The 72,089-nt window shown below is 34.9% G+C and overlaps 2 protein-coding genes across 2 annotated transcripts; both read right to left on the bottom strand.

Annotated features, from left to right (window-relative positions):
- Nucleotides 1-20,835: 20,835 nt before the first annotated feature.
- Nucleotides 20,836-22,322, bottom strand: LOC127093340 (40S ribosomal protein S11). The gene is made up of 6 exons (XM_051032254.1): nt 22,311-22,322; nt 22,185-22,225; nt 21,989-22,089; nt 21,237-21,381; nt 21,054-21,143; nt 20,836-20,926 (listed from the first exon to the last, which is right to left on the bottom strand). Exons 1-6 carry the CDS (start codon nt 22,320-22,322, stop codon nt 20,836-20,838), a joined length of 480 nt encoding a protein of 159 aa, XP_050888211.1.
- Nucleotides 22,323-28,596: 6,274 nt separating this feature from the next.
- Nucleotides 28,597-31,155, bottom strand: LOC127093028 (uncharacterized). Its single transcript, XM_051031927.1, has one exon. It carries the CDS (start codon nt 30,641-30,643, stop codon nt 28,904-28,906), a length of 1,740 nt encoding a protein of 579 aa, XP_050887884.1. The 5' UTR covers nt 30,644-31,155; the 3' UTR covers nt 28,597-28,903.
- Nucleotides 31,156-72,089: the final 40,934 nt, after the last annotated feature.

Genomic DNA, 72,089 nt, shown 5'->3' with positions numbered 1-72,089 from the left:
AAGTCAGCTGTGTGATCAAGGTTTTGATGTTCAGTTTACTAAGGAGCTGTGCATTGTGACAAATGGTGACAATCAGGAAGTTATGAGAGGAACCAGGTCCAAAGACAACTGCTACCTGTGGGAACCTGATCTCTCTAACTTTTCCACAACATGCTCCTCAGCCAAGGAAGAACAGGAGGTGAAGCTGTGGCATAGAAGACTCGGACATCTCCACTTACGGGGAATGAAGAAGATTATATCCAAGGAAGCAGTCAGAGGAATGCCAAAGCTTCTGATTGATGAAGGAAGAGTCTGTGGAGAATGCCAAGTGGGCAAGCAAACCAAGATGTCACACCCAAAGCTGGGACATTCCACAACCTCCAGAGTTCTGGAACTGCTGCACATGGACCTAATGGGACCTATGCAGGTTGAAAGTCTTGGTGGGAAGAAGTATGCCTACGTGGTGGTTGATGACCATTCCAGATACACGTGGATAAGCTTCATCAGAGAGAAGTCAGATGCATTTGATGTCTTCAAAGATCTGTGCCTAAGACTTCAAAGGGAAAAGGACAGTAGTGTGGTCCGGATTAGAAGTGATCATGGTACTGAATTCAAGAATTCCAAGTTTGATGAGTTCTGCTCGTCTGAAGGAATAAGCCATGAGTTCTCCTCACCTATAACTCCTCAGCAGAATGGAATAGTTGAAAGAAAAAATAGAACTATTCAAGAATCTTCCAGAGCAATGATTCATGCAAAGAAGCTCCCTATGCACTTTTGGGCTGAAGCAATGAATACAGCGTGCTATGTTCACAACAGAGTCACCTTGAGAAAAGGAACCTCCTCCACTCTGTATGAAATATGGAAGGGTAGAAAACCCACTGTGAAGTACTTTCATATTTTTGGAAGTAAATGCTACATCCTCACAGATCGGGAACAGAGAAGGAAGCTAGATCCCAAAAGTGATGAAGGCGTATTTCTGGGATACTCCACAAACAGCAGAGCCTATAGAGTGCTCAACTACAGGACCAATGTCCTGATGGAGTCCATAAATGTCATTGTGGATGATAAAGAAGAAGGAACCGATGTCATGGAGGATGTTGAAACATTCCTCGACAGTCAAACTGACAGTCCAGTCAAGTCTGAAGAAGTACAGGAACCTCCTCCTGAATGTGAAGTAGAGGCAACCACCAAAGTGCCATCTATCAGAATTCAGAAAGACCACCCTAAGGATCTCATCATAGGGGATCCCACCAGTGGTGTAACCACCAGGTCAAGAGGAATAAACTCAAATTCCTGCTTTGTTTCCAAGGTTGAACCAAAGAATGTGAAAGAAGCCCTGACAGATGAATACTGGATCAGTGCCATGCAAGAGGAACTCGAGCAGTTCACAAGGCATGAAGTATGGGAGCTGGTTCCAAGACCTGAAGGGTCCAACATCATTGGTACCAAGTGGATCTACAAAAACAAATCTGATGAGAAAGGAGTAATTACTAGAAATAAAGCAAGACTAGTAGCTCAAGGATACACTCAAGTTGAAGGAGTAGACTTTGATGAGACATTTGCTCCTGTGGCTAGACTTGAGTCCATCAGATTGCTGTTGGGGGTAGCTTGCATCCTAAAGTTTAAGCTATTCCAAATGGATGTGAAGAGTGCATTCTTGAATAGCTACCTGAATGAAGAAGTCTATGTGGAACAACCCAAAGGGTTCTGTGATCCTAACCAACCTGAGCATGTATACAAGTTGAAGAAAGCCTTGTATGGGTTGAAGCAAGCACCCAGAGCTTGGTATGAAAGGTTAACCGAATTTCTGACCTCAAATGGATACAGAAAGGGTGGCATAGATAAAACCTTGTTTGTGAAGGATGAAGAAGGCAAAATCATGATAGCTCAAATCTATGTTGATGATATAGTCTTTGGTGGAATGTCAGAACAAATGGTTAAAAAATTTGTTCACCAGATGCAGTCTGAGTTTGAAATGAGTCTAGTGGGAGAACTGACCTATTTCCTTGGAATGCAAGTAAACCAAATGGAGGACTCTATGTTTCTCTCCCAAAGCAAGTATGCCAAGAACATAGTCAAGAAGTTTGGTATGGATCATGCCAGGCACAAGAGGACTCCAGCTCCTACTCATCTGAAGTTAACCAAAGATGATGGAGGGCCTAGTGTTGATCAATGCCTGTACAGGAGCATGATAGGTAGTCTGCTGTATCTAACTGCAAGTAGACCTGACATTTCTTATGCAGTTGGAGTATGTGCCAGATACCAAGCAGAGCCCAAGGTGAGTCACTTGAATCAAGTCAAAAGGATTCTCAAGTACATCAATGGGACATGTGACTATGGGATGCTGTACTCACATGGGTCTGAGCCTGTCCTATCTGGGTACTGTGATGCTGATTGGGCTGGAAGTGCTGACGACAGAAAAAGCACATCAGGTGGATGTTTCTTCTTAGGAGAAAACCTCATATCGTGGTTCAGCAAGAAGCAGAACTGTGTCTCTCTGTCCACTGCAGAGGCTGAATACATAGCTGCTGGAAGCAGTTGCTCCCAACTGGTTTGGATGAAACAAATGCTCACTGAGTACAATGTCACTCAAAATGTCATGACATTGTTCTGTGATAATCTCAGTGCCATCAACATCTCCAAGAATCCCATCCAACACAGCAGGACCAAACATATTGACATTAGGCACCACTTCATCAGAGATCTGGTGGAAGACAAGGTGATCACTTTGGAACATGTAGCCACGGATCTTCAACTGGCTGACATATTTACAAAGGCTCTGGATGCTACTCAGTTTGAAAACTTAAGGAGCAAACTGGGAATATGTCTCTCTGAGACCTTATAGCAACCACTGATGTTTGGGATAAATTGTTTAATATCTCTGCCTATTAAACAATTTGTACTAGGCTATGATTGGTCAACAGATCATAGCTATGCTGCTTGCAACAAGGGTGTATACAAGAGGGTAAGGAGACACCCTACAGTGAGAAGGCCACTGTACCTGCAGGAGTTCAAGGATGCTGTTCATGCAGGAGTGGTTCTGGATGTCAGAAACAAAATCATGGCATCTGATATGGTGGTACCTACTGTTAAGCAAAAGTGGGTGATCACTTGATCGAAGCTGTGAAGCAAGATCAAGTGGATGTTAACTTGGTTGAAACTGTGAAGTAAAACCAAGTCTGGGGCTCTGTCATTGTGCTCTGATAATGTTGTTGGCTTTGGCAACATTTGTGACAAAAAGGGGGAGTAATAACCATCAATCCCCTGACAAACAGAGTAAGTCTCTACAACAGACTCTCATGACAGATCTGAAGACCCCCCCCTGCAGCAGATATTGAAGTTTAGGTGCAACTTCTAATATGTGGGTGCTGCTATGTGAAGTTTTTATTTAACTTCCATGTGTGTGAGTGTGCTGCCACTCTGAGTGTTTTAGCTAGTATTATTTCCTGCTAGGTGAGTGTTTCCGCTGCTATGAACTCTGTTATGGGGATCAAAGTGTTTTAGCCAAAAATTTGCCAAAGGGGGAGTTTGTAGGTGTTTAATTGGCTGCATTATATGGTAAAACACAAATGTCTTGACTGATGTCATGACATGCATATGTGACTACATTGTAGTTACTGCAGGACTAGCTAACACAGGATTTATTGAATGTCAAACTGGACGTTGTGACATTCATACCTGTCAACAGATACTAAGGAATAGAACATCAGGAGTTCTGTTAGAACTTAGTATTCACTTGCAGTCTGGTTATCAAGGAAGAACCAGACCTGGCATAAGGCCTACTGATTGAATGTCAAACTGGATGTTGTGACATTCATCATTGACAGCAGCTACTGAAGATTGGGCAGAGTGGTGTTCTGCTATACTTCAGCATTTTACTTAGTTTGTTCTTCAAGAGAATAAAAGAACTAACTTAAGGCCAACTGTGTAAATGTTAAGTTGGACACTTTGACATTTACTAATGTAAGCTGGTACTGTAGTATGGTCATTTTGATCATGTACAGGTCAGCAGATTTGTACAGTCTGTTTTCTGGAAAAACAGACTCAGCATATGGACCTTGATGTCAAGCTGAATGTCGTGACATTCATTCCTGACAGCATATGCTAAATTGTAGGTTGTTCAGTTTTCTGTTACAGCTTTCTCAGGCTATTCTTTAGGAAGTCAACAGCTTAGAGAAAATTCAGGAAATCAACAACCAAGCTACATTCAATGAACCTAACAAATAGCCTATTTGTTAGCAACCTAAATATTGAATTTGAGGGAACTTATGTGACCTAAAATTCAGGAAAATACAGGTGCAAAAGCCCAGGTGCTGCAATATAAAAGGAAGGCATTCCTCCATTCAGTTTCAGGGATTTTGAGGCGTGAAGATTTAGTGTGTCCATCTTACTTCACTGCTGTATTTTTGTGAGTCTAGAATTAGACGTATCTTGTAAGCCAAGTCATTATCAAGTAGATGATTGCTTTGGCATAGGGTGTTCATTGAGTTGTAAGTGTTGTGTCACTCGAAGCTTTTAAGCGTGAGTGCTGTGTATCTTGGTTTAAGCTGTGAAGCATAACCAAGAGTTGTTTTTGAAGTGTGACTTCAAAGTGTTTTTAATATCACTGAGGTGATTGAGGGGGAGTGAGTAGGAACTCTGATCTTAGATTAAGATTGAAATTGCATTGGGTAGGGATTAAGTGATAAGTTGTAAACGGGTGAGTTTAGCTTTGAATTGATACTACTAATAGTGGATTTCCTCCCTGGCTTGGTAGCCCCCAGATGTAGGTCATGTTGGACTGAACTGGGTGAACAATTACTTGTGTTATTTACTGCACTTACTGTTAAGTTCTGCATAATCCCTGTCTGTGCAGAATTGGATGTCATAACAACCAGTGTGACATCCAAAGTCTGATAACTAGAATTTCAAATTGAATTTATTTAGTGAATGGTCTCATTGTAAGAAGGCCCAAGAGTAAGCCATGTGGGGTTGATGGCGATACTTTTACAAGTAATCGACTTACAAAGGTGTTTGAAGAATGGGCTCGATATTAAATCGAGAATTGGTATTTCAATAGTTTAAAATGGTTTGTTTTGACAAAGTTGCTTGACGTTGAATCGAGTGTATTTATCTTGAAAGAATTGATTTTATAAATGTCAAGTTGCTTAATTAAGTCAATTTAAATTAATCAGGAGAAAAGATTTTTAATTAGAAAAATTAATCGATTAAAATTGGTTAAATCAATTAGTTATACTAATTAGAATTGACTATCAAGAATAATCGATAAAAAGTTAATTCAATTGATTAATGAAGTTAATTAAATTTAATTAGAAAAAATTAAATAACTTAAAAAAATGATTAATCGAATAAAAATAAAATGAAAATAAAATAGAAATAAAGGGAGGTGTAATTTGAAAATGAGGGAGAGAGTAGCAACATAGCTAGCCCAAAGGCCCCATTAAAAATGAAAACTAATCAAACTAATAAAACAATTAATTTAATAAAATAAAATAAAATAAACAAACAGCAAAATAAAATAAAAAAAATATATAAAAAAAAAATAGCAAAACAAATGTGGGAGAGCATCCCATTCTAATGTTCTGCAGCTACACAATCCATTTTGTGTTGCAGAATAATGATGTATAAAGGAGCTAATTATAAGTCGACAAGTGGCGTTGGATTTTTTTTAAAAAAAAGAACAAAATAATAATTAGCTATTAAAATAAATGATAGAGAAAAAATACAGTTTCTCCCTACTGTTACTCGGTTAAATTTCCTCTCTCTCTTAACAATTGTCATTTATGGATTTTTTAGTATTGGAATAAATAGAAATTAAATGCAATATTTGGAGAAAAAAAAAAGTAGTAAAAGCAAATTAACCTATGTTCATATAACTATGATTTCACTTTTACCTCTTTCATAACCGTGTTCTTACTCTCTCTATTTCAAGTTGCTCTGCAACTTCACCTTCCGTCTCCCTCTCATGGTCAATCTTGACCGGAGAAGACGGTGGCGGCCGGCCAACTGCGGCGGCGCCGTCGTCTCCTCCGGCGAACAACCACCTCAAATCTAAAAGAACCAAACACAAACCCCACTTATTTTTTACTCCTCTACTCAAATCTAAACTTGTTTTTTCCAAAATCTTCCTCAAATGACCGGATCGGAACCTAAAGAAGAGAAGAAAAAAAAATACCTAAATCCTAATTTGCCTCCCTCTCTCGCGCGGCTACAAACCCTAAATCATCCCCCAACAAAACAAAAACCTAAACACTAACTACCAGTTGCTAAAAACTCAGACCCTAAATCCGAAATTGGATCCTCCATGGTTATGCTTTGAAGAAAACATGCAAAGGTTTGAATGGAAAAAAAAGAATGTTTACTTGGTGGAGTCCAAACGCCGGCGACGCTCCCTCCCCTGTCGAGATGAGTTTCGCTCCCTCTGTTCTTCCTTTGATTTTTGTCACTTGGTTGTTGTTGTTGTTGCTTCGTTTTGGTGTTTGGTTTGAGTTTAACAGAGAGAAATAATTTTAATTGTTTTTCTTAGATTTTCAAAAAAAAAACGTGCGTTGTGTTGTTTGGGATTTGATGTTTACAAAGAAAACATTTTTTTGATCACCTGGATTTTTTTAGACGTGTTCTTATATATCTCCTGATCTCTTCGCAGATGAATTTTTATCCTCAAAAGAAAACCTGTCTGTTATGCCTTTCCATTCCCGGTTATTGTGGATTCCATTTTTGTAAATGTGTTACTGTTTTAAGTTGTTTTCGAAGTGCTTTTTTGAGTGTTCGTATTGGACTTCTGGATAAAATGTTAAACTGATTAACTCATTAATTACTTTTCAGTTTTTTAAGTGCTTATGAAAAGAGCTTTTTAATTAAGCTATTTTTATCCCTGCAGGTTACAAATTGAAGTGATTTTGATGGGATGGGAAATGGTTGCGTGAAGCTTCACAGAAACAAGTTTGAGGCGTATCAGCTCCAAGGAAGGTCCAATGGTCCCTGGCTTTGTCTCTTGGGGCAGTGGTTCTTGTCAATTGCAACAGCTTTTATTAAGTTAGGATGTAATCAATTAAGTATTTAGGTTAAGTGTATATTTGGACTATTTGTAACCTATTGTACTCAGAATCCGTTTATGTAATCACTTTGTAGCATTCAAACCTTATTTCCATATTTTAATTATGCTTATTCAATTAAAGCACTTTTGAAGCTACAAATTCAATTTTGGTCATTCTGTTTTGTTGGTTTTGCTGTTACAATATTTCTTCCCTTGCAAATCACCACATTTAACTGGCACACGCTCTACTTAGGACGTACACACTAATGAAGCGACGGAACTTGGAGTGCCTGGAACATCTTTAAGAAATTACCCTCAAACCAAAACCTTTATACTTTGATGGCACGAAATATTTAGAATAGGACAAATCCCAAATTATTTACTACTATAGCTTATGGCCGGTAATATGCTTCACTCATCTTTCATAATCAATGTAAACATTTTGACCTTTTCACTAATTACTTGCTATTATTTCAATTCAAATTCTCTTCAGTCAACAAGGCACAAAGAAACCAACTGGGGTTACTTGATTTAAAACAAAAAAATAATTCTAACTTCAACACCTGAATCTGAATATGGTGATTTAATTTAAAACCAACGCATACATGCCAAAAAGAAGATGCAAATTTAATTTGGAGATCTACGAAGGACTTAGGATTTGGCATAAATATTTGGGTTGCGTAAATGGACTAACAAATAGTGAGCATAAAAATAATAACATGGCTCCTAATACTTACTAATAGGAAAATAGATTTTGGATCAGTCATGTAAAAGATTCAAACCACATGAACATGCTTATGCAAATAGCCCTTTAAAACAAAGAGATTTCATGGGTAGACCACAAATGGCCGGACAAAATTGGGGTATGACAAATGGCAGTTGCGAATTCCCACTGATTCATGCACTTGTGAGCTGGATTTTCATCATCAATCATCTTCATAATCATTATCCTTCATCTGTTTTCAAGAATCAAAGCCAAAAAAGCACCGAATCGCGAGCTGCACTTCAAGAAGGTGAATTTTCGAAACCTTTAATTCTTAAAATCAAGACATGGCTTAGATAGTGCGTTGAACGTAGATCATTTTGACGTTTGAACCATGCAATTCCATCCACTATGCATCAAGATTTTTGGATTTGAAGTTTGTGTGATAAATCTATTTTGGATCGGATCTTTATGTACGTTAATCTTTAGACATTTTCGATGCCATAACTGTAACCTACGTGGAGAGACGGAGAGAACGGTATAAGGCTTGTTCGATTTGGTTGAGATTTGCTCGTAACGGATTCTGGACTTGATGAAGACGAAGAACACGCGAAGAACTTTGAAAATTCTGGAAAATTCGCTGTTAGATCCACTGCCATGCGTTTCCATTCAAATTTGCTGTTTCCCGCGGAAGCAAGCGAACCACACAGTGCCACGCAAGTTAATGATACGTAGCGTTTTTGGCCTGGGACGGGAATATTACAACTTTGCCACTCGTATCAAAATAAATCCATTAATTCATTAAATAAACATTTCAATAAATTAACAAATCTTACAAAAATCATATTAAACTCATCCTTAGTCCAAATTAATTGGGACTTTTTTTGATGATCTCCAAATTTCCTCTAGAATTTTTTAGGCATAGTAACTCAAGTTGTGCCTGGTGAAATTTTGGATTGGCTTAATGATTTTTGACATGTGTGCTATATTCATATGTTTTACCATTTTAATCATAAAATAACCATGCATTATCCAAATTGAATGAAATTTCATATGATGATTCTTGACTCATGCCTGGAGATTTTGGTATATAATTTGTAATTTTTTGATCTCTGGATTGATAGATATGACATAATCTTTTTGAGTGTGACAATATGTGTCACACTAGGCTATGCTGTGTTCATGATTTAATTTTCCATGCTTTCACTAGGCCTATGGCTCTGATTTTTTGCATGAGATGACTTTTATATGTTAGGTTTCACCATGATTTTTTGTGGATTTAATTGATCCATTTTCTAATTGATTGACATTTTTGATTGCTGTTTAACATTTTTGGATTGTTTCTTGAGTAGCAAACTTACATGTCTTGTTAAATACTCATCCCTTATCCTATGAATATGAAATTTGGTGGAGTGCTTCCTAACATGTATAGCTTTAATTTGGCTTTGGTCCCACTCATTTCTAATTTGATCTCACTGTTTTACAATTGATTGAAGTTGACACTTGTTTTGTGACCTAGTTTAGGTTGATTTTTGCATGCCATGACATGTTGAATTTAATTTCCCTACTTCCACATATTCAAATGCTATGAAATTTGATATGTAGCTTATTGAATGTGTCCTGTTTAGGATAGAATTTTTGTGGAATTTATTGAGCTGTTTTGATATTTTTTGATTGAAATCATTCTGTTTGATCATTTATGATCCATACTTGCTTACTTTGACTTAAATTGTGCATGAAATAAATTTGGTGCATAGTTTTAATATGAGACCAATTGGATCCTCTTCTTAATTTAAATACCTTGGTTTTGATCAAATTTTACTTGCTGTTTTGAATTTTTCACCTCCTTTTGACCCTAGGCTTGGCCTAGTGGTCTTACTTCTCACATTTGAGTTGTTTTTTCAGGTTAAGAAGCAAAATGCTTTGAAGAGTTTAATTCAAGTTGATTGAGTTTGGTTTTGTTTGATATTGTGAACTAACTTGTTTGTTTTGTAGGATGCTTAGCTCATATGCTTTGAGCTTTGTGCTTTGCACATGTGATTGATTATGTTGTTTGTTGATTCTTATGTTGTTTGTTTTGATTTTGTGATTGGGATGCTGATTATATTTGATTGATTTCAGGTACCCTTAGTTGCTCAGTTCTTTTGAGAACTTGCATTCTTTGCTTGTATAGCATTTGCATTGAGGTAGACTCTCTTGTCTCCATGTAGTCTGGAAGACCTGGCTTGTTATTTAGCCAGGCAACTGTCTGAAGTCCTCCTTAAGAGGCGATGTTTGTGATTGTTTAAATTTGTCCCCAAGCAGGTAAAGACCTCATGTGAGGCAATTGGTAGAATCCAAGAGATATGTAGCCTATCTCCTACTATTCTGTGAGTCACTCACCTTGCTCACACCACATGTGTTGATGCATAGTGAGTAAATACCCAAGATCTATCGAGTCTAACCTGTGGAGAGAGTTCCATCTTTCTGAACTCCCACACCTTCTGATATTCAATGCTCTCCCTGACCAGGGATAAGAGTGATGAGGCACACCCCTCATATCCTTTCATCTGCTTCACCTTGGCTCTCAATGTCAAGGTTAAGAGCGCCATCTACCCTATTCCAGTTGACTTTTAAGTCAAACCCTTTGATTGAGCCTAATTGTTTGGTTATAGTGGGTGCTAAATGACTTTGTTTGCTTGATTGATTGTTGCATTTGTACATGCTTGCTTGCCTTTGTGCATTCATCATTATTGATTGTTAATTCTTGTATGATCATTATTGCATATCCTTGTGATCTATGTTTGTTTGCCCATTGAGGACAATTGTAAGTCCATGTTGATTGGCTTTTGTTCCCATGATATGGAAGGATAGAGTGTAAGACCTCATTGGTCACTCATATCTTTTTGCTCTTGTTTGTTGTATGAGAGGATGCAATTGTAAGTCCCTGTGATGTGGCATTTGTATTCCTATGACCATACTTTGGAGGTTGGTATAAGTCCAGATAGATTGGCATCCGACATCCAAATTTTGTTTTACTTTAGGAGGTTGGTGTAAACCCAGTTATTGGTATCCGACATCCGCTTTTGCTTTGTGAGATTGGTATAAGACCATTGATGGCATCCGGTATCATTGTTTTGTCTTTAGGAGGTTGGTGTAAACCCAGTTATTGGTATCCGACATCCGCTTTTGCTTTTGTGAGATTGGTATAAGACCATTGATGGCATCCGGTATCACCTTATTACTTGCTTTGTTGCCATACTCCTAAGGACACTCTTGAATCATCTTCTATATGATTTCAAGAGGTGAACTTCTAGGAAGTTTTACACTTCTTCATCCACACCCTTTTTGTTTCAAAACTCCCTTTTCACTTGTTGACTTTTAAAACTTGTAAATGCATGTTGTGCAAACATCTCATCCTCTTTTCAAATTAGAAACTTGGACCATAAGTCCTTGACTTTTCAAACCATTTCATAACACTTCTTTGAATCAATCTAATCATACTTTGACTATATTTTGCGAATAATCATAATCAATTAACTTCACACATTCAATTGTTTTGTGGCTTTGTCCATTATTAACATGTTTTCATACATTAGCCTTAGGTTTCAATTACCGTAGCGGTTGATGTAAATCTTACCTTGTCCTTAGTGAGTCGATTGTAAGACTTCCGTACTGAAAACAGGGTTAACCCCTCTAGTACGTCGAAGCCGTCCTCGCATGGTGGATTGTTGATGTTGGTTGAGTTTTCTCCCATTGGTAATGAAAAGCCTTAATGCTTGTGTTTTAAAATGAACTCACAAATCTTTGGAAATCTTTTAGCCGAACTACGGCGTTTTGATCCTTACCTTTGATGGAAGGTACGTAGGCAACGGGTTCATCCGTTCGAACACAAAAATAACTAACTTGTATATTCTTTTCTCATCATCCCATTCATGTTTGCACAATATGTCATAAACAAATAAACATTTTTTATACAACAAGTGTGAAAAGGGCTCCCTAGGAGTACCTAGGACGTGATGGGTGCCTAACACCTTCCCATTGCGTAATTTACCCCTTACCCAGACTCTCTGATCTTTCATTAGTTTTCTACGTGTAAAACTTCTTAGGTTTTTGTTCGCTTTTTAACCAGTCCTTAGGATAAATAAAAGTGCGGTGGCGACTCGATTCATTGTATACTTTGCTTATGGTTTAATCAATAAATCATATAGCGACGAATACACCGCTACAATAACATCTAGGCTCGAGTCGTAGTCTCCCTAGTTGTGTCTCCCTCTGTTATCTGGTTAGGCTAGTCCTGTGTCCCTCCGTAGGGGAACTACGTCGCCCTGATCCTTATACCAGATGAGGTACGTAGGCAGGAGATGAGCTGATCTCTCCGGGCGCCTTTTCTTTTCTTTTTAACCTTCGTATCTCCACACTCTTTGTGTGTGTTTGGTTCGGATGCTGATGTAAGTCCAGTGATTGGCATTCGGGCTCCACGTTTGCCTGTGTTTGTTTGTGTGAGTGCCAGCCGAGCTACGAATGCTCTGATTCTCCTTCGTCCAAGGAGATACGTATGCATAGGATGCGATATCCTAGCGAGCATGTGTCGTTTCCCCAGTCCGAACTACTTTGACTCTGATGTCTATGCCTGATAGACTAAGTAGGCCCAGGATGCGGTGTCCTGCCGAGTCAGTTTCAGTATGTTTCCTTGTGTCTCTTTCAGCCAGTGTGTGTGTGTGAGTAGTGTTTTTTAGCAACCATTTTCCTTCCTATTGTGCGTGGATCCCGTCGAGTACGACGGATGCGTAGGGGTGCTAATACCTTCCCTTCGCATAACCGACTCCCGATCCCATTCTCTTTGGTCGCGAGACCATGTCTTTTCCAGGTTTACTCTGAGCGTTTCCTTTCCCTCTTTTGGGATAAAAAACGCACGGTGGCGGCTCTGTTGTTCTTGTTTTCCCGCCGGTTTTTCGCGTAATGCGACACTCATTACCAGGCATTACAAATCCTTCAGGTTGCTTCATATACACTTCTTCCTCCAAATCACCATTCAGAAATGCTGTTTTGACATCCATTTGATGAATCACTAGATTATGAATAGCCGCCAAGGCAATCAACAATCTAATAGTAGTGATACGGGCAACAGGAGCATAGGTATCGAAATAATCAATCCCTTCCTTTTGTCTGAAGCCTTGGATACCTAATCTAGATTTAAACTTGTCAATTGTACCATTGACTTTCATCTTCTTTTTGAAGATCCATTTGCAACCCAATGGTTTGCAACCTGGTGGTAAATCAGATAATACCCAAGTATTATTTTCCATGATAGAACCAATCTCTTCGTCAATTGCTTCTTTCCAAAAAGCAGAATCTCGAGATTTCACAGCTTCATCATACGTTCTTGGATCCTCCTCTATACTATAGCAATAATAGTATTGAATGTCAATCTGATCCTTTGATCCCTCAACTAAATATAGTTGAAAATCAGATCCATAAGATCTAGATTTTCTAGCTCTTTTGCTCCTACGGGATTCAAGAGTCTCACTTGGCACATCATTTGAATGATCATCCCTTAGAGATTCATCTGAATTAGGTATAGAGTCCTTTGGTCTAGGTATAGAAGAGAAACAATTCTCATCAAATATGGCATCTCTCGATTCTATAATCGTGTTAATAGAAATCGAGTCATTAGGTTCTATAACATAAAACCTATAGGCCTTGGAGTGCTCAGCATATCCAACAAAGATGCAAGCTACACCCTTTTCACCCAAAGTTTTCCTTTTTGGGTCCGGGAGTCTAACCACGGCCCTACAACCCCAAACACGTAGAAATGTTAAGTTGGGTCGTTTCTTATACCAAAGTTCATATGGGGTAGTCTTGTTCCTTTTATTAGGAACCCTATTTAACAAATAGCAAGCCGTTAACATAGCTTCTCCCCAAAACCCTTCACTCAAACCAGAGTAAGATAACATGGCATTTACCATTTCCTTAAGCACTCTATTTTTCCTTTCAGCCACACCATTTTGTTGAGGTGTATAAGGTGCCGTAGTCTCATGAATGATTCCTACGGATTGGAAAAATACAGGATCATAATATTCACCACCTCTATCTCTACGTAATGTTTTAATCAACACATTCTGTTGCACTTCAACTTCAGTTTTATAAATTTTGAATTTATCTAAGGATTCGTCCTTAGCGTGCAGCAAATAAACATAGCAGAATCTAGATGCATCATCTATGAAAGTGACAAAATATTTTTTATGTCCTAATGATGGAGTAGCATGCAAATCACATAAATCACTATGTATCAACTCAAGAATGACAGATTTCCTTGTTATACTTTTAAAAGGTTGCCTAGTGATCTTTGTTAACATGCAAGTTTTACAATTTTCTACATTTTTATCAAAAACAGGAATTAAATCATCTTTAGACATTTCATGCATTCTTTTATAATGTACGTGTCCTAGATGAGCATGCCATAACGATGAATTGATAACATTCGAAGAGGACATAAATACAGAACCAGACTCATTAGGAACTCCATTCAAATTCATCATAAACATACCATTATTATAATATCCAAATCCTACAAACACACCAGACTTCGATAAAACATATTTATCGGATTCACACACTTGCTTGTATCCAAGCTTATTTAATACAGGACCAGAAATTAAATTCTTACGTAGTTTAGGAACATACAAAACATTAAACAAAGTAATAGTCTTTCCAGAACTGAATTCTAGCACCATGTTTCCTTTGCCTTCAACGGGAGCGAAGTGATCATCTCCCATGTAGAGGACAGAACCATCTTCCACTGGAACAAGAGTCTTGAACCAGAAACGATCCTTGCAAACATGTGTTGTAGTGCCAGAATCAATCCACCACGCGATAGCATCATCCTGCACATAGAATGCTTCAGAATTTAGTGAAACCGAATGTTTAATCAAACTATTCAAATCACGAATTGATTTCTGACCTTGGTTTTCGGATTGGTCCTTAGACCCCTTTCCTGAACCACTTGCATTCGCGTTATCATGCTTTTTGCCGGAACGACAATCCTTCTTGAAGTGGCCTATTTTGCCACACTTCCAGCATTCTAGTTTCGGTTTCTTGTTAGCACCGAAATTGTCCTTATTGTTCTTGAAAGCACGCTTCTTTCCTTTGTTTTTGTTGTTACCGTTCTTACCACCCTCTTCGACCATATTAATCGAGGGTCCAGCAATTTCTTTGCCTTTTCCTTTGTCATCCTCCTGCGCTCTTAGAGATTCTTCTATGCGCAAGTGACTTCCAAGTTGGATCAAAGACAGTTCGTCTTTTCCATGCTTCAGATTGTGTTTGAAATCCTTCCACGAAGGAGGCAACTTGTCTATGATGCTTGAGACAGATATTGTTTCATCCATCTTCAATCTATGTTGTGTGAACTGTCCAAGGATTCGGAGGAGTTCATTGAATTGTTCCATGACAGACCTCGATTCAACCATTTTGTAATTGTTGAAATCGGTTACCAGGAACTTTTTACTGGATGAGTCCTCTGCCATGTACTTGGATTCGAGACAATCCCACAATTCCTTTGCAGATTCTATGTTTTTATAAATATCAAATAAGGGATCAGACATACCGTTAAGAATGTGCCCTCTGCATATGTAGTCGTCGTTCTCCCATTTTGATCTGCGTCTCAGATTTTCAACCGTGTCTTCCTCCAAAAGTTCTGGAATCGGTGTAGACAGGGCGTGCACCACCTTCAACGTTGTCAACATGAAATGCATCTTCTTCTGCCAACGCCTGAAGTCTTGTCCTTGAAACTTGTCCAATTTTCCGAAGTTTGTAGTCATCTCCTTGACGGTGCTTCCTCCAGCCATGATTATCAGAAAGTACTTTGTTCGTTTGTTAGAGAATCGGGTATGATAATCCTGGATAACTTCGAAGAATCGTGTTCGTACACTTTCCGAACAAAGTATTTCGACCTTATTCTTGCCTGGGTTCACGAAATCTTTGTGGGGATAATTCTTGAAGAACAATTTGTTTTTGGCAAAGAGAAATGTTCAGGAACGTAGAGAGAAAGTTTGGTTTCGTTATCTCTTTTAAACTGAGGCCAAATGACTCCTTATATAGGAGATCAATAACAAAAATCGAAAAGACGCAACTGTTCAGAAACGGGTACGTCGGTTGGGAAAAGGTTCAACTGTTCAAAAGAAAATTTCGAACGGGGCGCTGCCCCGCACCCCGCCAGGGGCTTCGCCCCTTGGAACTCCGTTTCAATTATTCACATTCAATTATACGTTGGCTCGACGAGCGTGCACTCCGCACTACCCCTAACTCGTTTCCAAGCTTTAACGCATAATTGCATCGCCCTATAGTAAATCACATTACTACTAAAATACATTGATGATACTAAAATCACCAACAATAGATACATTTTGAATATAAGAAAAATCATTATTACGAATTCGAATAAGTTTTATTGTTTTTAATAGAAATTCACGTAACTTTTAAAATCATAGTATCAAGATCAAAGTATAAAATTTTAATAATAGTTGATATTATTACCGACTTATAATTTTGTGCTTATTGCAATAATAAATACAATATATATTATACTTTTGGAATGATATAAAGAATGGTCTGATTGTCGTAATGCAACCGCGTAAATATGACATGTATTTACTATGTCGTTCCTGTAATATGTATATAAGATAATTACGTAAGGTTTCGAAAGTTTTCACTATAAATTCTTGCCTTGCTTTTGAAGTTTGTTTTTCTTATATATGAACCATTGCCTGCTTAATGTATCATGAACAGAAGCTTTAGTTCAATAGTGATACAGCACATATTATGTGTCCATTATTTATACGGTTGGGGCAATGGGTCTTGTTAACTTGTGTCATGGGGACACAAGTTAAGGTTACTACTATTAAAAAGTTTGTGTGGAATAAAACAAGATTTTAAATTTCAAAAAATAAAATGCAAGCGCTCCAAGAGAATATTTTTATAAATGTATCATTAACTTGTACCCTTGGGACACATGTTACCATTAGCCTATAAAAATAAGACAAATATATATTCACTATGTTGGAGTACATCCATATATATATATATATATATATATATATATATATATATATATATATATATATATATATATATATATATATATATATAGTAATAGCAGTAAACAAGAATGTGATTCCGTAGATATTAAGTAACACAATTTAATTTATATTATCTAATTATGGTTCCTATTTTGAATTTATAATAATATACATTTATATGTGTTTATAGCATTTCCAATATGTTTGCATTGTCGTATCAAAGATAAATTGAAATTGAAAGTAATTTTAAAATTTTAATGTATGAATTGGTTGATTATTAAATTAGTCAAATTTATTAAAGTTCATGATTTTAAATTATGCAATTGAGTTTTGATTTATATTTTATGTGACTAACATGTTCATATAAGAGTCTAATGTAATTATTGAATACCGAAATATGCAATTTTGAGATCCTATGAAGGATAAGAAATTCGAGATTCCCACAAATGAAGAACCTCGTGAGGAAGGTTCTCTATGGATTATTGAAACACATACCGAGAGTTCACCACTAATAAAGAATCTCGTGAGGAAGAATCTTCATGGATTGTTGAAAAATAACTCGAACTTAGAATAAGCAAGAGAGTCCGAAAGACTAAGGATATAAGACCAGACAAAATTGGTAGTCAGTTTGTTTTTTTATCTAATGGAAGGAAATAATAAGATTTTTTTTCGTAAGATTCCTATTATTCTTCAAGTGGAAGATGATCCTAAGACTTATAAGGAAGCAATAACTTCAAATGACTCCTCTTGTTTAGAAGAAAGTATCATAGTGTGATGGTACAATAAACACCTACAAGTCTAGATTAATGACCAAGGGTGTTATAGACAAAAAGAAGGTGTTTATCATTTGACACATATGCACTAGCAGCAAGCACAATGAAAATTAGAGTATTGTTTGCATTAGCTTCTTTCCATAACCTTATAGTTCTTGAAATGGATGTCAAAATAACATTCCTAAATATAAATCTCGATGAGGAGATTTACATGGAGAAACTAGAAGGTTATCTAGAAATGAATAAAAGGTGTACAAGTTTGACAAATCCTTGTATGGATTAAAACAAGCACTGAAACAATGACATCAAAAGTTTGACTCTGTCATTTTAAGATTCACCAATTAAGGGGAGACACACAACTTAAGGAAGACTTTTTAATCATTATCAAAACACGAATTCAAAGAGTTTGTCATCATTAAAAAAGGTAGATTGTGAGGAATACATCTTATATCTAGTTCAATTTAAGAAGACAAAGATTATCAAAGAAGAAAATTTTCAAAAGTTTCATGCACATCAATGATAAAGTTAATCAAGAACGTTTAGCATATAAATTCAAGTGAATATTTGAGACAAGTAACTAAGGTCCTCATTGAAATTTATAATATACTACTTTAAATTGCTCATAATTTCATCTCTCATTTCATCTAAAAACCTTCTTGCATCGTCATGCTTGAGCATCTAAAAACCTTCTTCATCTAATTCTTATTACAAGTGTTTGCACACAAAACTGTGTGAGAATATTGTGATATTCATTTGTCTCCATATTGATTATATGATTGATCATTAGCAACGACATGAATGGAATTTTAGAAACAAAGAGGTTTCTAACTTCCACATATCAAGATGAAAGATCTCATACTAGTTGACACAATTTTTGGGTCAAAGTAAAGCAAAATAGTGGGGGTTATGAACTTAGTCAAACACATTATATTGAGAAAGTACTTGATAAGTTCAAACACTTACATTTCAAGAAAGTGAGTACTCCATTTGATCCTAGTGTTAAATTTCAAAAGAATGATGGAAGAGTTATAGTTCAATTGGAATATGCAAGTGCGTGCAATGTACTAGACCCGACATAGCATTTGCAATTAGTAAAATGAGTATATTTTACTAGCAACCCAAATGGTGAGCATTGGAAGGCCGTCATTAGGATTTTTGGATATCTTATGAAAACAAAAAATATTGGTCTCCATTATGGTATATTTCATGTTATATTAGATTGATATACCGATGCGAGTTGGATATCGAGTGTTGAATATCATAAATCTGCATTTGAGTGGATATTTACTCTAGTCGGGAGTGCATTTTCTTGGAAGAGCAAGAAACAAATATGGATCATTCTCTCAACCATAGAATCAGAGTTTGAGACTTTTGCTTCTTCTAGTGAAGAAGACGAATGGTTGAGGGACCTTCTGTTGGAAATTCTATTGACTGAAGACAATGTTTTAAAGGGGTTGATACATTGTGGTACTCAAGTCACTTTACCTAGAGCATACAAAAAGTGTAGAACATAAAGTCTAGGCAAGTATGACTTAGACATTCTTTCGTGAGAAAATTTATTAAGGATGTAATCATTTCATTCATATAAGATCAAGATATAATTTGCTTGATCTATTTACTAAATCACTGGCCAAAGATTTAGTAAAGACTACCTTAAGAGGTATATGATTAAAACTCCTTGAATAAAGGTTCCAACAACGCTAGCAACCCAATATGATGTTAACATACCTTAACCTAAGATTCAATGGAAAACAACAAGTCGTTAATTTGGATGTTTGTGCAACATTATGTGACAATGTTGATTATTACATATTGAGGGTTGAGTTTTTCAAACTCTTAATGAAGTTTTATATCGAGGATATGTATCTCAAGAAATAAATACAAAATAAACTTCACCTATATGAATTTTGAGATGATGTTGTCTCAAAGTGAGATTTGGAGTTTCTCTCGTGAAAAAATCACAATAACAAGAAAAGCACATGACCATAAATAGTGCTAGGCGAGAGAATTTGGTTTCTAAGCTGAAGAGATCAATTTATGGCATGAAATAAGCTTCTATAAAATGGTATTTATTACTTGATGAAGTGATCACATCTTTAGATTTTTAAGAGAAGAAAGTATATCAGTGTATCTTTCTTGTATTATATGTCAATGATATATTGTTAGCTTTTAATGACCTTGGTATGCTGTGTGAGACAAAACAAACATTAACAAGATTTTTTTATATGAAAAATCTTAGTGAGGTTTCATTTGTGTTGGGAATTGAAATTCATAGAGATATTTCTCGTCACTCACTACGATCATATCAAAAGGCCTACAGTAATAAAGTCTTAAAGAGGTTTAATATACAAAGTTATAAACCCTGTACAGTTCTTGTTTTTAAAGGTGAAAAAATCAGTAAATACATGTTGACCAAGTGACTCCAAACACAAGAGGGAAAGTGAATTGTGATATTTAGAAGTCGAGATAAAGCAGTGGAAAGAAACCTTTATTAAAATTGGTTTATGTTAGTCCAATGGAGATAAAGCAGTGGAAACACTACAACAAACAAGACCTTAGACAGCGCTTTTTTTAGCCTTAGACAGCGCTTTAAAGCGCTGTCTAAACCTCCGCTGCTAAAGGTTTAGACAACGCTTTTTTAAATCTTAAAAGCGCTGTCTAAGCCACCCCCCCCCCCCCCTTAGACAGCGCTTTGGCCAAAAGCGCTTTCTAAGACCCTCCTATTTTAATTTTTTTAGGTATACCTTAGACAGCGCTTTTCAAAAAGCGCTGTCTAAGCCCCCCCCCCCCCCCCTTAGACAGCGCTTTTGCCTAAAGCGCTTTCTAATCCCCCCCTTAGACAGCGCTTTTTACAAAAGCGTTGTCTAAGGTATACGAAAATTTTTGAAGCTTTTGTTTTAAACCACATTTTTTCCAGGTTTAGGGTTTAAATTAAAAAATATTTTTAATTTAAAACACATCCCATTGAAATTTGATAAGGCTGGGTAATGGGTTCTGTAAACTGAGGTTCTATGTTGGATCACATAGACTTGTTTAAAATACTAAACAGTAATTTAGGGGGAATTTTCTGTCCAAAATTCAAAATATTTGAAACTAGTATTCAATAACCAAAATAAGATCATGCCCAGTAAAATAAACATAATTAAAATATCTTTTATCAAATCACAGTACAGAACTTCAAAAGCAAACAAAAATTACCAAAACTGATAAGAACTTCACCATACAGAAATCGGGAATTACTTTCAACATAGATGATAAAATCTTTATACTAAGAGTGCCAACCAAATCTCATATGCCAGAAAATGCCTTCTTTGCACCACTGGATGATCCAGCTGGGATGACTTTCAATACATTGAACCTCACTGTCTTGGAGAGTGGCCTATAGAAGTGGCACAAGTAAAGGCTTAGTCACACACATACATATACCAATATCTATATGATAATATACTAAAATAAAAGTATCTATGGGTTAATACAGAAATGATAGAATTCTGCTAGAGTTTCACCTGCATTGACCAATAATGACATGATCACCTTCCTTAACACGGAAGGCAGGTGACACATGAGCTGGAATGTTGGAATGCCTCTTCTCATACCTAAGTAGAGCACGTAAGGAAAAAGGTTTTACAAATTATGTTTATCCAAGCATGCAAATTAAAAATGAAGAGCATGCCATTAAAGGAGAATACCTCTGATATTTCTTAATGAAGTGAAGATAATTCCTCCTGACAATAATAGTCCGATTCATTTTGGCACTGTGACAGGTTCCGGCTATGATACGACCACGGATGGAAACATTGCCAGTGAATGGACACTTCTTGTCAATAAAGGTTCCTGTATTTGAAATTCAAAGGTCATTTCTGTATTAGAAGCAGAAATAAAATAACCATAACCATATAATCATACAGAGATATATTAAGAATAGTCTGCCTCTATATATTGAGACCATTATTCTGTTTGCAATTAACACTTTCATGAAGCAAGATACAAGCATTTACATTTGCCCCACATATATACCAATTCTTTCAAAATAGATACCAAAACCATTCATTAAAAAGCAACACCTAATAACTTGAACAAGTATTGAGGATTTCTAAGCACATCATAGAGACCCGAGACCTCAATACTTCCAATAGGAATACAATACAAAACACACAACAAAAACAGAGTTGGCAACCTCACAAGTATGAAATCATAGAAAAATATAGATATGTAATTAAGCATCCACTACACTAATCCAAAATGCTCTAGTAGTATTCTATTGCATTATTTCTATCTTTCTCTAATTTTGATTTGCATCAATTCGCTATCAAAGTGTGTTCATCACTCATCTCCTTCAAAAGGCTACATTTATACATTCAAAACCAAACATCAACACACTCTCGAAGACACTCCATATATATACAAACACTGAGATATATATATACAGAGAGAAAGGAACCTTCGATGGCTTCTTTGGGGGTCTTGAATCCAAGACCAACAGATTTCCAGAAGCGATTTCCACCTTTACCGGGCCTCTTCCCCTTACCAGATTTCTTCGAGCTACGAAATTGAGCAAAAACAACAAAAAAATATGGATCAACAATCATCACAGTTAAAAACAAAACACACATTGAGATATGAAGTGCTGAATATACCATAAAAACACTTTGGGTTGTTTGAGATAAGCCTTCTCAGTCTGTAACAGATTAAAAAATACACATCAATGGAAAATCGAAACATAGCAGAATGAAAAAACGAAAAACGAAGCAACAAGAAGTTACTTGTTCAGCCATGGTGGAATTGCGGAGGAGGGATTTGGTGAAGCCGCACGCACTGGAAACCTTCTCGCTCAGATTTTTGGTAGAGGATGAGAAACCCTAACCTGATTGTTATATGTCTACCCGGTCAAACCTTAAACCTAAACCTGATTGTTCTAATTTTTTTTTTAATTGAAAGACTTTAAACAGCGCTTTCTCAAAAGCGCTGACTAAGGTCTATATTTAAAAGCGCTTTCATTATTTTTTTAGAATATTTTCCGTGTTTTATTTTTATTTTAACCTTAGACAGCGCTTTCTTTTAAAAGCGCTGTCTAAGATGCGCTGTTAAAAAACCTTTTTGGCGTAGTGAAAGAAACCTTTATTTAAAAAAAACCTTTATTAAAATTGGTTTATGTTAGTCCAATGGAGATAAAGCAGTGGAAAGAAGAAGAAGGAATTAAAGAGGGAATACAAATAAATAACAAAAAGTAAAGACATAAAGTTAGAGAGATTGCACCAAAGGATTATACAAGTTTGGCCTATCACTTGGTCAACTCTTGTCCCTAAGAGTTTCCTCTTAAGAGCTCAACTAATAATAAGCCTTGAGCTTTTAAGTATATGTCCACAAACCTTCTTACAACAAATGAGATATTTTACACATGTTGATTCACAAACCAAATGGAGCTTTTAATAGGTTAAGCTAACCAAACAAAGATTTTAACATGCTAATCTCAAGAACCAAACAAGGATATCGCTCAAGAGAATCACATCATTGAACATGAACAAATGAAATACCACACTAGTATAACCAAACTCTCACAAGTATTTTTCACTCTCTTGATACTAAGGAAACTTAAATAAAGAATAATAAAATAGAGAATAAGAGAGTAGAAAATAGTAAAGTATAGTTTTAATTTCGAAATCTAGCGTGAAATGGAATGAGGAGAATCCCTCTATTTAAACAAAAAGATTGGATAAGAAATAAAATGGTTCATGGGCATTTTTAACGTTCTAATCGATTAATCCTGGTTATTAATCGATTAGACAAGCCAAATATGGAAGATTTTTTAATTACACTGTCATTGATCAGTTAGAGGCTTCCTTAATCTATTTGAAGGCGTTAGAAATGAGTTAATATGTTAAATCTAATATGTTCATCAATAAACCAGTTTAAAAACACTGATTAAACAAGTTAATAGTAAATTAGGTACGTGTATCAAAATTTTTCAGGTGAATTATCAAATGACTGAGGCTTCAAAATATATTTAAGTGTGTTTGTGATTTGCCTTAATATCTCGATAGTTACTCTTATACCTTATATTATACCGATACTCAAACATGCGCTAAGTGCAAGACTATACAAGCTTTCACACTTCCTCTCTTTCACAACTTTGAAGCTTCAAGTTCCCTTGCATGGTTCATCATTGATTTAACACTTCATCTATAACTTGAATCTTTTAACTTATGAGACTTGAAATAACTTCTTTGATCATACACCATCATCAGAGGTTTTTAGACCATAGATCATCAAAGACTTCACTGAATGTTGTTTGACCTTAGGTGTTTTCATGGCTTGATATTTGATCTCACAAAGAACATCCTAATATCACAGTGAACATCTTAATCATTGAACCTACTTTACAGATAAAGATTTTACATGATTTTGCTTGACATAAGATGTTGTCATCATCAAAATCATCATGATCATCTAATGGTTACAGACAGTTATTAGGGGTGGCAAAATAGGTCGAATCCATCAGGCATGTCTGTTTTGCCCGCACTTTTTCGTGGGCCGCGACAAAGTTTTAGTTCTGCATCCTTTAATATATCTGCCCCACCCCGCCATTTTTTTGCAGGCTTTTGTAGCACGAGCTTTTACATACAATTTTATAATTTTTAGGCCTAAAACATTCAAGGGACCAAAGAGTATGTGTTGGTGTATAAAAGAGTGGACAATTTAAAAAACAAAGGGTACACTTATTCAAATATTAGTGTGAATGTCTTGATGATAGAAAGTCAACTTCGGGATATATCTTTATGTTGGATGGAGGTACAATATCCTGGGAGAGTAAAGAAAAACTATTGTTGCATCTTCTACCATCAATTGGAATTAAGTACCTAACCATCAGAGATCTTGCTAAAAGATGGTACTATAATGGTGGAACACATTGATATAAGTTATATGTTGGTTGATCCCTTAACCTGGATCCGAGTCCATTATTATCAAGAGTCACGTTGAAAATGTGAGAATTGTGAGTTCTTTTGATGTGTTTAGTTAGTGGGAATTTAAAAATCTACGTTATCTTTTTTATGATGTTGAATTTGTATTTCAGTTAGTATATTTGATAGATTAACATGAACTTTTGTTTGACCTTATTATTATTGGTGAAATGAATTTTAATGAAATTTATATATACATATTTATATTTTAAATATGAAATTATATCTCAGTTTTGTTGGGATCACTAAGTCAGTGGTCAATACTATTTTAGAGACGAGGCTTTATGGTATTTTACTACGTGATTTCTCTGGATTTTAGACATTTGAGAGAAATTGATGAGTGACTAAGAAAATAATAGTATGGGTGTTAGATCACGATGACATGTTATTTTTTTACTACCCTATACATGAATGACTAGTCTACGGAGTTGGTGGTATTTATAACCATGGAAGATGTTGTATCACTAAGGATATAACTTTCGCCATGATTCAATATCATTTTTTTTTTTGGATAGAGTCTTAATTAAGTGTTGCATCTTGAGATCATTTGTTCAGTGGTCGATCTAATTTAGGAAATGTGTTGTCAATCCAAGAGTTGTTTTTAAAAATATTTTCTTTAAAATTATCATCACACAATTGATTTTATCCAAGTGATAGAATGTTAGAAATATTTTGTGGGATCTAATCAATTGTCACTTTTTATTTTACTAAACGTGCTGAAGTTGTAAATGTGGTCCATTAAAAAATGCTTAAGCTCTATAAAAGTGATCAATAATAATGAGTTTTTTAACACTTATTCTGATTTGTGTAGAATAAAGTGTGGTCCAATCTCTAAGGTTTATGGCGGATGGTACTAGAGTTTTTATCTTATAAATAGATATGTTATTTGAGATTTGAGATTTGTCCCATTGAAAATTTTAAATATTGAAGCACATGATCATACAAATAAATACTCAATCTAATACTTCTATCATTCTGAATAATTGATTATCATGACTTTAACAAATAGTTGGATTCTAATATCATCTAATATCAATTTTAATTTTAACATTTTGGTCTTTATATAAGAAGATATATCCCAATTAACATTTTGATGATCATGGGGAGATTAAAATATTTTTCATAAATCATCAATTCAAACTTTATTTTTTATAAAATAATGGTTTTGACGGAATTCGAACATGAATTCCCTCGATTTATATTGAATTGAAATTCATCCTTCTTTGATAACAAATGTCTTGTTGTTCTTTATTAATGATTATAGAAAGACTTAGTTTATTTTTTTAAAAAGAAATCTTTAACATTTGAAGTTTTAAAAAATTTCAAATCTTTTATTTTTTAAAGTGATTATGTAAATCAAATCTCTTAGATTTAATAAAAATGATATTAAAAGAGTTGACAATATTATTGTCCTTCCATACAAGAACTAAATTGTCCATTTAAGAATTAGTAAGGCATAAAGCCGGTTTTTTTTCAGTTTTTTTTAAAAAAAAATTGTATTAATATATATTTGTATGTAAAAAAGTTTTACAAAATAAAAAACTCAAATAAAAATTCAATTTGAATAATTACTCCCTCAGTTCATTTTTAAGTGTCTCATTTTTACAAAATTTTGTTCATTATTTTTAATTGTCACTTATAAAGTTCAAGGTAATATTAATTGTATTTTGTCAAAATTACCCCTAAATAATTATTATATAAAGAGAAAAAGTAAAATGAATATAATAAATAATTAAAGGTATTATATGTAAAATGAGAATTGTTGTTGAAAAAGTAACAATAATAATTAACTTTCTTGGTACGTGTAAAAAATAAAAAATGACACTTAAAAAGGAACGGAGAGAGTATTATTAAAATATTATTTTAAATACTTTATCATTTTATTAAAACTTTTTTTATATTAAAAATTTAAAAAAATCATTTAATTTTAAAATTATTTCAAATAATTTAAAAAAAATCATTTTTGAGATATATTTTTTTTTTAAAATTATGATTTTGATTATTTCAATAATGGATATTTATGTTATAAGATGTCAAAATTAGTCTTTCATAATAGAAGAAAAACAATAAGAAAACATTATGACATCGACTAAATTGATCAACTTCCATTAAAATGTTCTATCTTAATAATTTATTTTATAATTTTCTTATATTTTCCTCTATCTCTAATTATTTGACCTCCATCTGAAGTACTCTACTTAACACAAAATTTAAAGATTTTCTCTATATATCTATACAGGTCCAAACCAAGGAAATCTTAAAATTTTAAAAATATTATAATATTTAAAATTAAAAATAAAGTAAACGAAAATTGAAGTGGACCCATGCACATGACAGAAGAGAATGGTGAATCAGCTGTGCATCTTGGAGTCAAACGATGTCCAGTGATTTGCCTGAGACAGTGCGATCCGCTGACGCCAATGTAGCTCCCGGTTTCATTTCAGTCACAGACACACAGTGTGGTTTCTGATGCATGGGTCCACTGATTCATTACACCACCATGCTGTATAACACCTTAATGGAAACAGGATTTCATCACTCTGTGGAGCTGAAACACATTTACATTTACTAGCCAAACATATACTAATTAGAATTTCAAACATCTCTTGTAGGATAGAATACATTACATCCGAATACAACACCACACAGGTTCAAATTTGTCTATAATTTATCTATAGGATAGATATGATTTGGAAATTAATTTATAAGTAGTATATATTTCTAGCTTTTGATAGTTCAATTTATTATAAACATCGTCAATAGCGCATTATAGAGGGTGGAGCGGAACCGGATCTCACCGTGACACTTTTGGGCTGCTAAGCGCTATTGGCAATAGCGGGATTAGCGGCCACTATTTGTGGCGTCATGGCGGCATTTTCACGGCACAGGCACGGTTCTGTAGTGGTTTCAACCGTAGCGGTCTCAGACCCCTATTGTGAAGACGAGGATAAATTTGTAAATTTGAATTTTTTTAAGGATAAATTGGTATTTTGATAATTTAAATATAAAAACACAAGAGTTTGTTTTACGTCATTTTAGTGTGTGTTCTTGTCTCTTCCCTCTTTACTTGCGTCTTTTTCTTTCGGAAAACTATCTTCTTTGTGAAACTTCCTCATACAACTTCTTCACCTATTCAACTATTTGTTGTGTTGTTTTGTTTCTTTTTCATTAGCATTTATGGCATCATCTTCTTGTTGAGAAATAAGTTTGAGTTTTAAGTCTCACATTGTTTAGAAAAGTGGAGGTTGAACATTTTATAAATGAGAAGACTCATACACCTATCATCTTAAAGTTTTGGATGAATAATGTGGTGTCTCTATCACTTATTTTGATGAGTTTTTGACCATTAAATGAGTGTTTTAATCTAATGTATATGTTTCCCCTCATGATGACCTATTAGTAGTTTCATAGTCGATGGTTCAAGTAAGGAACCGACTCCTTATGTCGAAAGTCTTCCTAACATGGTGATCAGGCAGCATGTTCCATATTTGAATGGATCTTTGATCTTTAAATGAATATATTTGACCTAATATATATGATTCCCCTCATGATGACTCATTACTTCTTCTGCAAATGTGACACAAACTTTCAACAACAAAGGTTTTTTTAAATCTATTAGTGATAATATTGACATGGGTTTACGGCGGAGCTCTTATAAAGATTAAAAGCAACATAACTATTGTTTGTGATTTTTGTGATGAACCTTCAAAATAACACGAGCTACGAAGCATCCCTTAGGGATAACGGAAGAAGTTAAAGCTTGCAAGAAAATGTTTGCTGACATTAAAAAACTTTCTGAGTGAAACATCATTTTGAACACATTTATTATTTGATTGTGTTGTTGAAATTTATGTATGTTAGATGTTTTTCAAGAATTACCTATCTTGTTAGAACTTATTTTAAGTATTTACGTATTCAAGTTCACAATAGCAGTTCATCACACTATCCGTTATACCGCTTTTGGGAGTATCGTGTTTCATTCAAATTACAAGTTTTGAAATTCCAGATATTAAGAACCACAAGAATGTGCCCTTTAAATAAGAGCGACTCACTCTCTGAATTAGTACTATGAAGATGCTACTCCAAAGAATGACATCAAATCAATATTACTTCTCTGTGTTATACACTGTAATACCTCTAACAAAGCATACTCTAAGCAACAAGCAAGTTTCACAGAAACTGAATTAGAAGTTCAGTATGAATATTTTTGAACATTTTATAAAAATGACATTAATCATCAATAAACAAAGTAATTAATTCCATGTGGTATCAAAAAACTATGTCATCAAAGGGTAGGGATTCTCTCCATTACTCAATAAATGGAGAGTTCTTGAGAGAAATGAAGAGAATCCTAACTCGTTATCACCACATTGAGGATTACAATGTCTAGAATGTATTCAATCAAGTAACGAAGTACCGCGCTGCAATTTCCATTTCATTATATCTTCAAAATTGAAACTGCTTGCACAACCAAGTAACGCGTTCTGTTGTTGTTCATAGCGACATATGTAATTCATTCCTAGAAGAAGTTCGCATATAGCTTCCTCCGTCTTACACTTATCAGCAAAATACAATGTCTGAAATAGCAGCACGTTCGTCCGGCTAACTATTTCGCGTTGCTCGAAATTCCTCTCACTTTGCCATTTCATCATATTATGAGCAAGCGGAGAAAGCCACCGAAGTATCCCGTCAAGAGTCGCCTTCCATTCATGTGCAAGAGGGGCATCATATATGGCCAAATCCTTGACATAGATCTTAAGTTTGGCCTTCAAAGATAACCTTAAGCTAGTTGGCAGCATCTTATATAGATCATCTCTAGCTTCCTCGCCGATTAAATGCGGAAAGCTAAGTAATTTCTCAATAACAATAATGATATTCGCATAATGCAATGCTAGAGCACAGCCTCCAAGAGTAGAAGGAGGAGCATAAATAACAGATGATCCACTGTTCGGACCGACGGTTGAGCACAATTGCTCCTTTTTCTTGACAATACTCCCAATCCCAATAGGACTTTGAGAGCTTGACAAACAACTGTATTGATCCTCACGGTCGATAACAACGTCGTCAAAATCATCGAACGCTGAAACTGAGCTACTTAAACTGAGACATTCCATGAAAAGTCTCCCAGGACTTGTTCCACAAGGAAAGCCAAAATCTTCAAGTTGAACATAAGCTAACTCACCTCTCTTTACATCTATATGAGTTCTACTGCAACCGTTTCTCCCGATTGAATTCAAATGAAAACCATTTTTCTTGCTAATATTACGTTTCAACTTCTCCAAATTCACATCAACATTAATCAAACCGGACGCGGATCTACATTCATTTCGCACGAGTGGCGAACCTTCAAAATTACCAAACCCGAGACTATACTTCTTCTCCGTAGATTCGCTGAAGATCATACAGATTCTAGCATACAAGGTACAAACCGTCCTAGCCAACAACTCAACAACCTTATCAAAACTCTGATTCCATAGCGAAATCTCTTTGAGATGCCTCACATCTTGCTTCTGCCAAACGAGTCTCTGCTCAAAACCCCTTATACTCTCCTCATTCCGGTTATCATTCCGAAACTTCTTCACAGTTTGCTCCAATTCATTCAACACCCCCATTTTACTATACAACCCCCTAGTAGCACTCACATACCTATCCATTTTCCTCACCATTCCCTCCATATGCTTAACTAAGAACCCTAACTCCTTCACATCTATAACACCACTAGCAATATCACCATACACATGCTCAAACCCTTGCAAAGCAGGCACAGAACACTTCTTCCCTAACCTAGAAACCACACCAGCAACACGGTTCAACTCATCAAGCTTCTCACCTTTAACAAGCTCAAGTAAATAACCCTCTTCAGATGAAACCAATTTCCTAACACCCTCTGAGCTCAAGATCTCATTCCTCAGCTTTGTGATCTCAGAATCAGACAATGATTTATAAAGGTGAATAGTTTTGGACATTACATTAGCTACTTCAAAAGAAAGAATCCCTATGGTTTCTACCACTTTCTTATTAACATGCTTTTTAGGAACATGTTTTTTACTACTAGAACAAGATTCTAAAACAAGGGCTTGTTTGAAATTTGCACTTACCTGGTTACCCATCTTCAAAAACCAAGCTTCAGCAACCATAGCTACCACTTTCACCGAACTTTCCTTCCGTGTCAACCCAAAAGTGAAACCTTGTAAAAATACAAATTTCAACAAAGGAAGATCAAACCCATTAACAGAAAGAATGAGAAAACCACGAAATTTTGTTAAAGATGCAAACTTTCATGGTAAAAACACTTTTTGAAAATGAAATTTATTGAGGGGTGCAAAAAAAAACAAAAGGGTGCAATAGCAAGGAGAAGATGAGACAAAAGAAAGTGGAGTGGAGGGAAAAGAGAGGTAAAGTTTGTGATGTGTTTGTTCTCTGTCTCTTCTTCTACATTTCAAAAAGTGGATCAGGATTTTGAAAGTGGAAAGAAACTGTTGAATTTTGAATTTTTGTTTTCTTATGTTTTAATCTTCCAGTACCTACCAGCCAAAAAAGGAGCATAAAACAGCTACACGATACACATACATTATTAAAAATATGTTAAAAATACTCTATAGAAATTAATCTTAATGCTAAGATTATTATTCATAAACAAAAATCTAAAACACATGCTAGTTCATAGATCTATATACTTATTTGTTTATTTTGATGACAAAGTTTTAGTCAAACTTGATGAACTAAGATAGTGCGTCAGTTGTACTCCTATTTTGATCAGGCTTACTATGATTAGTTTACATGTGTGTGTTAGTTTGAATATTAGTACAAAGAGAAAGCAAAAGTCAAAGTTGTTAATCAATGTGGTCTTGGTGGAAGAGGTATCTAACCCTATTAGAAGGAGGATCTTAAAATACAGAAATGAATTAAAATGAAGTGTTTCTTATTAAAAAAAAATTAGAAAATTTTAATTATTCTATAATTATATGAAACATATGTCATATTATTACTTTCAAATATTTAACTAAAATGTTAACTTAAAATAATAATAATGTGAATTATTTATTATAATACAATTTAAAATAATAATATGTTAACTTAGAATAGTAATATAATTTATTATATTTATATAATAATTATAATTCTAGTGGTATAAATAGCTCATTTAGTTCACGTATAAAATTGATGAGTGCATTTTGATGTATTTTTTATATTTAAATTTATTTTGGGTTTTATTTTATTTTTGTATTTTATTTTTAACATAAATAGTTATTTGATACTTTATCACTATGCAGATCATAATTTGAGCTTCAAGAATCGGATTGATGCGTTATAATATGTATTAGAAATCTAAGAGAAAGAGTTACAGGTTTCATGTTGAAGTCAAAAGCAGATTCAGAATGAAGGAGAGTCGAATAATTCGTTGAAGTTTTAGACTTAATTAAAATAGTTAGTTTGAGTCGATTTTTGTAATTTTCGGGTCGGATCCCATAAGGGCCCGAATTTCCCTTTTATTATATTAGGTCTTTCACTGCTACAGTAATCCTATTTTAAGTTTTCACGATACAATATTGCTTAGACGATTGCATGGAGAACTAAAGTTCACATGGTTGATTTGCTGTAATCGGTTTCCGTCAATACTTTGAGGTTTCTTAATTTTCAATCAAATGTCTTTTTCCTTTCAATATTCTGTTATATGTCTTGTATGCTTTATTCAAGTTTTATAGAATATGTGTTGATTAATTTCGATTGATATATGTTTCATAATCGCGTTTGCTTAATTCGTGTGTGCTTAACTCGTTTTCTTAATTCATAATTTGTTTGCTTAATTCAGAAATTAGGAACACGCATCATATATTAGTATCAATGTACTTGTTATTGTTACTGTAATCGAAAAGGGATTAGAATCCGCTTAGCGCATGAAAATTATATTAACCAATGATAAGTTAGGAAAGCAAAACAGTAGATCAACTTATTTCATAATCACTTTTTATAATCATTTTTTATAATCACTTTTTGTTGGAGTCGCAGCGGAAATTTGGCTTCTAATAACGATATGAAATATCATCCTCACTAAGGTTGAACACGAAATAATATAGCTAGAATAATAACTTGTATGAAGGAATATATGTCTAAAGAATAAAGATTGATTATATTGAGAAAGTAGTAACTTGTTTTTATATATATATATATATATATATATATATATATATATATATATATATATATATATATATAGTGTGTGTGTGTGTGTGTGTTGTTACAATGTTGCTTGATGATTGTTACACTAAACATATGACAATTTATAGTGTCTTACACACTAATAAATGAATGAATCATGTTACAATAAAATATAAGTCGTTCCCTTATTTTCCTATTATGCCTTGTGTTGAATTTTTCTTGTGTTGACTATTTCTACAATTCTCCACCTCGTTCATAATTTAAAAAAAAATCCTTAAATTTTGGACGAAAATGGAATAATGTTTAGCAAGTTCAAGCAGTGTTGAAACTTGCTGCCTGTCACAACCTTGGTCAACATGTCTGCAGGATTTTCATCAGCGTGTACTTTCGTAAGAGAGATATGACCTTCCTCTACGACATCCCGTACAAAATGATACCTGACATCTATATGCTTGGTTCGAGCATGATGGACCTGATTCTTAGCCAAATGGATTGCACTTTGACTATCACACATCAGTCTCACGCGTTCTTGCTCAACACCCAAATCACCTAGAAAACCCCTCAGCCACAATGCTTCCTTTACTCCTTCTGGTACTGCCATGTACTCGTCTTCCATAGTAGAGAGTGCCACTGTACACTGTAACATCGATCGCCAACTAACTGGAGCACCGTGTATTTTGAACATATAACCAGTAGTAGATCGCCGTCTATCTAGATCACCAGCATAATCTGAATCAACGAACCCGCTTATTTGACATGTATCTTCACCAAAACACAAACCAGTGTTAATGGTACCCTTTAAGTACCTCAAAATCCACTTCACCGCTTCCCAGTGTGTCTTTCCCGGATTTGCCATGAACCTACTGACAACATTTACCGCTTGTGAAATATCTGGACGTGTACACACCATAGCGTACATCAAACTGCCAACTACACTAGCATAAGGTACATTTTCCATGTATGCCTTATCTTCTGTTGTAGTGGGAGATTGATTACCAGAAAGCCTAAAATGTGGAGCTAATGGAGTAACCACCGACTTAGCACCTTTCATTCCAAACCTTTCAACAACCCGCTCTAAATAGCCTTTTTGACTCAAGAACAGTTTCCGGTTTGTCCGCTCTCTTCTAATCTCCATACCCAGTATTTTATTTGCAGCACCCAAGTTCTTTGTCTCAAACTCTTTACCAAGTTTAGACTTCAACTTATCTATCTCCACCTTGCTTTTTGAAGCAATAAGCATGTCATCGACATACAATAATAGATAGATAGAATCACCTCCATGAAGCTTCTGAATATAGACACAACTGTCATAGCTGCTTCTAGAGAAACCTTGTTTTATCATAAAAGAATCAAATCGTTTGTACCACTGTCTCGGAGATTGTTTCAATCCATAAAGTGATTTTCTCAAACGACATACCTGACTCTCTTTACCCTCAACCTTGTAACCCTCAGGTTGATACATATATATTTCCTCATCTAAGTCTCCATGCAAGAAAGTTGTCTTCACGTCTAGTTGTTCCAGCTCAAGATCACCATGAGCTACTAAACTTAATAGCATCCGGATAGAAGTATGTTTCACCACCGGAGAAAATATCTCATTGTAATCAACTCCTTCCTTTTGTGCAAACCCCTTGGCCACTAGCCTAGCCTTATATCTTGTACCGTATGACTTAGTATGATTTTCTTTTCTTTTATACACCCATTTACAACCAATAGCAGACTTTCCTACAGGCAATGGGACCACCTCCCATGTCTTGTTCTTGTGAAGAGATTGCATCTCTTCCTCCATAGCAACCAACCAACTCTCTCTATCTTTGTCTTTGATAGCTTTCTTGAAGGTGACCGGCTCATCATCTTCAACCGAGAGTGCATATTCAACCAAGTTAACCTGCCCATAATGCCTTAGAGGTTTGTCTGACCCAAACTTCTGAACTGTTTTATAATTTCTCTTTGGCCTAGTGGTATCCAAAGATTCCTGCTGCTGTTGTTGTAATACATGTGTATTTTCCTGCTGAACCTCCTCATAATCATGTTCATCCTCTTGCTCGTCTTCACTGGCGATAGGATTCTCCACCTGACCACGACTAGAATCTGGTTGGTCTTCAGATTCTATCTTAATAACTTGCTTATTTGATATCGTCACATCACCATCTTTAGGCACCATAGATTTTTCATCAAAGGTAACATCCCTGCTAATCACAAACTTAGAATCTTCTACACTCCAAAGGCGGTAGCCTTTGACCCCTGTTGCATATCCTAGAAAGATAGCTTTCTTGGCTCTATTATCAAGTTTGTTTTCCTTGACGTGATAATAAACCGTGCATCCGAATATTTTTAGTCTTTCATAATCAGCATGCTCACCTGACCACACCCTATAGGGTGTGTCTCCACCTAAACTAGAATGTGGGGATCTGTTTACAACATAACAAGCTGTAGCTACCGACTCTGCCCACCATTCTCGACCTAACCCAGAATTAGAGCGCATACACCTTGCTTTCTCAAGAAGTGTACGGTTCAGTCTTTCCGCGACTCCATTCTGTTGCAGTGTGCCTCTTACCGTCCAGTGTCTAACAATGCCTTCCTGATCACAGAACCTCTTGAAAGCTCCATCCGTATACTCTGTACCATTATCCGATCGCAGAGTTTTCAGCTTTCTACCCGTTCTGTTCTCAACCATTGCTTTCCAACACTTGAAAGTATCAAATACCTCATTCTTATGCTTAAGTAAATAAATCCAAACATATCTCGAATGATCATCAACGTATGTAACAAAGTACCTAGAATCACCCTTAGAAGTAATCGGAGCCGGACCCCAAACGTCAGTATGCACGTAGTCTAACATTCCCCTGCTTTTATGCTTGCTTGTAGAAAATCGCAACCTATATGCTTTTCCATACACACAATGTTCACAAAATTCTATGCATGGCTTTTCCATGTTCTTCAGCAAACCTTTCTCACCAAGCAGTGATAGACCCTTTTCAGACATATGCCCAAGGCGCATATGCCACATCCTGGTACATTCAGTTTAATCTTTACTTCCACTGATTCCAACTGCCAAATCACCTATGACAGTTTCCCCAATAAGAGGATACAGATTCCTGTGACGAACCCCCTTCATCACAACCAAAGAGCCACGAACAACCTTTAAGCCTCCATTTTCCAAGATTATTTTGCAACCATTTTCCTCTAATACACCAAGAGAAATAAGGTTTTTCCTCAAATTAGGGACATGTCTCACGTTCATCAGAGTCCTTACCGCTCCATCATGCATCTTGATTCGTATTGTACCATACCCCATAATTTTACAGGCATGGTTATTTCCCATTAAAACTGTACCACCATATGTGCTTTGGTAGGTAGTAAACCACTTCCTATTTGGGCACATATGGTGTGAAGCTCATGAATCAAGCATCCATCTCCCGGAGATATCATGGTCTTGGTCTGAAACTGAGAAGCAACCATCCTCGCCATTAGAGACATAACTCGCCTCCTGCAAATCTTGTTTACCTCTGGAGTAGTTTTCGTTATTGGTGTACTTCTTAAATAATACCCTCTTATTTGGACAATTGGCTTTAAAGTGCCCAAGCTCACCACATTTAAAGCACGCCTTATCCACTGGAGCTCTAAATTTTGATCTAGACTTCCTTCCCCTGCCTTGTCCTCTTTCATTTGTCCTCCCTCTAGTAACAAATAATCCCTGAGTTTGTTCTCTTCCACTGCTACTAGACATCCCACTTGTAGCAACCTTACGAAGATCATCTGCCAAAAGTGATGTTCTAGTTTCATCCATGGTTAGAGTATCACCCACAAGCATCAATGTTTGGACTAGATTTTCATAGGACTCTGGTAATGAAAGTAGTAACAACAATGCTTGGTCTTCTTCATCAATCTTCACTTCTACATCCTTCAAGTCTGATATAATCCTATCAAACTTGTTGACATACTCCCGAATTGAGGTGCCTTCCTCCATCTTGCAAGTATACAATTTGGACTTTAAGTAGATCCGACTTATTAGAGTTTTCGTCATGAAATTACTCTCTAACTTTGACCACACGCCAGCAGCCGTTGCTTCTTCATTAACCAAGAATGCAACATCCCTCTCAAGGCATAAGATTATGGTCGCCCGTGCTTCAAGATCTAACTCCTCCCAATCCTCATCCTTCATACTCTCCGGTTTCTTTTCTTTTCCCGCTAATGCTTTGTGCAACTTTTGTGAAATAAGCAAATTTTTCATCTACATCCTCCAATAAGAAAAATCATTTTTCTCATTGAACTTCTCAATTTCATATTTACCAACCTTGACGGTTCCACTAGTAGAAGCCATTATCTTCGATAACCAAAAAATAATAAAGTTTTACCACTCTACTATTTTACAATTGGCTCTGATACCAATTGTTGGAGTCGCAGCGGAAATTTGACTTCTAATAACGATATGAAATATCACCCTCACTAAGGTTGAACACGAAATAATATAGCTAGAATAATAACTTGTATGAAGGAATATATGTCTAAAGAATAAAGATTGATTATATTGAGAAAGTAGTAACTTTGTTTATATATATATATATATATATATATTATATATATATATATATATATATATATATATATATATGTTGTTGTTACAATGTTGCTTGATGATTGTTACACTAAACATATGACAATTTATAGTGTCTTACACACTAATAAATGAATGAATCATGTTACAATAAAATATAAGTCGTTCCATTATTTTTCTATTATGGTTTGTGTTGAATTTTTCTTGTGTTGACTATTTCTACACTTTTTATAATCACTTATTCTAAATTGAATTGAAACCCCCATATTTTGTTTTCTTATTTGGTTAATTTGTCAAGAGTCCTTGTGATACGATACTCGAGTGTCATTTTCCTAGACTATAGTTCTTAGTTACTCGTTTTTGACCCGTGTGCGACAGTGAATCAAATTGGCGTCGTTGTCGGAGACTCTTTGATAATTAACTAATTTTAGAATCCTGGATTAGAGTCTTGTTAGCATTTTGTTTTGTTCTATTTTATTTTTTGTTTGTTTGTTGATTTTCAGGGTTGTAGTATAATGGTGTAACTATCTCAGAAGCCTATCAGGTGACTCTGTAAGCTACCGTTCTTACTTGCTCCAAAAATTTTCTAAAAAATAAAAAACAATTCAAGAAATAGTACTCCCTTTGAAGAGACTTCTAAGGGATTTAGACCCTTAAAATCGCAAATTCCTTATTTTTCTATTTTATTTGATTGATTTTCTGATTTTATATTCTTAAAAAAATCCCAAAAAAATTATATATTCGTTATTTGATTTTTAGTCAAATTTTCATAATTTTTAGATTTTATTTTAATCATTTTTTTCATTAGATTTTATTAGTGATTTTATTAGTCTTATTTGATAATGATTTGATTTTGTGTTGATTTTACTTTAATTTTGATTTTATTATTGATTTTATGTCAAATTTGATAGTGATGTTATTTGATTATATATTGATTTGATTCTGGTTTTGAATTTAATAATCATATCATGACCAATCAAAATAGAACCTTAAGAGAACTTGTTGCAGCTGATTCACTTTTTGCTGATTTCCCTTCTTTGTATGATTTTGATGACACTTATACTTATGATGTTTGTATTGATACTCACTCATGTTCAGTTTGTGCTGAAATTGAAGCTGCTTTACATGTTGATATTTCTTATGAGATTTCTACTGACAAAGTTGATATTGCAGATGTAAATGTAGTTCCTGCTGCCAAAATTTTACCATTCATTGAGTAACCATCTCAACTCCGTTGATAAGGGTGTATGGCACACTATCATCAATGGTCATAACGAAATTACAATGACCAATGGTGAAGGCGTCATCATACAAAAACCGGAAAGTTAATGGGATGATAATGATAAGAAGTTGTGGTCACATGATTGGAAGGCACAAAATATTCTCATATCTGCATTAGGTGTTGATGAGTACTATCGTGCTTCCCATTATGAAACCGCCAAAGCTATATGGGACGCATTAGAAGTTGCCCATGAGGGAACTAATGAGGTCAAACAAGCTAGAGTTGACACATTAAATCAAGAGTTTGAACTACTTCGTATGAAGCATGGTGAAACCATTGCCGACATGCAAAAGAGATCCACACATCTTATTAACCGGTTGAATGCTCTAGGTAAGCATATTTCTAATGATATTATTACTACTAATAAAGTTTTGAGATGTCTTAATAGGGAATGGTAACCTAAGGTCACCGCAATCAAAGAGGCGAATGATCTTAAAGTACTTGATTTCACTACTTTGTTTGGCAAGTTAGAAGAACATGAACAAGAATTCACTTTCTTAGATAAACATGAAAAAGAATACGAAAAGAAGATGAAGAATGACAAAGGTAAAGACAATGAGGAAGTGAGGAAGTCTATTGCTCTAAAGACTTCAAGCTCAAAGTCTTCAAAGAATGAGAAAAGTGATTGTGAAGAAAGGGATGACAAGAATTCTGATGATGATGATTTTGGGTTATTTGTTAAGGGATACCAAAGGTATATAAGGAAGAATGGAGCCAAGTACTTCGAAAGGAACTTGGCCAAATTTAGAAAGGTATCGAATTCCTCAAAATATGATAAGAATAGGAAAGGTAAATTTAGAAGCTCTTGTTATAATTATGGTGAAGTTGGTCACTTTAGACCGGAATATCTCATGATTAAGAAAGACAGAGGGAAAGGGCATCACAAGAAATCTAGCAAGTCTAGAAGAGCCTATGTTGCTTGTGATAGTGCAAGTGACTCCTCAAGCAATGAAAGCTCCACTTTGAGTGTAGAATCGGCCCGGCTTTATCTTATGGCAAATGGAAAGAAGAATAAAAATGTAAGTATTTCTAAACTTGAGTTTACTAGTGATTTATCTTACTCTCAATTACAAGATGCTTTTGACAATCTTCATAAAGAAGCTTTAAATGCTTTTAAGAAATTAGCTTCACATAAAAATATATTTTTATAGTTAGAAGCTAAGGTCTTAGAATCTGAAAAGAAAATTGAAGAAATTAAGCTATCTATGCTAGATATTCAAAAGTACAAGATTGAGGATGAAAAATATTCTAGGCTTGGTTGTGAATCATGTCATGATTGGCAAGAAGAATTAAATGATCTTCGAGTCAAATTAGACAAAGCCTTACAACCAAATATTGAATTTGCTATTGATATATCTAAGTTTGAAAGGTCTTTGAACAATTCATACAAAAAGTATAAAAATTTCAAAAAGGATTCAAATGGCAAAAGCATATCTCATCATAACCTATCTTGTCATTATTGTTGCAAGAAGGGTCATACTATTGAAAAGTGTAAGTTTATGAAAAAAATTGTTCCTAAAGGAGCTTCTCAATGTTTGCCCAAATGCAACCTTAATTTCACTCACTTCCAAGGACCCAATGAAAATTGGGTACCTATTTATCTTATTTGATTCTATAGGTTGAATGTCTTGATTCTATGGAAAATATATGATATCTTGATAGTGGATGCTCAAGACATATGATGTCTAACATATCTCTATTAATTTACTTTGTGCCAAAGAAGAAGGGGTTCGTCACTTATGGAGACAACAACAAGGGAGCTATACTTGGAAAATGTGAAGGTAGAGAAAAACAAGAAAGGGGGGTTTGAATTGTTTTTAGGAAAATGAAACTTTTAAGAATTTGGACACACGTAAAATAAACAGGAATTCAACACAGAATTTTATACTGGCCCGCTTGAAATTCAAAGCTACTCCAGTCCACCCGACCAAGGTGATTTCTCCTTCAAAAAGGACTTAATCCACTAATCTTGAAAGATTACACAAACAATTGTCTAAGAGAAATAATCCCTTAGCCCTCTCAAGCATCCAGACTTCACAGAGTCACTTGAGGAAATATCTTAGCAATGATATGATTACATTAATGAATAATGCTTCTAACAGTAAGCAGATATTACAGAAGATAATAACAAGAAATGTTCTCACGTTAGAGCAACAACTCGTGAGAGAATGATAATCAAGAGTGGTGGAAGTATTGTATTCTCGTGTGTTTCAGGTGTTGTTCTTGTGAAGCGTTCCATCCTTTTTATAGGAGAATGAGAAGACCATTAGGTGTTAATGACATAATCTTGGTCATTGAAGAATGATTAACGTTATTAATCTCCTTGTTTTTTCCAAAGCAGTATTAGTAGCTTCATAACTTCCTTCTAAAAATAGTTTATTTATATATGCAAGTTTCTTCAAGGTTAAGTTTTCTTGAGTCAGCGAATCCGATAGTTAGAGTCTTTATTTAGCAATATTAGACTTCAGAGGATGTTGTATCTGACTTCATCAGAGTTTCTTGTATTTGACTTCTTCAGAGCGTACGTCTTCAAAGTCTGGATTCATTCTTCTCTTTCAGAGTGTCTGACTTCTTTAGTTTTTGCTAGCGTCTGCGTTGGATCAGAGTCAGAGCCTTCTGGTCACGTATCTTCTGAGTAGTGTCTTAGCGCTTGATTCTGTATCTGATGATTGTCTATCTGATTGTTTTGATCAGAGTCCTGCACACTTAGAAAAATTTTGTTAGGGTATCATTTTTGTTTCATCCTTTGTTATCATCAAAATCTTAGAGATACATTGTAGAACTAAATTTGTTCTTACAATCTCCCCCTTTTTTATGATGACAAAACAAGTCAGAATAATGATGAAACAGTATGTAATATCTCATAAACAGATAAAGAGAGTGGACTCCCCCTGAGTTAGATCATCAAATTTAACAGAAGTTCTTACCGGACCTTCCTTGTGTGGAGTTGGTTTTGTACCTTAGCTATTTTCCTGCATAACTTTAGTTGTCATAAGTCATTAGGATTTATTAATGTTCGTAGTGCCTTGAGAGATTTTAGATATATGTTTTCATTAGAGATGTTTTAGTTCTCCCCCTTTTTGTCAGAATCAAAAAGACATAGAAGGAAAAGCAGGAAATGGACATTCATATATATAAGAGAAAAACAGGTACAGATAGGAAACAATGAAAGCATAGATCAGAAAGAAAAAAAAACATCAGAGGAAAAGCAAAAAACAAAGAGCCTAAGTGGTCCAACCTAGCTCGTACCACTTCTTGTTCCTTTTGTAGTTCCTCCAGAGTCTTTAAGACCAGAGGGGCAAAACCAGAGGTAGATTGCTCCCCCTGAGTCATGGCATCAACACTTGCCTTGGCAGCTTCCTCTGCAGCAATGTGTGCTGCTTCTTCAACTTCAGCTTTTGCTTTTGCCTCAGCAGCAACAACCTTTTCTTCAGCTTCTCTGATCCTTTGCTCTTCTTCTAGGCGAGCTTTCTCTTCTGTTTCCTTCCTGACCTTTTCTTTAGCCTCTCTGGTCAAGCGAGCCTGTAGCCTCATTCCAGCGTCTCTGATGAAGTCGTTGTGGACTTGTTCAGAGATGCCTTTCAGTTTGAAGGCTTCAGAGGTCATCCATCTGATCACTCTGTTCCAGTGGATCCGTACTGCAGAGGGATCATCACTGATGCTAGAGTTGATAGACAGAGACTTGATCTTCTCCACTAAAGACTCTGCAAACAAGGTTATTGTTTCTTCTAATGTGGGGAAGGCAGTTTCTGATTTAGAGTTAGAGGTTGGGGAAGGTGGTGGAGATGGATTGGTGTCAGCGGGATCGTGAGTGGGAATGATGATGGCATCAGAGGTTGGTGGTGGGGGAATATCATAGGGATATGGTGTTGTTTGTTCAGGTTGTGAATTTGGGTGAGGTTAAGATGATGAGGGTATTGGTTGTTCAGGAGGTTACCCATTTCTTGAAGAACAATATCATATGTTGTTACAGGGTTCCCAACAAAATCATCACTGATAATGGGTCCAGCCTTAACAACAAGATGATGAATGAGTTGTATGCAAACTTCAAAATTGAACATCACAACTCATCGTCATAGCGACCCAAGATAAACGACGCCTTTGAAGAAGCAAACAAAAACATCAAGAAGATCATCCAAAAAACGGTGATAACGTATAAGGATTGGCACGAAATGCTACTTTTTGCATTGCACGACTATCGAACGTCAGTTCACACTTCAATAGGGGAAACCCCTTACTCATTAGTTTATGGCATGGAAGTAGTCCCTCCAATAAAAGTTAAGATCCCCTTGCTGAGATTCTTGATGGAGGCTAAGCTTGATGAGGAAGAATGGATCAAAACAAGGTTTGATCAGCTCAACCTTATAGAGGAGAAGGAGAAGTGCCTGACAGCGTTATGTCACGGTCAACTCTATCAGAGGCATCTTAAGAAAGAATTTGGCAAGAAGGTTTGACCTCGAGCATTCCAAGAAGGAGATCTGGTGCTAAAGAAGATCCTGTCGATTCACAAGGATTCATGGGGAAAGTGGACACCGAATTACGAAGGTTCAAACATTGTAGTAAGAGCCTTTTCTGGAGGCACTTTGATCCTTACAAGTATGGATGGCGACAAATTTCCACTCCTAATGAATGCAGACATAGTCAAAAAATACTTTTCCTTAAAAAGTGGAATACAAAAGACCTGCTAAGTCAAAAACTTGAAAATACAACTAAGGCAAAAATGGATGTCCCGATGGACAAAAAATGATATAAACGTCCAGACAAAAACTAGGGATAAAATCAAAAGAATATCACCTACTATGTCGAAAACCTGAAAGGGAGACTTAGGCAAAAATGGGTATCCCGATGAACTGAAAACCCGAAAGGGAGGTCCAGACAAAAGTTAGGGAATTTTCCAAGGCAAAGACTGCGGTCTATAAATCCATGTTATCTTGGAAAGCTCTAGAAGAGAAGAATAGATTAAGTCGCTCTCCTTAGAAGCAACATGTTGATACCTTTATAGAGATAAGGACTATAGCAGTGTTGTAATTCAATGGAAACTCAACAATTCCCATTGCCATTTTACTTTTTCTTGCACAGTAATTACCCCTTCAAGGAATTGCGTCCCTATGTATTATTACCCATTTACTGGTCAAATCAATAAAAGATGATTTTCTCATAAAAAATATGCATAATTATTTTTATTTTATCTGCTTGTTTGCAAAATGTCATTATCTTTTATAAACATTGCATTAAGACTTTGGTCAATAATAAAAGCATTTGAAAAGAATAATAAATTGTTTTTTTTTACTTTTAAATGTCTAAAGGGAGATCGATAGTTCCTAATAGATCCCTCGTAGTATAATGTCATTAAATAATTTACAGTTCACCATGGCCCTTTCAACATAAACAATCATGTTCTCTCAACAACTCGCTCATACGCAGTTTATCAGCAACATATCTAACTTGGGGCACTAGGGGCTGTTGGTGTAAGCCCTAGAGGCCAATATTTTTGGTACTTGTATCGAATTATTTATTAATAATAAAAGACTTTTTCTTTATTATGGTTGTTTAATAAAGTCCCTGGAATAGATAGTCCGTTTAATGTATTAAATGTGAATTAATCATGAGAATACATTAAACATAAGGACACTATTCTTAAAGTATCCGTAGTCGAACTTTAATGTGAAGTGGGATAACATTAAAGCATTAAGACTATTATGTTTGTAGACTGATGATCACATCTCATGGATCATGGATAAAGAGTTATCAAGTCTTAAAAATAGGTATGAATATTAGGAGTAATATTTATACCGGATTGACCCACTGTGAGAATACTATATAGAAAGTTATGCAAGGTGTCATAAGTTATTCTCATGGTGATAATAGTGTATACCACTCTTCGACCTGAAACCACTATGGATCCTAGATGTAGAGTCGAGTGCTTTATTGCTGATCCAACGTTGTCCGTAACTGGATAACCATAAAGACAATTGATGGGTACTCCACAAAGCATGCTGAGGGACATGAGTGTCCTAGATGGAATTTGCCCATCCTGCGTAACAGGATAAATGTCTATGGACCCAATATTGAACTGGACAAGGGTGACACGGTATATACCTTGTGTTCAATATAGACATAAGGGCAAAGGGGTAATTATAAACATAATTATTATCACAGGAGGTTTTGTTAGATCACATGACATTTTCGTGTCTTGGGTAGCAGTGATGTGTTGCTAGATACCGCTCACTGTTTATTATGTTAAATGCGTGATTTAATATAATTGTCAACGTCGCGAAAACCTACAGGGTCACACACAAAGGACGGATTGATGAGAAATAGAGTAACTAAGGAACACCGTAAGGTACGGTGCACTTAAGTGGGAGATGAAATATGGTAAGGTACCAAATACTTAAGTGATTTTGGCATATTATGAGATATGGGCCAAAATACACTTAAGTGGGCTTTTTAGCTTAAAGCCCACACAAGTGGTTCTATAAATAGAACCCCTTGGGTAGAAGCATTGTCACTCCACTCAGACTCAACTCAAATGAAGACTTGGAGTTTCGTTTCCCTCTCTCTCTCACTCAAAGCCTTCATTCGTACCAGCTAGCACTGAGATTGAAGGAATCCGTTCGTGTGGACTGAGTAGAGACGTTGTCATCGTTCAATGCTCGTGATCTCTCTGTGGATTTGTATCCAAGGTTTTGATCGTTACAAGAGATCTGCACCAAAGGTTTGAATCGTCACAAGAGGTAACGATTCTATCACTGATCATGCCCATTCGTAAGGATCACTAAATGGAGAAATTTTTAAATTCCGCTGCGCCTTGGATGGCAATTCTCCTTCAGGGGCATCCACGTCTTCTTATTGATCTTAACATCATCAAATTATGAGTGTCAAGAAGTCATGCTCACTCAACTTACCAATGTCCATTAGTCTCCCGGAATAAAAGTCCATCATACTGACATTTTCCTTCATCTAAATATAGTTGACATTGGTACCCTAAAATCCCACCCTGGAGAAAAGGAGACCAATTTCGCACAAAAAGATCACCATTTGCATTTCCACATGCATTACATGATTCGTTTCATGCATAACTTTTCCACTGAGACAAAGAGTTTCACTAAACAAAATTATATCAATCTTCTGCATTCCCACATGCATTTCATGCATCATTGTATAACATTTCCTTTGAGGCGAAGAAACATTACAAAATTCATCCAAACCGTTGTATCCTTACATACATCTAAATGCATCAATTTGTGCATAGTACTCCCACTGAGATGGAGTACCATACAACAAAAATCAAATATACATAACATAATATAAATCAGGATCCAGGGTCAATCATAAGTATCCAGGTTGGTCCTCTGCCAAGTCGGCGGTATTTCTCTGAGAGAGTTATTACCCTGCATGAGCTCATGGGGTTATTCCCCACTAAGTCATTCTTCAACTTTATGTTGATGATGATATTCCCCAATATTTTCACTATTTTCCCCCAAGCATAGATTACCCTAAAAAGTCTCCTTGGAACTTTTCCCATGTAGAGCTTTGCCAAATAAACCTTCACCCAAGGGAGTGTTTTCTAGATTATTTTCCCCGCCAGATGAACATATGAGATTCTTCTTTGTCAATCTTGAGAGGATCTTAGTCTTATAACTTGAAAGATTGTTCAATTATTGTGAAATTTCAATTATATCACGAAAGGTACTACTTTGCCGATTCTCATAGGGTCTTGTTTGTTTCATTTGAGATTGCTCTGATAATTTTAAGAGGATCTTAGTCTTATAACTTGAAATAGTTTTCCATTATTGGGGAATTTCAATTATATCACGAAACACACTGCTCTGTCGATTCTCAGAGAGTCTTGTTTGTTTCATTTGGGGCTTCTCTGCTAACTTTCAGAGGATATTAGTCTTATAACTTGAAAAACTTTTCCATTATTGGGAAATTTCAATTATATCACGAAAGATATTGCTCTGTCGATTATCATAGAGTCTTGTTTGTTTCATTTGAGGTTGCTTTGCTAATCTTCAGAGGATCTTAGTCTTATAACTTGAAAGATTGTTCCCTTATTGGGAAATTTTAATTATATCATGAAAGATACTACTCTACCGATTATCAGAGAGTCTTGTTTGTTTCATTTGAGGTTACTTTTCTAATCTTCAGAGGATCTTAGTCTTATAACTTGAAAGATAATTCCATTATTGGGAAATTTCAATTATATCACGAAATACATTGTTTTGCCAATTATCAGAGAGTCTTGTTTGTTTCATTTGAGGTTGCTTTGCTAATCTTTAGAGGATTGTAGTCTTAAAACTTGAAAGATTTTCCAGTTATTGGGAAATTTCAATTATATCACGAAAGATACTGCTCTACCGATTATCAAAGAGTCTTGTTTGTTTCATTTGAGGTTATGCTTTGCTATTCCTCGAAGGGTCTTAGTCTTATAACTTGAAATATTGTCCCATTATTGAGAAGTTTCAATGATATCGCGCAAGATACTACTCTACCAATTATCACCAAGTCTCATTTGTTTTAAGACAAAATTTTGGAATCTTTTCATATCTAATTGGCTTCAGTTTTGCTAATGCACCCCACTATGCAGCGCACCCCTAACTCATTTATTTTCTAATTCGGCCATTGGGCCCATTCTCTTTTTAATAAATTTTTTTATTTCTTTTCATTATATCATTATTATTAATTAATTAGTATTATTTTAATTAATTAATTTAGTAAATTATGTATAATTAATTTAGTTAATAATTGGATAAAAAATTTCAATTAAATAATTAAAGTAATTAATTTTAATTTACTAAATTAATAGATTAATCCAAATACTAGTTAATTAATAACATAATGTTTTTGCTTGTTTAAATGTCATTTGCTCCACCACATGCTTCATTTTCAAAGCCCGATCTACTTCAAACCATTTTCACAATTCGCTTCGCAACACAAATCAAATGCTTGACCCAACATCAAACTCTTTTCTCAATTAAAATCAAAATGATTAATTCATACTTTGACTATTTCAAACAACAATGGAAGAAAAAAGGCTACCTGGGTGAAATGTTCAATCATAGTCTCGAGTGTTAGACCCAAGTCATAATAGCTTACAAGTCATAAATACTCGTCTTTCACCAAAATTCAAATGCATATTCTTTTTTTCAATAAATTGAAAGAAAAAGACTACATGAGTGTAATGTCCAGTCATAGTCTCGAACACTAAGTCCAAGCCATAATAGCTTATAAGCCTGAGTGTTTGCATTTTGCTTAAAATACTCGTAAATATTCCAAACTCTATGACAAAAAATTGGATTAGAACGACTACTTGGGTGTAATATGCAATAATAGTCTCGAGTATTAGACCCAAGCCGTAATGGCTTGCAAGTCATAAATACTCGTCTTTCAACCCTAAAACATACTCAAACACATAAAACTTATTTTCTCGCCCCATGCGATCGAAAAGATTTTAAAAAAGAAAATTGTTTAATTCGTTCTAACGTGAATGCAAACAAACACTTTCAGCCTCCAATTACGAGCACAAGCAACGTTTAACCATTAGAGCGTGATTTAAACACTTGTTTAATAAAATAAACCAACTAATACATGGTTTTCTACAAAGAACTGCGTAACTTTGAATTCCTCATTGTACTTGAGGATACGTAGGAGTGAGGTCTGCAATTTCGTCAAACACCCTAATATAAAAAAAAATTGGACCCCTTTCTTTTTCCTTTTGCACTTTTGATCATTCGAAGAAAATAATTAATTTAAGCTAACCTTCAATCACAAATTTAACTAAAAGGTTCTCGTTGAGTACAACAGACGTAAGGGGTGCTAATACCTTCCTCTTACGTAATCGACTCCCAAACCTGAATATGTTTGCGATGACCATCTTCATTTTCTTTTAAGGGTTTATCGATATTTTTCCTTTCCTATTTTGGAATAAATAAAGTTTAGTGGCGAATATGTTCAATCATTTTCCGCGAGCGCACGGACGCTTTGTGAAGGATCATATTTTTCGAGATGCAGCAAATGGAAATTGTAGTTTTTGGGCTATTACAGCTTTACTTGGATGAGGCAAAGAGTCTTGGCCTTTGGTTCAGACGCAGTTAAATATTGAAGTTTATCAACACCATAAATTGTATTCCAATTTGTTCTATGACACGATACTGGAAGTTAGGAGTAAGTTACATGTAGCTAGCTTAAGTGTGCAGGGTCGTGAGAAGTGGATGGTGATTCTTGATATGGGTTGCCCTATTGCTTCTAGATACAATGTTATATTGGTCTCGTTGTCAAGGAACCTTAACATCACATTCTTCGCATTAGTGATAACTCCTTGTTTAGCTTTAAGTAGACACAAAATGATTGGAGTTGGTTATGTTAACAACAATAATTGGGTTTAGGTGAAGTTGAAACTCAATTGTCCTTTGCCATTCGTCACAAACCGATGGAGACAAAACGGTAGTGAAGTTGCAAGAGCATGGGAATCAACATATGCGGGACATATTAAGCACTAGGAAGAAGAAGCTAGGAAGTCAACATAATTTGTTTTGTAATGATTTTTATCATTTTTTTCATTATATGAATGTGTTTTATCTGGTATAATTTCTTAAAAATGTCAACAAAAAAAGTTTTTCCATAATTTCTTTACTGTCTACTAGATTTTTTAAAATTTCTGGAAATTTTGGTGTGTACCGGATATTTCAAAAAATTCGGTAGGTTTTATAAGTTAGCGGTTCTTTCCAAATATCCGATAATTTTGTCCCGAATATTTTAAATTTTCGGTGTTTCTTTATCATTTTTCCAAAAATCCTTGAATTTTTACCAACAATGTACAAAATATCAAGTATTTTTGCATTATTTTGTGAAATATCTTGTACACTTGAATAAAATCCAGAAGTTCTTCATCCAAACGGTAAAAAATGCTAAAAAAAATCTGGTATCTGCATCAAAAACCAGGTATTTATCAAAAACACAAAATTTCTAGTAAGGGCAAAAATATAATTGCAAACCCCTTGTGGGGGTGCCAAGTCAAAAATAGGGGCTGACAAGAAGAAACCTCTAAAGAGAAGAAGAGACAAAGAAAGTCAAGTGGAGGAAAAATGAAGAGGTAAAGGTTATGATGTGTTTGTTTTCTGTCTCTTCTACATTTTAAAAATGGAATCCAAATTTTGAAAATGGAAAGAAATAGTTTAATTTTGATTTTTAGTTTAGTTTAGTTTTTTTTTTTTAATTTTGTTTGTTTGTATTTTTTTAGGTGTTAACCCTCTAATTTTTAATGGAAAAGAGTTTGAAAAATAAATAAATTTTTAATAAATATTTTAAATTTTAAATTTTTTATTTTTAATAAAGATGAAATGATAATAACCTCTAAAAAATCATAAGTATAGAATATCAAGTTCGAACTCTAATTTAAATTCAATTTATCAATACCGATTTCTACGATTGAGTTAAGATTTAGATATTTAAATTATATGGCTTGTGGATTTTATATACTCTTACTCTTAATTTTTTTAGTCTTGTTAATGTTATTGCGTGAGTTAATTAATATTAGAGATTTTTTTTAATAAGGAAATAAAAATAGTTGCCAACTTATTGCTATTGTGAAGTTTTTAAGTTAACTATTAGCCAAAATATGTGCATAAACAAAACAAAATAGACGCATAAACAACTCAAGTTAACTACCAGCCAATTATTTGGTTTGAGTCAGGTTTTGTTAATAAGGTGGGAACAAGTTTTCAGACTTCTTTTTGGGAAGATTCTTGGCTAGGCAGAACTCCTCTTAAAGTCAGATTGTCAGGTCTCTTTTCTATTTCTCAAGTGCTAAAAGAGACTATTAGTGAGGTAGAGAGGTGGAAAGATGGGAGATTTGTGTTGGATCTTAGGTGGAGAAGATCTTTCTTCATCCGGGAAGAACCTTTGGTCTCGACTTTTTCTTGGTCCTCTGAGAGCTTCAGTTTAGTAGGGGAGAGTGATAGATGGATTTGAATTCATTCTAGATATGGTATTTTCTCTATGGCATCGCCATATCAAATCCTTCATGATCTTCGTCATGGTTCTGACCCTTCGTTAGTTAAGGATTTTCCGTGTCTTTCCCTTATTTGGGATAGTTGGGCTTCATTTAAAATTGTTGTATTCTCTTGGCAGCTTCTCTTGGATAGGTTTCTCCCTAGAGACAATTTGTTCAATAGGAGGGTCATTGTGGATCCATAGGTTACCTCTTGCATCCTTTACGGGGATTGGATTCAATCTGACCTTCACTTGTTTGTTACTTGTTCTCAGTCCTCTAATGTATGGTATGATATTTTTGGGTGGTTAGGGATTTAGGTGGCTCTTCCTAAGGACCTTATGACTCTTTTTGATTTTTCATATCTTTAAGGGGTAAGTCTAAGTCTAGGAGAGTTTTACCATGATTTAGCATGCAGTCATTTGGTCTATTTGCTTAGTGTGTAATGATAAACACGTTTATGGTAAGATAACAAACGTGAAAGAGTTGAAAGAGAATAGTATTTTTTCTTGCTTGGAGTTGGTTTTGTAGTTGGGTATGTGTGAACTCCTTCCTTTTCTCTGACTACCTTCCGAATCTTATCCAGTATCTTAACCAATAGCGGTTCAAGAGGTCTGACCTGCTTCAATGTGTTTAGTAATTCTGGTGTAGCCATTGTGTTTGTGGTCTGTTGTTGGTGGGTCTATTGGCCGAAGTTCTAATCTTTGTGTTGTTGGTGGAGATTCGTAGTGCGACTTCTATTTTAAGGCTTTTGTTTTTTGTTTGGTGTTGTTGGACTTTTCTCGTTGTAGCTTGTTTTGCATTTTTCCATTTTGTTCTCCTTTGGTTGGCTTTTGTATTTTTGTTACTTTTTATGGCAACTTAACTTCTATACTATTTAGTGGTAGGATTTTTACCATCTATTTATTTATAAAAAAAACTACACAACTGATATTATTAACAATATTTTATAAAAATTATTTCATTGTTAAAACTATTATGAGAATATAAAATATGCATTTATAGTATAAAATAATTATGCTAAATTGTTGAAATATTTTAGAATTAATTATATAACATGAGAATAGTATTGATTATTCATGAATTTAATGAATATACACATGTTGACGGTGTAAAATAATTGTATACGATTATTCAATAAAAAATATCAATTTATCATATTATATCAATATTTTAAAAATATTAGCGTGATATGGTGGAATATCCGTTACTCATTAATTGATAGTTTAAAATTTTGATCTACATTTAATTTTCTCATTTTTTATTATTTAAAAACTTAAGATTATTTTATATAGTAAAATGCATGTCTATTAAAGTCAATTATTGATCATAAACAAAACAAAATATATAACACAAGCTACGTCATTGATCTTTACGTATATATATCATAACAAACATTGAACTACTATTTGTTTATTATATAAGTATTCAATTACGACTATATTTTGATGACAAATATTTAGTCAAACATGATGAACTAAGATAGTGCGTTAGTTGTACTCCTATTGATTAGGCTTCATTTGAATCGTCGAATAGTAATTTACATGTGTTAATTTGAACATTAGTCTGATGGCAAAACAAGTCAAAGTTGTTAATCAACGTAAGAAGGAGAATCTTAAAAATCCTGAAAGGAACTACAATGAATGTCAAGAGATTAAATTTATCCCGTGAGTTGAACGATAAAATGAATTGAATGATAAACTTAAATATAGAAATTATACTTAAATTTATTAATTTTAAATCAAAACTTATAATTATAAAAGTGAAATCAACTTTATTTTAAATTAATGTATTAAAATTAATTTTACATCTTCAAAATCAATTATATATGTTCAAAACATGAAATTAAACAAATGTTGACTCAAGTGATGACACTAGAAATTGCTCTATTCTATCTTTTTTTCTCAAGTTTTTTTTTTAAAGTTTTGTAAATCTCAACTATTAATCAATATTTTTTTCATTTTCTTTTAAATTCTAATATCCGTCTCTTTAATATTTGAATTGTATTTCGGTCTTTACAAAATCATGAGGTTTCAAATTTAATTTATATATATATATATATATATATATATATATATATATATATATATATATATATATATATATATATATATATATATATATATATATATATATATATATATATATATATATATATATATATATATATATATATATATATATATATATATAAAAGAAAAAAATCAACGAATGAAACGAGTTCATGAGGTACTTAATCCATTACAAAATCAGACTACAAAGTTTTTACAAAGCATGACAAAGGATTTAAAATCTAATCTACTGACTTACGATCAACTTTTCTTCTAGTTCATACTTATAAACACATAAATTCACATCCTCTCATCTTTTAATGATGACAACACATCTTTTAAAGAGGTGGTAAAAGAAAAAACACAAAGATAAAGTTTGGAGTGGTTAAACTCTCCCTCACATGATTAGAGAGTATACTCTACTCCTCTATGAATATACTTATCCTCCTTTGGCATAATCAAAAGGTGGGAAAACTAATAACACATAAATCACCCATTATCTTAAGAACGAGTAACATGATAAAGAGATGAACAATAACAATATGGAGTAAGGCACAAAAAGGATCTAAGGTCTTACTTCTCCCCACGAAAGGTATCATCAGGTTTTAAGATCAAATAGTAGGTAAGCTTTTGAGAGCTTCTCCCAAAACTCAAATGTCTTTGAACCTTTCAAAATTGAAAGGTAATTCTAGAATCTACTTCTTTTTTTCTTTGGTTTCTCCAAAAGATAATTATTTTCTTTTAGAAGTCTTTTGGATAACATCTTTTCAGTCTTCTTGTGCCTTAGACTAATATTGCGCTCTAGGTATTTTGCACCACTTTTCTCTACAAACACTTAGAAACTCAACCCAATGTCAGTAAAAATAAATAAATTGACTAAGTAATTAATAAATCACTCACTAGAAATCCAATTAGAGTTTTCCAATTTTCAATCTCTATTAAGTGTACTACCTCAAAACCTCAAGATAACTTGAGAAAACTCTCCCATTCGAGAGAACGACAAACCATTGTCGATTTTTCTTCTCTATGAATTATTTTATATGAGAGTTGGTCCAAAATAAAAGACTGGTAAATATGTTATAAATTTAGCCTCTTAACCTTCTAAGAGGTTCCAGGTTCAACGTCAACACCTTGAACATATTCATTGAAAAACACCATTAACGTCTTGATCAAATCCACCAGGATTGACAATCGTCATCTGGTAAGCACTTCTTCTTGTACACCCAAGATAGTACAAAAAGCTCACTTGTCTTTCTATTTTAATCTGCATCATATCATATACATCATTGCACAAGGTTCGTTGGTAGCATCGAATCGACCAAAAAGAACATGCATAAGAAGAAAATGTTTGATTTTTAAAAAAAAAATATATCATTCTTCCTTCTTAGAAACTTGTTTTCAAGCTGAAAATTGTCTAGACTATCAAACTAGGCTCTAAGAGCTTGTTTCATATTGTAGAGAGCCCTTTTCATTTTGAAAGCATGAGTAAGAAGAGTTTTATAAAATCGGAAGAATGATCAACATACACTTTCTTATGGATGTAACAATTCAAGAATGCAATATTCACATCCATTTGGAAGGTTTTATGAAAACATAATGCATGAGAAGGTTAGAAACATCCTTATGGCTTCTAGTCAAGCTACAAGAGCATAAGTTTCATCAAAATCTATGATTTGGTGTTTATTTTAACCTTTTGCAATGAGTCTAATTTTATTTTTTAAAGCATTTTCAAAAACATCAAGCTTGTTGCAAAAGATCCACTAAGGTTTCAATCACTCAATTACCTTTTAGGAATGAGTTCCCAAACGTTGGTTCTCTAAAATTGATTTAATCTTTCTTGCATAGCAAGAAACCAATGTTCTTTAATGATAAATTCAATAATTTCCTTCGACTTAATTGGTGAAACAAAATCCATAAGGTTACATACCTTTCTAAGTGAGTGTTGAGATGTAATTCCCTCAGAAATATCTCCATTAACATTTTGAATGAGATGATCCTTAATGATCCTTCATTCTTAAGATAGACATTGATTCTCTAATTTGACTTCTTCAACCTGGATCTCTCCATTTGTACTTCCTCTTGTCTTTTATATTTTTTTTCCATTGATCATCATCTTCCAATAATGTTCTTCCAGAGATACCTGCATAATTAACAACCTCTACTTTTACATATTAGGGATTAGTTCATCAAAGGTAATATGTATGAGTTCTTTTATAGTCATGGTCTTTTCGAAAGGAACTTTTAAAAATATTTTACATTAAGGGTTTTAAAGACCATGCATATAGAAGAATTGAATATATTTTATTGCATTTGTTACACAACTTACTTAATATTAACTAACTTGTGCAATAAAGTTTTAATCAATTAGAAAGACTAAAGGGTAAGATTATGGATCTTACCAAAAATCAAAGATTCAGACTTAAATAGTCAATTGGTCCATGTAAGTTGGCGTGTTTTTATTTTTTGTCCCTGTCACTTCTTCTTTTTGGATAAAGTTCTTAAGTGTTGAGTTTCATTTGGTTTTAGTCTCTAAAGTTGAAATTCGCAGGAAAATCTGCTAGTTTCCTGCAAATTTTAACTTTAGGGACTAAAACCAAAAATATTTTAACATTTAGGGATTATTTCAAAAAAAAGATACAAGGATGAATAATAAAAAATACGTCAACTTATAGAGACCAATTGACTATTTAAGCTAATATTCAATGATTTTGTCTTGTTTTTATTATGCAAAGAGATTTCTTCTCATGTAAGAGTATAACAATAGAAAATATTTATTTTTTCAGTTGTGTGATTTGAAGAGAAACTTTCGGTATCATCATATACATCATAATTTGACTTTTCTATCTTTGGTACTCAAATATTCTTGGATCCTTTGATGTTACTGAAATACATATTATGAGCATACCCATTTCTCTTTTTATGCTCCCAAGACTCTTTATAAAAGTATGAAGGAGGATGTCCTTCTTTGCTCTCATGGATTTTCTTTATAAAATAGAACATGACAATATGATCTTCTTTATTAAAATGGTTAAATATATTTGTGGTCCTCCTAAATATCTCAAATTTAGTTTTTATTCCCTCAAATATTTGCTTCAAAGAATGGTCCTCCTAAAATTTTACATCCACACTTTTGGTCCCTCATACAACTTAGTGACGATTTTTACAACTTAGTGAAAAAATTAGCGACGGTTTATTACTTAGCGACTGAATTAGCGACAATTTTAGTATTAGAGACAAAAAATATGGATGGAAATATTTATGAGGACCATTCTTTGAAGCAAATATTCTGAGGGAGTAAAAACGAAATTTGAGATATCTAGGAGGACCACAAATATATCTAACCCTTATTAAAATAGTTGCATTTTAAGGTATTGCAATGAGAGGTTGACTTAACATTGCAAATGTTACTAAAACTTTTACTATTGTTCTTAGGTTCATAATTAATATCAACCTTATTGTGAGACGCTTTTTGGTTTCCTAACAAAAGATTCAAGTTGTTTCTTCCTTTATTGAATTTACCAAGTATGTTTTGAAGATCATCAATTTTATTTATCAAAATGTTGCATTAATCAAAATTGATAGATTCATCTAAGACTTTGTGAGAGGAAGAAGAGTTTTGAATTAGATCATCTTGTCTCTCTCTAAGACTTTCTATTTCTTCCAACATGTTTTTATTTTTCAATTAAAGGGAAGAGATAGTATATTTGGAGGTAGAGGTTTTTTTTTCTAATTTACTTATTTCTTTTGTTAACTTCTTACAAATACAAAATAAATCCTAATAGGAAAAGTGAGAGGTTACCTTATCGGCTTGATGGTTTTCCATGATACAAATGTTTTCTTCTTCCTTATCTTAGGATTTTATATCATCGTTATCCCATGATATGTATGCTCTCTTTGTTTTCTTAGGGATTTCTTGAACATTCTTTGATTTTGGGTTCTTCTCTAGTTTTGAGGGAAGTTTGGTCTTATGTGCCCTTTCTATCCACAATGATGATATCTAGAAATGAACGAGGAACTTTCTTCACTTTGTTTCTGGAGCCTTGAAGTTTGTTTTTAGTGCTTTAGGAATTCCTTGCATTTTTGAAACATGAATTCCATGAATTCATTAGTTTTACTTGGACACTTTTTATCTTCTAGCTCCATATCTTTAATTCTTGTGACTTTTTTATGCAATACTTTTCTTCTTTTTTTTTCATCGTCTTCGTCATCAACAAGTCTCTTTAACTCCATCTCATGTTCTTGTTATTTACCAAAAAGAGTGTGTGTGTGTGTGTGTGTCCATAGTTTCTAGATTCTTAGATTCTCAAATAGTAGTGAATTTAGGTTACCAGCTACGGTTTAAGCATCTAAGAATTTTTATAACTAGTTCCTTATTTGAAATTGTTTTTCCTAGAGTTCTCGTATGACTCATGATATGAGTAAATCGTGTTTGCATTTGATTTATATTCTCATCGGATTTCATTCTAAAGAGTTCATACTCGTGAGTTAATGTATCCAACCTTTCCCACTTTATATCAGTAGTTTCAAATACCACGATCCATCTCTTCTATGAAAAACTTCATTTTTATTTCCACAAACTATACACTTCTCCCTTAAAGGATGGGGTTTTATTTAGTGAATAACATGAATTCTTTTTTCCTCATGGGACAATTATTCTTTAACGGGAGTTAGACTCTGAGGCCACTTGTTGGACAAGTGAATTCAAGCACGGTGGGGATGGGGGGTGGGTTGAATTGTGGTATTCAAAATCCTAAATTAATTTTAAGTTTTGATTACTTAAAAAATAAATTGTGTTAGTATTCTTTAAGATCAAAGTGAAATGAATAACGAAAATTAAAAACAATAAAGTAACTTGCAGAAATAAAGAGATAAGGGTTTAGAGAGATTGCACCGGTAATTTATTCAGGTTCGGCCCAACGTTGGCTTACTCATGTCCCAAAGAGATCTTCTTGATATTTTGACTATGAACTTGAGATTTTACAAGTTATGCACATGAACCTTTAACACAATTGAATATAGAGATTTCACAATGGATTAACCCAACCAAAATGAAAGATTCTACCCTGGATGAGCTAATGAATCAATTAAGGATTTTCCAGGATAATCTCAATAATAAAAAAAATCCGACTAAGTTCTAGAACCAAATAGATATTTTAAGACCGAATAATCTCAAGAACCAAACTCGATTTCTCAAGAATATCATACTATCGAGAACAATAACAACAACACAACGCCAATACAATGTCCTGACAAGTACATTTTCACTCAAAGGTACTAAGACAACTTAGGCGAAAGAAAATTATTTTTAGAGAGAGAAAAGAAAGATAAATTCCAAACAAATAGAGAAATTCTGAGGTTTGGTGTGAAATGAGAAGGAGAGGCGCCTACTTTACATAAGATATGATAGAACCAAAAAAGGGAAACAATCCATGGGAGAATTCAATGACCCAATTGATTGACTCCTTGTCCCTATCGATTGGATGATCAAAATAATCGATAAGCTAAGCCTATTTTGGAAAGATTAGATATAGAGATATTACCACTCATTAAGATACTGTCACAATCGAATATATAATCAATTGAATTAAGGTCCCAATCAATTAGGAAGCTCATAAAATGCTTCAAAGAGAAGTTGGCATATTCCTGATCAAGTAGCTTGGGCTTAAAACATTTTTAAGAGTTTTAATAGTTTAAAAAGAGGTTCAAAAGAGCCTTTAAGTGTATGTGTGTGTGCGCGCGTGTATGTACGTGTGTGTATGTGTATGTGTGTGTATGTGTGTGAGAGTTACCTTAGTATCTTAGGAGTTACTCTCCTACTTTCACAAAACTATGTCCACTCAATACTCTGAGACGCCCTGATGAGGTACAATGGCGTGGTTATTAAAGCGTTTGACGGTTCTCAAAAAACTGTCATTGGAGAAATGGACCTTCCAGTTAAGATAGGTCCGAGTGATTTTCAAATTACTTTTCAAGTGATAGATATTCACCCGGCCTACAGCTATTTCTTGGGAAGGCCTTGGATCCATGAAGTTGGCGTCGTGACGTCTACGCTGCATCAGAAGTTGAAATTTGTGAAGAACGGCAAGCTTGTCGTTGTTGGTGGAGAAAAAGCGTTGTTAGTAAGCCATTTGTCATCTTTTACTTATGTAGATGCTGAGGAAGAGGTTGGAACGCCGTTCCAAGCCTTATATGTTGCTGATGAATTGAAGAAGGCTAGGGCACCCATGTCTTCTCTGAAGGATGCCTAAGAGATTGTTCAGGGTGGTAGCACCGACAGATGGGGTCGTGTTGTGGAAGTCATTTAGAACAAGAATAAAGCAGGGATGTGATTTCAGCAAGGGCCATTCAACACCAATGTCAAGTCTATGCAATAAGTTTTCCGCAATGGAGGGTTCATTCACAAGGATGATCAACACTCAGCCACCATTATTGAAGATATTGATGAAGACGAAGCTTATGCCAACTTTGTGACACACGACCAAACTTGCAACAATTGGGTTATTGTTGATGTTCCTGTTGTTATGCATCGTTCAAAGTAATTTTTTTTATTATTTTAAGAAAAATCCTTCTCTTATGCCTAAGGGAGAAGTGAAACATTGTTGGACGTTTTCGTTATTATCATCAATAAAATACAATTTTATTCATCCACATCTATGATGTTTATTTTTACTTTTATGCTTTTTCTGAAAATGGTAATCACAAAAAAAAAACCAAATAAATAAATAATAATCTTTCCATCTGCATAATATTTGTTCTCACTCCACTTCTCTAAAATCAAAATATCAAATCATTATGCAGATTGGTTCTCAAATCCATTGAATGTAATGATCCTACTCCCTCTTCAAACTTTGATTTTCCTGTGTTTGAAGCTGAGGAATAAAATGATGATGAAGAAGTATCTGATGAGTTATCTTGTTTGCTTGAGCATGAGGAAAAAGCCATTCATCCATTTGAAGAGCATATTGAATTGGTCAACTTGGATTCCGAGCATGATGTGAAGGAAGTCAAGATTGGGTCTCGACTGCGTCCAGAGGTTAAGAAGGGGTTGGTTGATCTTCTCCGTGAATATTCTGATGTGTTTGCTAGGTCTTATCAAGATATGTCTGGTTTAGATTCTGAGATTATAGAGCATAGATTTCCTTTGAATCCAGAATGCCCTCCGATCAAGTAGAAATTTAGCGGAACTCATCCTGATATGGCAGTAAAGATTAAGGAGGAAGTGCAAAAGCAGATTTAAGTTGGGTTCCTTGTTACCTCCGAGTATCCATAATGGGTGGCCAATATTGTTCCTGTTCCTAAGAAGGACGGAAAAGTCCATATGTGTGTTGATTATAGAGATTTGAAAAAAGACAGTCTGAAAGATGATTTTCCTCTTCCACACATTGATATGTTGGTAGAAAATACAACCAAATTCAAATTCTTTTCGTTTATGGACGGATTTTCCGATTATAATCAGATCAAGATGGCACACGAAGATATGGAGAAGACCATATTCATTACACCCTGGGGAACATTCTGTTATAGAGTGATGCCTTTCGGTTTAAAGACTGTTGGTGCAACATACCAGAGAGCTATGACCAATCTTTTCCATGATATGATGCACACAGAGATTGAGGTCTATGTTGATGATATGATTGCTAAATCAGGAGATGAAGAAGAGCATGTTGAGCATTTGTTGAAGTTATTCCAGCGTCTGAGGAAATATAAACTTCGCTTGAATCCCAATAAGTGTATTTTGGGTGTTCGCTCTGGTAAGTTGTTGGGCTTTATTGTCAACGAGAAGAGTATTGAGGTTGATCATGCCAAGGTCAAAGCAATACAAGAGATGCTTGCGCCCAAAACTGAGAAGTAATTTAGAGGTTTTCTCGTCCTCTTGAACTGTATCTCAAGATTTATATGACATATGACAACCACATGTGCACCAATATTCAAGCTTCTTCGGAAAGATCACTCTTGTGATTGGACCGAGGATTGCCAGAAACCTTTTGACAGTATCAAAGAATATCTGCTTGAGCGTCTGATTCTGTCTCCTCCTATTGAAGGAAGACCTTTGATCATGTATTTGACTATGCTGGAAGAGAGTATGGATTGTGTTCTTGGTCAGCAAGATGAATCAGGTAAGAAAGAATATGCAATTTACTACCTCAGTAAGAAGTTCATCGACTGTGAGACTCAATATTCTATGCTTGAGAAGACATGGCGTGCATTGGCTAGGGCTGCTAAGCGTCTGCGCCTGTATATGTTGAATCATACTACTTGGTTGATATCCAAAATGGATCCAATCAAGTACTTTTTTTAAAAGCATGCTTTAACTGGGAGGATTACCCATTTGCAGATGTTGTTATCAGTGTGTGATATTGAATGCCGATCTGAAAAATCTATTAAAGGTAGTGTCTTTGTTGACCATTTGGCTCACCAACCTATTGAATATTATCAGTCAGTACAATATGATTTTCCTAACGAAGAGATTTTGTACTTGAAGATGAAAGATTGTGACGAACCATTTCTTGAAGAAGGGCCAAAGCCTGGTTCCCTTTCGGGCATAGTATTTGATGGAGTTGTTAATTCGTATGGTAATGGCATTGGGGCGGTGATTATTACTCCTCAAGGCACTCATTTTCCGTTTACAGCTAGATTGACCTTCAAATGTACAAACAATATGGCTGAGTATGAAGCTTGCATTATGGGGCTTGAAGAAGCCATTGATCTCAGAATTAAGTATCTTTTGATCTTTGGAGATTCAGCTTTGGTTGTGAATCAGTTCAAAGGTGAATGTGAGATGAATCAACCTGGTTTGATACCATATAGAGATTATTCGAGGAGGATATCAACTTTTTTACAAAGGTTGAGTTTCATCATATTCCTCGAGATGAAAACCAGATGGCAAATGCTCTTGCAACGTTAGCTTCCATGATTATGGTGAAGTTTTGGAATGAAGTTCTCAATTTGACAGTGATTCATCTTGATAGGCCAACTCATGTGTTTTCTGTTAAAGAAGTCAAAGATGAAAATCCATGGTATTATGATATCAAATGTTTCCTCCAAAGTCAAATTTCCCCGTCTGGGGCATCTTTGAAGGATAAGAAGACTTTGAGAAGATTAGCTGGCAACTTCTACCTGAATGGAGATGTGCTTTACAAGAGAAATTTCGATATGGTTTTGCTCATATGCGTGGATAAACACGAGGCAGACCTGTTGATGATTGAAGTCCATAAAGGTTTCTTTGGCACTCATTCCAACGGACATGCTATGGCAAAGAAGATGTTGAGAGTGGATTACTATTGGCTGATAATGGAATCTGACTATTGCAAGTTTACGAAGAAATGCCATAAGTGTCAAATTCATGTAGATAAGATTCATGTTCCTCCGATACTATTGAATGTCATTTCCTCTCCATGGCCCTTCTCCATGTGGGGAATTGATATATTGTCATGATTGAGCCTAGAGCTTCGAACGGACATCATTTCATTTTGGTGGCTATTGACTACTTCACAAAGTGGGTTAAAGCGACATCGTATGTGAATATGACCAAGCAAGTTTTTGTAAGGGATATCAAGAATCAATTTATATGCCGTTATGGTGTGCCAAGTAAGATCATGTCTGATAATGGATCGAACTTGAATAACAATATGGTGGAAGCTCTTTGCAAAGACTTCAAGATTGCACATCATAATTCTTCTCCCTACAGACCCAAGATGAACAAGGTTGTTAAAGCTGAAAACAAGAACATTAATAAGATTATTCAAAAGTTGGTTGTGATGTACAAAGATTGGCATGAGATGCTCCCATATGCTTTGCATGGGTCCCGTACATCCATCTGCACTTCAACAGGGGCAGCCCCTATCTCTCTTATTTATGACATGGAAGTTGTGCTCCCCGTAGAGGTTGAGATCCCATCATTGTGTATATTAATGGAAGCCAAGTTGACAGAGGTTGAATGGTTCCAAACCAGATATGATCAATTGAATTTGATTGAAGAGAATAGATTGACTGTCATATGTCATGGTCAGTTATATCAGCAGAGAATGAAGAAAGCTTTTGATAAGAAGGTCAAGCCCCGTGTGTTCCGAGAATGTGACCTCGTGCTCAAGAAGATTTTATCTTTCAAACCTGATGATAGGGGAAAATGTACTCCTAATTATGAAGGCCCATATGTTGTTAAGAGAGCCTTTTCAGGCGGTGCTTTGATTCTTACAACTATGGATGGTGAAGAGTTCACGCGTCCTGTGAATGCCGATGCAGTCAAGAAATACTTCGCCTAAAAAAGAAAAGAACAACTCACTAAGTTTAAAACCCGAAAGGGCGACTTTTTAGGCAAAAATGAGCGTCTCGGTGGATTGAACGCCCAAAAGGGCGGTCCAGGCAAAAGTTATAGACAAAAACAGAAAAAAAAATATTCCAGTAGATTGAGTATCCCACCTTGGGGCAATATAGGAAAAAACCAGGGATTATGGCAAGTAACTGTATTCGGCTGGTCCTGATCATCGAAGTTGCGGTTTTGAGCAGTCATTCGGGTGTGATTCATCATTCTCAACCGAAGACAAGAGCACAGTGGATTTCAAAGTTAATAGGGAGAGTAGTGGTCATTGTATTCAATGTAGCCTTTTTTTATGTAAATTACCATTTTCAAACTTTGTAAAGATCCATGGAGTCTCGCCATTTGCGAACTACCATTCTATTAAATAAAGTTGAGATTTTATCCAATTATTTTGTATTCTTATTTATTTCTATTTTAAAATTGATATTTTATGATGATAATTTTGAAATAAATAAATCAATGAACAATCATTTTTCTTAAAACAATAAGGCATTTACTTTAAGAATAATTGATTTCAAAGAGGAACGTAGACAACAATCTCGAGGACGGTAAGTCTTGATGTGTGAAGCATTGTTGATTTTCCCCGGACAGTGGTTTGGTGACTCTACCTCCACAATAGTCTGTTGTTCATCCCCGACATGATTAATGGATTTTCATCCCATGAAGAGATGATGTGTTATTCCCTTTACAATTCATCCTTCCCTAGTTGAAATGTTCTTGTTGGTGAATCAATCCTAGATTTTCTTGGAATCTTTATTTGGTTGTTTCATAGCCGTGACTATTTCTCCCCTGCGTGAGTCTGAAAATCCGATTGATATCTTGGTACCTTGGAATTGGTTTATTTCTCAATCTCCAAGAAGAGTATGATGACTATTGCTTTCCTTCTAAGGAAGTTTTTGCTGATCTTTGTATCCTCTTGTAGTCTTTGATCTGCCCTAGCAGATTGTTGTATCCCTAGTGAAGCCCCACAACGATGTTTTTGGATGGAATCCCCAGTACATCGTCTGGTTCTCCCCGCTCAGAGTTTTTACCTCTTATTGTGACTTGAGACCCCAGCGAAATTCCGTCTTCTAATAGAAGATTTCTTCCTTCAGGCAGTATTTGTTTCTGAGCAGTATTGTTGGTGTCCCCTACAGGGTTGTCTCCCATTTGATATGGTGTTGGCTTAAAATTCCCCGCAGTGGTGACTTGTTGCTCTGATAAGGATCCTCAGTAGATCCCTCTTTATCCGCAGTATTTTAGGTTTGACGCATGTTTTCCATGCCTTTTCCCAGTCATAGTGAATTTGAATATTATTTTGAGTTAGGATTTACATCCTCGATGATTTATTTTCATCTCTAGCAGGTTCTCCAGTTGGTGTTTCCATCTTGTTGAGATTAGTTGAGTATCTAGTTGTGATGATTCAAATCTTCGTCATTTGTATTCTTTGTGCTCATTTGTCAGTATAATCATATACATATTCATGCATACACATGCATAAAACACATCATCATAAATTTCACTATGCGTTTTTTTTATCACATTGACCTTTCTTCTGGTCCCCTGCTTTGGTGATATTATTTCCCCATGCAAATTTAGTGTGTTTGTCCTCCTTCATGTGTAGAGGTGTCAGCCCCTTTAAGAAGAAAAAGTTTATCTTTTCTCCTTCCCCACTGAGTTATTACCTCGTTGATGATTGTTATTTTAGCTTCCTCTCCAGTTCATTATCTGGATGGAACCACTCCCCTTAAGTTATATCCTCATCGAATTGAGTCTTATTTGACTATTTCTTTTTAGTTCTTACCTGGATCGATCTTTTGCCCCCCCGAGATTTTATTACCCAGTAACTGGTAATATTATTCTTGATGTTGAGTACTTTACCTGTGTTAATTTACCTAGTAACTGGTAAAAGGTAATTGACTTTTTTGATTTTCTCCAGCGGATTTGTTTTTTCGTTTCCCCAGCAAGTTTATCCTTGATATATTCATCTTAACCGATGAAGGATATTCTTCTTGGTTGGTATTCTACCCAGTAAAAAGGTAGTTGTAATTCCTTCTTTCCCCAGAGAGTCTATCCTTGATATGTTCGCTTTAACCGGTGACAAATTTTCTCTTATTTGCGGTATTCTGACTAGTAATGGCAAATATAAATCATATTCTCCCCGCTGAGTCTATCCTTGATATGTTCACTTTAACTGGTGACGTATACTCTCTCTTTGGTATTCTACCCAGTAACCGGTAGTTGTAATTCCTATTTTTCCCTGACAGTCTATCCTTGATATGTTCATCTTAACCGGTGACGGATATTCTTACCTCTGAGTTTATCCTTGATATGTTCACTTTAACCAGTGACAAATACTCTCTCTTTGGTCTTCTGCCCAGTAACAGGTAGTTGTAAATCCTATTTGATTTATTTTTCCCAGGAGGTCATTCTTACCCAGTAACCGGTAATGAATATGCATCATTTGTCTCAGTGAGTCATCCTTGATATGTTTACCCTAATCGGTAATGGATGTCCCTCTGTCAGTGTGTATTATCTTTTTACCCAGTAACCGGTAGTCGATAATATATCTCTTTTACTCCTATGTTGAAGTTTTTCTTCCCCAGTTGAGTTTGGTTTCGTATTTCTTTGAGAATTTGATTTCCCTTGTGTGATTGAGTATTTCAATCTCGTCCTGATTTACGCATTTTTCCGGTGGGTGTTTCTTATTGTATTGGTGTTATCACAATACATGCAATTTCCCTTTTTTCCCAACCGAGTCTTTCCATTGATATATTTTCATGGAAATACCGTCGTGTCTCCATAAGTCTTCAAGTTATAGCCGGGCCTACGCATAGCTTTTATCCCCAGAGTCTCTGTCTCATTAGTGAGCTTTCCTTATGGAATGCATTGTGCTCCTGTGGACCTTCAGTCTCTCCGGATTCTTTTCCTTTGTGGCAATATATTCTCCACAAAGATTATCTTAACATTCATATCATATGCATCATGAGGTATCTTAGGGACCAAAATTTATTTCTTTATGTTGTTATTTAAGTCCATTCTATTGAGTTAATACAAAGATTTTAACCTTCACATCCTCAGATAGAATGTCCTTAAATAAGGGCAGTTGTAAGACCCTAATTTTGACCCTAAGACCCCCCATGCTATCTCATCATTTGCATTGGATTTGGGATCACCTCTTGGTATCCTCCTCATCCCTTATTCATTGGGTTTGCATTGGGAGATATTACCAAGCACATTTGATTGTATCATACTTTGTTTTTCTTTGTTTACTAACCCAAATACAAAAAATACGCCTAGTGTAGTTTCATTTCTTTTGTAGGTAGTGTGTGCATCCATCTGTGCCTCACCAAGTTCATATCTAGGGTTTAAGACCCTAAGTGCAAGGGATCAATCAAGGAAAGGTTCACAATGGTTCTAAGCATCATATATGGATCCCCATGTTCTTTATTTGTCATTTTGATCAATAATTCATCAAGAGTTTGAAGCTTGTTTGCCATGGAAGCCCTAATTCATCTGGGTATCTTTTGTGACTTCCTCAACAAGCTTCTTCAACAATTGGTCAAATATTTCAAGGTATACTTCATTATACATCATATCAAGCATATATGATTCTCCATGAGTCCCAAATCACCAAGTAACTTCAAGTTTGCAAGTTGGTTCAAAGAGGTTGACTAGAGAAAGTCAACTGGTCAAAACCGGGGTTCCCTAGACCTTATCTCCTACACTTTTTATCATATTAAAATTATTCCAAGAGCCAAGTTACTATTTATGACAGTCTAAATAACTTTCATGTTTACATCAAGAGCTAATTTTGCTTGGAAAGTCATTTTTCATAGTGAGAGATTATATGTCATTTTGTATGTGCCGTAGTTAGGAGGTCAACTTCCATGACCTATAACATGCTCAATTTTTAGAATATGAATACCATCCAAGTTTCATGATTAAATTCAAGATGTCTTCTCCAAAGTTTCTTCTTTGAGAAAGATCAAATTCAACTTGCAAGGGCATGTTCCAAGAGGAAACATTATAGGTCATTTTGGGCCATCATCATTGAACAAGCAACTTTCCTCAACTTCTAAAATCCATAACTCCCTCATGCAAGATCCAAATGGTGTCAAATTTGTGACCAAATTTAAGAGGATTGAAAAGGATACAACTCTTATGAAGGGATTATTTCATTTTAAGCTCATAGCAAAAGTTATTCAAGGTGGAAGAAATGACCATTTGACTTTATACTTAGAAAATTTTCAACTATGTCTGATTTCTCCAACTTCCACCTCAAAATTCATCATGATCCAAGCTCCAAATTGAAAATGTTCAACAGCAAAGTTGTTCCCCTTCATGTCACCTTTTCAAAGAATCCGATATCATGACATTTGGATCATTTTTGAGTGACTTTCACATGGGTGTAATGCATGGCCCTAATTGGAAAGATCCATGATCATTTTTCAAATACACGTTGCATGGCTTCATGTTAAAGTTGCAGCATCATTTAAACATGAATTTGGACATGTTTACATCATTTCATGGGCCTATCACACACACATGCAAGCATGCACATCACATTACTATTTTTGGCCAAAGTTTGAAAGTGTGTGAAAAACAATGAACATGGCTATAAATACATTGCCCTTCTGATCAGAATGAGGACCCCTTTGCCCAAGCTTTGAGCTGCATCTTCCCTAACCTCTATTGATAGGATAACCTTGAAGATTTCATTTGAAATCGAGCTTCAATTCCACTTCTGTTTTGGGATTTAAACTCCAAGGGTCCAAGCCTTTTGATCATCCCTTTCATCTCCTGCAAGCTAGTAGAAGCAAGCCCAAGCTAATTGAGATCCAAATTGAGCTTCATCACTGCAAATAGAAGGTGAATTTTATGAAACTTTCTCTCTTCGATTCTCTCTCAATTCTCCGTCATTTCAAATAATTTTTGGTTGGCTAAAGTCCTCCCAATATAGGCAACAAGATTGAGTTACTTTGAGGTCAAATCGAAGCAACTTAGATCATGCACCTCAAATTTCAAATCCATGTATCTTTCAATATACTTGGAATTGGTAGAAATTAAGGTCATATTCGAACTTTTGAGCATTTTTCCTTTCAATTAGTGTGCTCACTTTTTATTTTCATGGTGGTTGGTGGTGGACCAGTCCGGTGAGGTCCATCGGAGAAGAAGAACGGAGCTAGGGCTCTAGTTGTGTGTTGGCATCTTCCTAACCACTTGATCAAGTTTAAACATTTTAATCATGGCCTTCACTTCTAAATACCATGCGTGTGTAGCGGTAAATTCATGACCATCAAGATATGGATAAGCTAGACGTCAATAAATCCAGAGTCGCCACCGCGCTTTTATTGTTTCCAAGGGAAAAGGGAAAAGTACGAACAAACCCCAAAAATAAGAAGTTTTCAAATGAAAACTAATAAAATGCCAGAGATTACAAGTAAGGGGGTTGGTTACACAGAGGGAAGGTGTTAGCACCCAAAGTGTCCTAGGTACTCCTAGGGAGCCCTTTCTTGTATGAATATGTGTTTTTGTACAAATGATGTTTGCAAACAAATAGAATGGGGGTATGAGAAAATAATTCGTTAATTATATGTTTGTGTTTGACAAGACCTTCGGACTTGTGCCTACGTACCAACATAAAAATGAGGGATCAAAACCTCGTAGTTCGTGGTATCAATTTCAAAGTGAGTGCATTGCTTTTAACAAAATTTAAGTTTGAAAGGCACAAAGACCTAAAATGGTTTGAATGAGTGTTAGTTCTTTTTGGCTTTTGAAATTTTAAGTCAAGTATAGTTAAGTTCATTTACAAGTTTGATTAAGAAAAGATTTTTAAAAATACAATGACATAAGACCAAAGTTTCTAGTTTGCAATAAGGTCCAAGTTTAGAAAACAGACACAAGCAAGGAAGATTTTAAAAGGAGGGAGAGATTTTGAAATTAAAGAAATGGGGAGGAGATGAAGAGACTAATCTTAAGCATAAATTAAAAAATTGAGAGTTGAAAAGATCTGACTATTGGGCTGCAATTCAATAGACAAGAATGTCATATAGAAACCCAAATTTCCCTTGGACTTTAAAATCATACAACAATCAATACACAAATAGGAAGTTGCAGAGCAATGCATCAAATAAAGATACCCACATCCAAGCTTAACAACTCCATGATCTTCTCCAAAATTTCCCATGTATCAGATGACTTCCAAGATGGCATAAGTCACAGGTTCAAAATAACAGCTTCACAATGATCATGTTGCGGATGAACTCAAATGGATCTTCAATGATGTATCAGATGAAGTTTCAATTCACAAGCATTTGTTCTCATGAAAGTTGGCATTGGCCAAGTCCTTTGCATATGGAGTGTTGTCTAAATTCTAAGTCCAATAGTCTCAGATCATACCAACAGTCCACACAACATATTTTTAGGGTTTTTGTTCTTATTATGTACATTAAGGTCAAAAGACCACACAAACAAATCACAATATACAAAATCACAATATCACAAACTATGGTCCAAGTGGACAAAGTCAAAATGACATTAACATAAACAACTTGAATGGTATGAATAATGGCAAATGAGTAAGGCTTAAAAATTAAAGTGCATTAAAAGTAAATAACTTGAAATTAAATGTTAGTTGTTAATGAGTTAGAAGTTAGTATTCCTTTTGCTTTTGTTTTGTTTAAGTCATTCTTTGGAGAACACTCAACCCACTTATCACAAGCATGGATCTTTGAACCAAGACATCTTCCAAAGGAAGGAAAAAAGGCCAAGTTTCCACACAATACCATGAAAGAGGGGAGACTTACAATCTCACTAACTAGAATGCTATGCCTTTTTGTGTGATAAATTTAGCGCTATGTTAAGAAATCGTAATTGGACTTATGTAGAAGTCACAACTATTTGAGGGCGGGCAATAAAATTTTGGTGTTAATGCATGTTAGAGACATAGTATGATGAACTATGCTCATGAAACATACCATACACAAAAAAAATATGCAAAGTGGGGGCCTTAATCTCATACATACTTATGTTGATTTTGCAATCAACTAGCCTTAGGATATAGAGATATTATAGGTTCATAACATGAATGAATAAAGAAGAGGAATGAGATGAAGAGGGGGGGGGGGGGGGGGGGTTGGATCAAACACAAATTTGACAAAGGAGGACTTTTATCAAATTATGATCATTCATTCATTTTGGGAGATGGAATGTACATTCCATCAATCCCCTAAATCCAGTGATCTTAACCTAACAAAGTCAAATCAACCTTGACCAAGACCCATCAACATAAGTCAAACTCATAAAGTCAATTAAAATGGTTCTACACAACTTATTTGGCAGTTAATCAATTAAAATTAATAAAAATAATACATTAAATTAAATATGGTTTGTCAAATTCCTAAAGCCTCATCAAAGCACCAAAGAAATGGCCATGAGATTTATAATAGGTCAAACAAGGTCAAAGGACATTGGAGAAAAAATTTCAGAATTTTTGGAAACTTAAAAGCATTTTTAAACAATTAAAAATATTCACAAAATCATGAAAAATATTAATAATGATCTAAAAAATAATTTTAATTCAGAAAATGAAAGAGGATTTTATTTTAAATTTTTTTGGTGAAACTCTCATATTTTTTGGATCAATATTAAATTTAATATGAATTAATGAAAATAAAAGGAATAAAAAGAAAATCAATTAAATTAGAAAAACGTGGACCACTTGATCTCCCTCATTAATTGAGGTGGCAGATCAAGTGGTTGAAAATGTGCGTTCCATGATAAGCTTGAGTCAGCGCGCCACACGTCTGGTATTCAAAAGCAACGTTCAAGATTAAAACGATTTGAATTGATCCAATGGTTCATAACACATCCAACGCCGAAACAAAGTGTCGGTCATCTTCTCCGATGACCCTGGTCGGAATGGTTCCCTCATCACCATCACATAAGTGGAAAAAAAGGACACGATCTTAAAGAAAAAATGGCATAGATCACGAATATCACCTCAATTTAACCTAACTCCAAGTATATTAAGAGATACATGAAGTTGAATTTTGAGGTGTATGAACTGAGTTGCTTCGTTTTGACCTCAAAGCAACTCAATCTTCTTGCCTACATTGGTAAGACTTCAGACAACCAAGGACCCAAGAGAATTGATGATAATTGAGGGTGAATCGAAGAAAAGAAAAATATGGAAAAATACCATCAATGTCGTGCAAAACTGGATCTCTTTTGCTTCAATTCGTGCTTGATCTTGCTTATGGAGCTTGCAGAAGTAGATTAGGAATGGTACAAGGCTTTGGATCCTGGAGTTCTTAAATCTCCAAACAGTGAGATTCAAACTCAAATTTCAAGTGAAATTTATCAGGTTTTCCTTCGAATTGTAAGGGTTTCAATGGTTGGAGGCAAAGCTAGCGCGCAAGGTCTTTCAAACTGATGCAAGGGACCTCTATTTATAGAAAAATGTAAGTGATATTTGCACACTTGAAAATGCTTCCAAAATTGACAATGTGAAGTGCACGCTTGCATGGGCATGTACAAGCCCATAAAGCAACTCAATTAGGTCCAAATGCAAGTGAAATGAAGTCTGAATGAGAATTGGATTGCAAGGAAAGAATGTTTTGATGTTTGAAGCATGATTCTTGCCAACTGATACAACCCTGTTCAAGCCATGTGCAGACCCCTCAAACTTTGTCCAAAATGGATGAAATTGGACTCTTTGGAAAGGTTAGATCAAGAGGAACAACTCTTATGTTGGACACTTTTCCATTTAGAACTTGTATCATGGTGAATTTGGAGGTGGATGTTTGGAAATTTCAACATGTCAAAATATTTTCTAAGTATCAAGCCATATATTCAATTATTCCACCTTGGCTAACTTTTTATATGAGCTTCAAATGAGAAAAGTGTCTTCATAAAAGTTGTAGCTCTTTCAAAAACCTTAAAAATGGTCACAAATATGACCTAATTTGGATTTGGGATGAATGAGTTGTGCATTTTTGAAGTTGAGGAAAATCACTTGTTCAATGGTATTGGTCCAAAATGACCTATAATGTATCCTCATATCACATGCTCATAAAAGTTGATTTATCTCTTCCTCCAAACATAAAAGTTTAATTAGACACATTGAATTTGATTTTGAAACTTGGAAATCTTTCATATCATAAAAATTGAGCAAGTTATGGCCTTGGGAAGTTGACTTTCAAATTAAGGTTTAGACAAAATGACCTATAATCTTTCAAC

Source organism: Lathyrus oleraceus, chromosome 6 (assembly GCF_024323335.1).
Source record: "Lathyrus oleraceus cultivar Zhongwan6 chromosome 6, CAAS_Psat_ZW6_1.0, whole genome shotgun sequence".
Lineage (NCBI taxonomy): Eukaryota > Viridiplantae > Streptophyta > Magnoliopsida > Fabales > Fabaceae > Lathyrus > Lathyrus oleraceus.
This window is presented reverse-complemented; position numbering and strand designations above follow the sequence as displayed.

Coding starts and splice junctions, on each gene's coding strand:
- LOC127093340 (XM_051032254.1), bottom strand. Junction 21,382..21,988: donor CCCCAAAGAAGCCATCGAAG/GTTCCTTTCTCT, acceptor TTTCAAATACAG/GAACCTTTATTGACAAGAAG. Junction 21,144..21,236: donor TTCATTAAGAAATATCAGAG/GTATTCTCCTTT, acceptor TGCTCTACTTAG/GTATGAGAAGAGGCATTCCA.
- LOC127093028 (XM_051031927.1), bottom strand. CDS start 30,643: ATGGTTGCTGAAGCTTGGTTTTTGAAGATGGGTAACCAGGTAAGTGCA.